Source organism: Natator depressus, chromosome 1 (genome assembly GCF_965152275.1).
Source record: "Natator depressus isolate rNatDep1 chromosome 1, rNatDep2.hap1, whole genome shotgun sequence".
Taxonomy (NCBI): Eukaryota; Metazoa; Chordata; order Testudines; family Cheloniidae; genus Natator; species Natator depressus.
The window spans coordinates 209,531,760-209,603,848 of NC_134234.1; the positions used below are offsets into that span (position 1 = coordinate 209,531,760).

The following is a 72,089-nucleotide window of genomic DNA, read 5'->3' on the forward strand; positions in this document are numbered from 1 at the left end:
CTAAACCAAATATGCTAAAAAAACAAACGCAAAAGCACCAAAAAGCTACATTACACTCTATTAAAATATATATAAAAAAGCAAAATAACTCTAAAAATAAATCAAACACCTATCAATAAAAACAAAATAGCTATAATCAAAACCAGCATAAAATAACTCCCTAAAAAACTTAATAAAAAATAAAAAATAAAAAAACTTAAAAAAGCCAACACTCATCAAACATCAATTAATTACAACATAACAATGCAAAACTCATCAATCCCAATAAAAAAATCACTATATAAACAAAATACCTTGCCATAAAACTTTGGGTTCATCCTACCAAAACTTCCCCAAAGCATCATATCACAAACAACAAAACCCAGCTCCTCCCTACCCATAATCAACTTAGCTAGCCACTAAATTAATCCAAACTCTAAACTTTAATAACTATATTATCAACTAGCAAAACAATGTATATATGTATATAGTATAATTAAATACATATGCTAATTGTTATATCTTCAATAAATGCAGCATATTGCCTTTTCCCCTAAAAAAAATCCCATGTGCTTCTTATAAGCATAACAGTGTGTTGATGCTAAAGGGAGCAGAAGTAGGGTTTGAATTACTGGCAAAAACAGATCTTCTAACACCCGTGCCCAGTGCAGTGGCCTGAGTCCCACACGAGGGGGAGTGGGAGAAGCAGGCACTTAGAAAAAGAATGCATGCAGAGTGGGATTCATAATAGGCACCTAACTCCCATGAATTCAAGTAAACACCGTCTGGCTAGCAGGGCTGGCCTTTGAGTCTTGTGAAGCCCCAGGCTATGGGGACCGGCCAAACCCACCCCGCCTAACTTGGGATAACCCAGAAATGAAAAAGGTAATATCCGCATTTATGTTAAAAGCCAAGTTTCTGGCCTGGAAAGAATGAATTTACAGATAGGGCTGGGTGCTTGTCCCTGTTGTCTCCTACACATCAAAGGGTATTCATAGTCCACCAGTGTAGGCACGCTGTGCTGCGACCAAGTCCTGCAGTTGAGACCATGTGTTCGGGGAAGGGATTTTAGGGTTTTTCCCTCTCTGTCCCCCACTCAGCCCAGCTCCTCTCCCTCTCTGTCCTCCATCCAGTCCTGCTCCTCTCCCTCTCTGTCCCCCACTCAGCCCAGCTCTTCTCCCTCTCTACCCCCCCATGCAGCCCTGCTCCTCTCCCTCTCTGTCCCCATCCAGCTCTGTTCCTCTCCCTCTCTGTCCCCCACCCAGCCCAGCTATTCTCCCTCTGTCCCCCATCCAGCTCAGCTATTCTCCCTCTCTGTGCCCCATCTAGCCCTGCTCCTCTCCTCTCTGCCCCCCATCCAGCCCTGCTCCTCTCCTCTCTGCCCCCCATCCAGCCCTGCTCCTCTCCCTCTCTGTCCCCCATCCAGTCCTGCTACACCGTCTCTTTATCTGTCATCCAACCCTGCGTTCCCCACCCCCAGGTTTGTAGGGAGGGTGTTGCCATTTCAGCCTGGCTTGGGCAACCAGTGGCAGTGGCAGCTCATTCTCCTCCTCCCACTCTCCCTTCCCCTGCACCACATCTCCCTGCCAGCTGGTGTGCTGGGTTCTCATTTCAGTGTTGCTGCCAGTGGCAGGGACCAGCCTTCTGTAACCTTCTCAATGCGCCTCTGCTCCCCACCTCCCTGTCCCAGACTAGACCATGAACAGCCTCCCCACGGACAAGGAGAGCACCCTAGCTTGAGTTGGTATGAAGCATATGGGGGAGAGGGGGAACTGCCCCCCGATCCAAATGGAGCCCCTGGAAAAATATTCCTAATTTTGTTAACCTCTTGGTAACTTCATTAAAAGAGCCCAGTATTATGACTGTTACCACTTGAAGTCAGGCATGATTGGGAAAAGCTTCCAAGGAAGAAGAGAAATAGGATCTGTTTCCATTTTCCTCAGATATTTTTGATGGGGGAAGGGAGGAAGATCCACTTTGCCGGGGGAAAGAGGAAGAGCACTATGGGTATGTCTGCACTGCAATGTAAGCCCGTGCTTCAGCCCAGGCTCAAGACCAAACCCCCGTCTGTCTACACACAAATGTTTTGAACTCAGTCTCAGACCCAGGATCCTAGGACCCCACACAGGTGGAGAGTTCAAGCCCAAGTCCAGCCAGGACCCAGAATTCAAGCCTTATCATTTTGTCGTGTGGACACACCCATGCCAGATCCACCAAAGCTGTTTCACAATCTCATGTGCCATTGTCCTTTGTCCTCTCTATCCCACGAGCTTTTCTAATAAATGTTCAAAAACAAAGATTTTTATTTTATAAAGAAATCATACTACCAGCCTGCATCACATCATATAATGTGTATTTCAAATAATAAAAATAAACACATAAGGGACAACTGTGAAGTTGTATAGAAACACTATTTATTTCTCAGTACAGACATCTACATTCACAATTCACCTCCCCCCACCCACAATTCTAGTTTCCTAAGTGGTCATCTCATTCATAAGGTACAATTCATGGGAATCAATCCTCCTCCCCCTTACCTAATATACAGGAAGCATTGCACAAGCACATTCATAAAGCTACTGTTCTCCCTCTTCCATTGGCCCATGCAAATCCATGGTATGAGAGCACAGGGCATCCCTAATTTCTGTTGCCTGGGTGCATCCATCTCCAGCTGCAGTAGCTGCACTTCCTGGCTGGGAGTACTGGCTCAGCAGGATGTGTTGGTGGGCTGCTCAAACTACCTGTGATGCACAGGAATGGACAATCAAGTTATCTCACAGTGCATTGTGACGGGATGTACACCCGGAGTGAAGCCTGGAAGCTGTTGGAACCACTGTGCCCCCAAATCATTCAGCTGGGTTGGCCTCCCACATTGCTCTGCTGGTGACCCACAGCCAGCCCCTCCAGGCCCTGTTATCACCCAACATGACAGCAGGTGGCACCACACACCCAACTGAGTCACCTGAGTGCTTTACTTAAGCCACTCATGACTAACAATGGAGGCACTAGCCAATTTCACAGCTCCCCAGCTTTGCACCCCTACTGGAGTATAAATCCAGAATTATACTGTCTTGCACTGCACAGGGATCTGTATGGTGCAAGCTCATTAATTAGTCCGCTCCCCCCCCATCAATGTGGGGAAGATATGCACAAGCCTTTGTTAACAGAACTAAGATTCCCTAACACTTCCCTCAAAAACACACTGGTTAAGATAAAACATAAAACAGGTTTATTAACTACAGAAAGATAGATTTTAAGTGATTATAAGTGATAACAAACAGATCAAAGCAAGTTACCTAGAAAATCAAACAAAATCCAATCTAAGATTTACACAAATTAGATAGGATTTGAATCAGCAGGATTACAGATTCTTGAGGCACAGGCTGCATCTGCTTTGCAGTCTGGGTTCCCTTCCCCTATTCAAAGTCCTTTTTCTTCCAGAGGTTCTTCCAGGTGTTGAGTTGTGGAGAAATGAAGACAAGTGATGATGTCACTACCCATCTTTTATAGTTTCTTCCAGATTGCTGGAAAGTCTGTATATGTGACGTGGGGGTCCACCCCCATTGGCCAAACATTCTCCATGGTCTCTGTGCTCCTTCCGAGGAGGCTTCCTTATACAGAGTTCCTGAGCTAGTGGATTCTTCCCTTGATGGGTGTTGATGACAGCAATTAACACTGTCTGGCTACTCTATTGTTGTACCTGAAAGGCTGGTTTTGGGTGTTTCCAATCACACATCACACTTTAGTAATTCACACATAGCAAGATTTCATAACTTCACATATGATGATAGAACATACAATCCACTGAGATATTAATGTTTAGCAGATCAAGACTTTTAGAATGATACCTCACCAGGCATACTTTGTACAAAATGTATCATAATTACATCACCATGGTAAATATATGGTGCTTTGGGGTGCAGAATGTCATATGCACCACACATAAAGGGCTAGAATGGCCACATTTCAGAAGGGCGCTAGGAAAGCTGGGATATTGTTAGTTTGATTCAGGACTGTGTGCTGCAATACAGATGCTGGAGCCCCAGGTTGGGCCCCAGGTTTAAATATTCTCAGCCAGAGGTCAGTAATCAATGTAGATGCTCAAGACCTGGGTTCTCATACCCGAGGTTTGCTGACTCCAATTCCGCTAACCCTGGGCTTACGTTACAGTGTACACATGTTAAGTGGCTAAGGGCCACTGGCATCCATACAGACAATGTGAAAGAAACTATGGATATTGCTAAATATAAAAAGAAGACAGTATCATCAGACTTTCTATAAAAGGCTGTGTGAGGAAGATCTTGGTCAAACTAAGGTCCTCTACTGTACTGAATAGTATTTTATAATAGGATATGTGAGATCCTAAGACCAGAAAATGGGTGAAACAGCTGGTAGTCCCCAACATTTTTGGCTGGCAGTGAAAGGTAGCTCATCAATTTCCTTTAGCAGGCCTTACAGGGAGGGACAAGATATTGGCCAAAATTCTGCAAAGATTTTTCTGGCTGAATATTTATTAAGAAGGAGCTGAATGGTGTTAATCCTGCCCAGAATGTCAGATAGTGGACCAGAAACAATAAAAAACAGACAGCTGATTTCAATTCTAATTGTAGGTACACAATTTGAAAGGATTGCAATGACTCCATTAGAACAGAGTTACCAAATGAATCAGGTTTGCTGTAGCTCTGTAACAATGAAGTGAGCTGTAGCTCACGAAAGCTTATGCTCAAATAAATTGGCTAGTCTCTAAGGTGCCACAAGTACTCCTTTTCTTTTTGCAAATGAATCAATACATTTTAATTATTTGTGACTGTATGACTCAATATCCAGAGGCAGTCCCTTTACAGTGCTACTGCCATGAGAATTGCAGAGGAAGTGATGATACTCTTTAGTAAGGTGGACATCCATAGAATGTTCCTGACGGATCAGGGAACTAATTTCCAAGCATCCCTTTTACCATCTCTTAGGCATTAAAGCCATCTGAACTAGCCCTTATCCAAATGATCCCTAATCCACTGGTGGATGGGCTAGTGGAAAGGATGAATCAATCCCTGAAATGAACATTAAAAATCTATGCACAGTCCGTACCCAGACAGTGGGACTTTATCTTTCATTTGTTTATTAAAAAGCCACACAGGCTTCAATGTAATTCTCTCCATTCGAGTTTTATGGCTGATAGCCTAGTGATCCATAGACATGATCAAAGAAAGTTTGCAGGGATGAACCACTGACTTTTCCAATATTATTGATTACATTATAAACCTGAAGGACAACTTGCAGAGGTCTCCCACATAGCTGAAGAAAATCTAGAAGAGCAGGCACAAACAAGATGATATAATAAACAAGTTCAGGAATGGCAGCTTAGGGTGGGAAGTAAAGTTCTGTTATTGTTACCCACCACTACGAAAGATAAGCTGCTAGCTAAATGGCACGGTCTGTTTGTAGTATCAAGGCAGGTAGGAGTGACATATTGTGAAATCGAATTATCTGAAGAAAAGAGAAAAAACTTTCATATAAATATACTAAGACCCTGGATTGAAAGGAAAACAAGGAATTTAGCATTGACCATGCCCCCAGAATTAGGTAATAATGTATCAGAGGAGGCATATGCCAGAAAGTCATTTTCGTTGCCCTCCACTGGAGTCTCTCCAATCTGTCCACATCCCACTACAGAAGGGATGTGGACAAATTGGAGAGAATCCAGCGGAGGGCAATGAAAATGATTAGGGAGCTTCGGCACATGACTTACTGGGAGAGGCTGAGGGCACTGCGCTTATTTAGTCTGCAGAAGAGAAGCGTGCGGGGGGGATTTGATAGCAGCCTTCAACTACCTGAAGGGGGGTTTGTAATGATGCTGGTTCTGGCGGGATAAATTGGCGGGATAAATTCAGGATAAATTGCTTAAAGCAGGGCTGTTACAGCCCAAGGCTGGGGTTTCTATGCACACCAAGGCAAACCAAACCAGCCAGACAGAGAGGACTTTGGTTTTACCCCACTGACTAACCACAAGTCACACAAGCAATTCCCTTAGACACTCCAGTTTCCCAGTATCATCACCAGTGCCACTTGTTATGGGGACAAATGGTTATGATAACCAGTACCCCAGTAAAAGAAAAAAGGTGTCTCGATCCCAAAGGACCAAGCCCCAGACCCAGGTCAATATACAAATCCGATCTTACCCACAAATCACGCTGTCGACAATCCTTTAGAATCTAAAATCTAAAGGTTTATTCATAAAAGGAAAAAGATATAGATGAGAGCTAGAATTGGTTAAATGGAATCAATTACATTCAGTAATGGCAAAGTTCTTGGTTCAGGCTTGCAGCAGTGATGGAATAAACTGCAGGTTCAAATCAAGTCTCTGGAGAACATCCACAGCTGGGATGGGTCATTCAGTCCTTTGTTCAATGCTTCAGCGTAGCAAAGTTCCTCCAGAGGTATGAAGCAGGATTGAAGACAAGATGGAGGAGCTGCAGCAGCTTTTTATATTCTCTTGCCATGTGATCTTTCTTTCTTTGTTCCAGAGACAAGCTGTCCATCACATGGCATGGAAAAACCTCAGAGTTCTCTCCATAGGCAGGTCCCTTCATACCTTGCTGAGTCGCAAGGCGTGTCTGCCTTCTCTCAGTGGGTCAATTGTATAGCTGATGGTCCTTAATGGGCCATCAAGCAGGCTAGGCAGAGCTGACACCAACTTGTCTGGGATGTCACCCAGAAGCATAGCATAAGTTTGAAATACAGACAGTATATAGCCAATACTTATATCTTTAAATACAAAAATGATACATGCAAACAGATAGCATAATCGTAACCAGCAAACCATAATCTTGTCTTAGACACCTTATTTGACCCCCTTTATACAAGATTTGGTGCCACTACAGGACCTTGGTTGCAACCATGTTCTATATGGTTCCAGTTCAAGTCAATAACGTGACAGGATTCCAAAGAGGATGGAGCTAGGTTGTTCTCAGTGGTGGCAGAACAAGAAGCACTGGTCTCAAGTTGCAGTGGGGGAGGTCTAGGTTGGATATTAGAAAACATTATTTCACTAGGAGCGTGCTGAAGCACTGGAATCGGAGGTGGTAGAATCTCCACCCTTAGAGGTTTTTAAGGTCAGACTTGACAAAGCCCTGGCTGGGATGATTTAGTTGGGGATTGGTCCTGCTTTGAGCAGGGGGTTGGACTAGATGACCTCCTGAGGTCCCTTCCAACCCTGATATTCTATGGTTCTATGAAAGAAAGGTATATGAGTGCAGAAGATTATCCAAAGGGGCAGAAGAGTAACAGCTGAACAACATGTGGATTTGAGCCATCTATCAATAAGTTCTGGCATGTAAATGCTAAAATACTATTCATTTGGATCTACCAGTACATCATTAACTAACCACCTTCCACTAACTGAGTTAAACACAATGAGGGATAAGAATGTGCATTACTAGATGGTATATAGCCCTACAATTATATCAGTTTGAGATAAAACATAAAGTCTATGGAGAGATGCAAATAGAAACAGTAATTCCCCCTAGGAAGGGAGGGGTATGTGCAAAGTGGTCTGGTGCTTTACAGGGTGTATGCATTATTAGGGGAGGTTTCATTACTCTATAAAACTCACATTGCATGTAGGATGGTTAAATTAGTGAATGTGATACAAATACAGTACGAAAGATCACGTTGTCTTTTTTTTCTTTCTTCCCTTTGCTCCACTGCAACATTTTTCTGTTCAAATTCCTTTCTCACTTTCTTTTGGAAATCAAATGAGCACTAGGGAGTGATGACATGTGGGAATCAGTTGGGTTGCCTTAACAATTGGCCAGAAAAGACAGGGGCTAATTACACTGGTTTAATCCTGAATGATTAGGTGGGGCTTGCTGAGGAAAGCAGAGTCTGAGGCCTATCAGGATAAGAGAAGGGCCAGATAAAAACAGCTCTCCTGAGTCTACATGGGGGCAATTCAAATGCTGGAAGTTGTTGGCCTCCAGAATCTGAATGCTGGATCAGTTAAGCTTCAGATTCAGGGGCTACATCTCAGAGGATGCAGGCTGAAAAATGTGGTCTTGGGAAATCTGAATTTTGACTTCGGGTTTTGTGTTTGGAATATTTTTCTGCATATTCTTTCCTAGCCCAGGGTAGGGCAAATAAGTGATAACAAATTTTCCCTCGGAGAAAGCACCTGTGACTTTTGTCGTATGAAAGCCAAACCCACCATCTGAGTTATAGAGTTTAGAACCAGAAGAAACCACCTGTTCATCTAGTCCAGGGGTTCCCAAACTTAGTTCACGGCTTGTTCCAAGTAAGCCCCTGGCGGGCCGTAAGACGCTTTGTTTACCTGAGTGTCCACAGGTACGGCTGCTCGCAGCTCCCAGTGGCCGTGGTTCACCATTCCCGGTCAATGGGAGCTGCGTGAAGCGGTGGCCCGGTTCGCGCCTTTTCCCGCAGCTCCCATTGGCCGGGAATGGTGAACCGCGGCCACTGGCAGATGCGAATGGTCGTACCTGTGGACACTCAGGTAAACAAAGGGTTTCACGGCCCACCAGGGGCTTAGCCTGAACAAGCCATGAACCAAGTTTGGGAACCCCTGATCTAGTCTGACCTCATGTATATCACAGGCTGCCAGCACCCACTCACTAAACCCAACAACCAAAATGAGACCAAAGTATTGCAGCCCAGTATAGAGGCATCCCTGTGACAAGACTAATCAAGTCACCTCTCAAACTTCTTTCTGACAAGCTAAACCAGATGGATCTCTTTAAGTGTCCCATTATAAGGCATTTTCTCCAGCCCCCAAATCATTATAGTGGCTCTTTTCTGTACCCTCTCCAGTTTTTCAACATCCTTTAAAATATGTGAACACAAGAACTGCCATATACAAAGGTAAAATCAACTCCCTACTCCTACTTACTACCCATTATTTACCACTTTGCCAATCATTGTGTCATCTCCAAATATTATCAGTAGTGACTTATATAGCTACTTCCAGATCATTGCTGATCAGCACAGTATGAGTGCAGAAGCCCACTACAAACACACCATTCAATCATGATTCCTCATTAACAGCCACTTTTGGAGATCATAATCCATGTAATGTGCTTTATTATTACAGTAACTCCTCACTTAAAGTCGTCCTGGTTAACATTGTTTCATTATTAGGTTGCTGATCTATTAGAGAACATATTCGTTTAAAGTCACACTCGTTTAAGGTTGTTTGGCTCACCCCACTCCACCCGTCTACCCAGCGCTCCTGCTAGGGAGCAGGGTCGGGGTGTGGGGGCTTGCTCCGTTCTGCCCACCTGGCATTCCAGCTGGGGAGTGGGCAAGCCCTCGACCCCACTCCCTGGCAGAAGTGTCAGACCCCACGCCAAGCCCCCGTGCCCCGACCCCACTATGCCCCGCCTCAACCAAGCTTCACAATCATCATTGGTGAGTACAATATTAAATAGTTTGTTTAAAATTATTTAAAACTTATACTGTATATGTATATAATGTCTTTTGTCTGGCAAAAAAAATTTCCCTGGACCCTAACCCACCCCCATTTACATGAATTCTTATGGGGAAATTGGATTCGCTTAACATTGTTTCGCTTAAAGTAGCATTTTTCAGGAACATAACTACAATGTTAAGCGAGGAGTTACTGTATTGTATAGTGCTTATTTTTAATCAGAATGATGTATAGTACTAAATCAAACACCTTACAAAAGTCTAAGTATCTTACATTTACAGTTACTTGTATCAACCTGTGACACTGAGTCCAAAAGCAGGCTACATAACCCAAATTCAACCTTTAGAGACGTATTAAAAAGTATGTAAATGGTAATTAGGGCCATTCCGTATTAGATAAACTTGAGCTTTGAAATGTAGACTTGTATGGATAGAGAATTAGAAAATGTTTACCAGTATCTTGTTAGAGGTTAACAATGTAACCAAATGGTTCCTGTCTGTCACTATGTTCTGTTAATTCAGAGATCAAAAGGAAATGCTAACATTTAGATGAACCGTGAATGTAACAATATCATTGTCTTTATTTCTCTTGGAAGTTTGTAGTAAGCTACTGTCAAGGTTCCTTCCCCACGCTGAACTCTAGGGTACAGATGTGGGGACCTGCATGAAAACGTCCTAAGCTTACTTTTACCAGCTTAGGTTAAAACTTCCCCAAGGTACAAACTATTTTACCCTTTGCCCTTGGACTTCCACTGCCACCACCAAACTTTAACTGGGTTCCTGAGAAAACGTAGTCTGGAAACGTCTTTCCCCCCCAAATCCTCCCAACCCTTGCACCCCACTTCCTGGGGAAGGTTTGGTAAAAATCCTCACCAATTTGCATAGGTGACCACCGACCCAAACCCTTGGATCTTAGAACAATGAAAAAACATTCAGTTTCCTTACAAGAAGACTTTTAATAGAAGTAAAAAAGAATCACCTCTGTAAAATCAGGATGGTAAATACCTTACAGGGTAATTAGATTCAAAACATAGAGAATCCCTCTAGGCAAAACCTTAAGTTACAAAAAAGACACACAGACAGGAATATTCATTCTATTCAGCACAGCTATTTTCTCAGCCATTTAAAGAAATCATAATCTAACGCATCTCTAGCTAGATTACTTACTAAGTTCTAAGACTCCATTCCTGTTCTGTCCCCGGCAAAAGCATCACACAGACGGACACAGACCCTTTGTTTTTCTCCCTCCTCCCAGCTTTTGAAAGTATCTTGTCTCCTCATTGGTCATTTTGGTCAGGTGCCAGCGAGGTTACCTTTAGCTTCTTAACCCTTTACAGGTGAGAGGATTTTTCCTCTGGCCAGGAGGGATTTTAAAGGGGTTTACCCTTCCCTTTATATTTATGACAGCTACCTGTAACTGGGGGGAGATGGGCAGTTGCCTTATTCTAATCCATGCAGCTAATTACTGGTGGTGCTTAGGAAATAGAGGTCTTCCTTCAAAGCCACGATGATTGCCTATTGTTCACCGGAGGACTGCATGCTGTTAAGAGGCTGCCAGAAAACTATAAAAAGAACTCCAGGGCCCTGATACTGTTATCTCAGATCTCCTTAAGCTTCTTCAGGGGAAGTTTGAGTCACAAGACTGAGGTCTCCAGTCTTGGATCACCCTGATATTGGACCTTGGCCTATAACATATTAAACTAATTCTGACAGGTTTCAGAGTAGCAGCCGTGTTAGTCTGTATCCTCAAAAAGAAAAGGAGTACTTGTGGCACTTGTGTTTTCCATTGCATGCATCCGATGAAGTGAGCTGTAGCTCACAAAAGCTTATGCTCAAATAAATTTGTTAGTCTCTAAGGTGCCACAAGTACTCCTTTTTTTTAAACTAATTCCGTTTCAACTAAACTAATTCCTTTCAACTCTAAAGCTCACCATCTCTACTACGAAACTGACCTAAGAACTTTATTCATATCTGTATATATAATGATCTTTTAACCAATACTCTCTCTTTTTTTAAAAATAAATTTTAGTTTAGTTAATAAGAATTGGCTGTAAGCATGTATTTGGATAAGATCTGAAATATTCATTGACCTGGAGGGTAATGTGTCTGATTCGTTGGGATTGGTACAACTTTTTATATGATAAACAAGATTTTCAGTAATCCCCTCATCATATTTGACTTGGCTGTCTGGGTGGGAGCCCAAGTCTGGGTTGCTTTAAGCGAACAGTATTTATGGTTTCTGGGTAACCAGTAGGTATTGTAGAAGCTGTTTTGTTGCTGGCTTGGTGAATCTAATTATTAGAAATAACCACCAATTTTCGGAATTGTCTGTCCCATTCTTTGCAGTTTTCCCTGATTAAGCAATCTCACTGTGGCCCCCCTGGAATCCCAGTCACGCAACCATTCTAGTAATCTCATCAGCGTTGTGGGAATTTCCCCAGTATTCCAAGATTTCTTAAAAATGAACATCAGCAGGCTAGAAATCTTCTCAGCCTGCTCTTGGGTGCAAGTTATCTGGCCCTGCTGATTTTAAAATGTTTATCCCCAGTAAATAGTATAACATCCTCTTTAGTTACTAATGGACTAGAAGGTATTTCATCATCCTCATGTGATATGACTAAAATATCTTGCTTTTTTTCAATATACAACAAAATTATTTATTGAACACTCCTGCCTTTTTTGTATCATTATGAACAATTTTACCATCTCCAATGAAATATTTTGAAACAGAGATTACAGAATATTTTAGAAAAAACATTGGGACTTGTTTGTGAAAGATTCACAAGCATAAACCACTGCTATTTGCCAAATATTATATTTGTTGAATACTATTTGACCAGCTCCATTCATAATAATGATGGGGACGTGGCTCAGTGCTCTCTCTGGTAATTCTGTCCTGATTGTGTTTGAAGGTGGAGCTGCTGATCTCAGGCTGTTCAATGGAAGCAACCCATGTGTTGGGAGAGTGGAGATTGAACGTAATGGTCAGTGGATGAAGCTGTGTTTTACTGCTTCCCATGCTGCAGAAATTTGCCAACATTTGAGATGTGGAGAGGCATTTGGTGTCCATAATGCTGCGCATTTTGGAGAAGATTCCAGACCATACTTGATGGTAGGAGATGTATGTTATCTATCAACAATCTGGGACTGCAGACTGGAAAATCTGAATACAGAGTCAACATGCTCTCATCCTTTCTATACTGGAGTGACCTGCTTTGGTAAGAAATCACCCATCCTGCTACTTGGCATTAGAGAAAAGGGATTAAATCCAGAGCTTGTTTCATTCCTGCAAACTAATGTAGAAGTGGGTAAATATGATCAAATCCTAAAAACTATGCTGGAGTAACCTGTGTAGGTAAAAAGAAAAGGAGTACTTGTGGCACCTTAGAGACTAACCAATTTATTTGAGCATAAGCTTTCGTGAGCTACAGCTCACTTCTCATGAAAGCTTATGCTCAAATAAATTGGTTAGTCTCTAAGGTGCACAAGTACTCCTTTTCTTTTTGCGAATACAGACTAACACGGCTGTTACTCTGAAACCTGTGTAGGTAAGAAACCAGACATCCTGCCACTTGTATATTTCTAGCCCACAATAATTTCTTCCTGGAAATGACAGGTTTATTTGGATTCTGGAAAAAGGTGAGCCTAGGCACACCCAAAACTAAATGTTGGACCCCTTGCTTGAGGGGAGGGACCTCAAGGCCCAAAACACAACTGAGTCTGTGGGATAACAAATGCAAAAACAAGAAGGGAGTATGGGTGCTGGAAGGTACAGGACTGACTGGAGCAGTAAGGGATTAAACTCCACCTCACCTACCTTGTATCACCTAGAAAGACATTGGAAGATTTGCTCAAATATGTGTGTTCAACTTTGAATTCATGTGTATGAACTAATATGGCCAATAGTCTCCAGACAATCTATCCTGGGCCTTAGTGACCTCGCTGTGTAGGAGTAGGAGAGGTAGTATATAGCTGCTGCAATTATACGTTCTATAGAAAAGCCTACACTAGGCTAGAATAGACAGATAGAGTTAGGTTGGGAGTCAAATTCACAAATTTACCTCAATTCTCTAATAACTAATAATTCTCTTACCTCCACAATGGATCACATACTCCACCCACCTCCCAGCCCCAGGATCCTAACATCTTTTATTGGACCAACTTCAGTTGATGGAAGATACAAGCTTTTGTGCTTCACAGAGGTCTTCACCAGGTCTGGGGAAGGTCACCAGAGTGTCTGGTTAGATTTCTGAATATTCCTGAAGGTGGCGATGCTAAGGAGATATGATTGAATCAATATGCAAATAATTCACCAACTTCATTTTTTAGTATTTGATCAGCTGTAGATAGTGCTTTGTTACTGTCCTGAAGATATTCCTCCATTATTCAGAAGGACTTAGCTTCAACAGAATGCTCATGTAGCTGGTGGAAAGCACAGACAAGACCCGTGGCCCTGTGCTAGTTTTGTCATCATCATCTCCTCTTCCTCTTTGAAAATGTATTTCTTTCTTATCGGTAATATTACCATAGTGCATAGGAGCCCCAGTCATGCACCAGGACCCTACCGTGCTTCATCTGTACCGATACAGAAAAAGAGATGGTCCCTGCCTCAAAGAGCTTACAGTCAAAGGGTGTATCTACACTACAAGCACTACATCAGCACAGCTATGATGCTGCAGGTGTGCTGTTGGAGCACCACAGTGTAGATGCTTCCTACAGTGAAGGAGGCTTTTCCATCGATTTAGTTAATCTAACTTTCATTCTTACATCAATTTAGCCACATCTACAACAGGGATTAGGTTGGCATAGCTATGGTGAACAGGGGTGTGAATTTTTCACATCCTGAGTGATGTAGCTATATTGATCTAAATTTTAAGTGTAGACCAGGCCTAAGTAATTCTATCCTAGTGAATTCTCCTCCCTTGAGGTATCTTCAGTTCCAGTAGTCATAAAACTTTTGAATCTATTCCCTTATCTACTTCCTGTAAGAAACGAAAAAGTGTGTGGAACTGGGTAGAGCCCCTTCCCCTTTCTCCCTTTCCCCCTCCTTGCTACTCTGTGCAAACTTGACTGGCTGTGTGCAGGGCGTGCCATTCTAAAAGAAGGACACAGAATTAACTATGAACCACTTGGGAGGGTTTGAGTCAATGAGGGGACAGGGAACAAGCTGTAACAATGCTGCCTCTGGCGGGACATAACTGAGAGTATCAATTCAGGACAAATTGCTTAGAGCAGGGCAAATACAGCCCAAGGCTGGGTTTCTTTTATTACTGAGGCACACCAAATCAGCCAAACAGAGAAGACTTTGGTCTAACCCCTCTGGCTGACCTTAAGTTATAGAAGCTATTCCCTCAGACACTCCAGTTTCCCAGTATCACCACCAGTGCCACTTGTTATGCGGACAAATGGTTATGAAAACCAATACCCCAGTAAAAGGAAAAAGGTTTTCTTAATCCCAAAGGACAAAGCCCCAGACCCAGGTCAATATACAAGTCAGATCTTACCCACAAATCACGCTGTTGCCAATCCTTTAGAATCTAAAATCTAAAGGTTTATTCATAAAAGAAATAAATATAAATAAGAGTTAATATAGGTTAAATAGAATCAATTACATACAGTAATGGCAAAGTTCTTGGTTCAGGCTTGTAGCAGTGATGGAATAAACTGCAGGTTCAAGTCAAGTCTCTGGAGTACATCCACAGCTCGGATGGGCAGTACAGACCGCTCCCTGATTTACGCAAGACCCGACTTACGCAAATCCGCTCTTACAGAAAAAGTTCCATAAACTAGAAATAGGAGGGGTTTTTTTTTTTGCTTAATGATCAGGTATACGTTTCCGACTTATGCAAAATTTGAGTTACATGGAACAGAACGATTGTGTAAGTCGGGGAGCGTCTGTACTTTGTTCAGAGCTTCAGTTTGTTGCAAGGTTCCTCCAGAAGTAAGAAGCAGGATTGAAGACAAAATGGAGGGATTTCCAGGGCCTTTTATATTCTTTCTCTTGTGGGCGGAAACCCCTTTTTTCTCTTGTGCAAAATCACAGCAACAACATGGAGTTTGTAGCCACATGGGCAAGTCACATGTCCATGCATGACTCAGTTCTTTTACAGGGAGATCAGCCATTGCTCACATGCTACCTTGAACATCCCAGGAAGACTTTTCATGTGGATTGGAGTCTCCTGAGGTCCATTGTCACTTAAGTGTTTTTTGATAGGGAACTTAATCTGCAAATTCCTTTCTCAAGAAACTGACCAAATGTTTCACTAATGCTACACATTGAGATACAAGTACATAGCCAATATTCATAAACTTCGACTACAAAAATGATACACACATACAGATAGCATAATCATAACCAGCAAATCATAACCTTTTCATAGACACCTCACACAACAACCTTTGTACAATATTGCTGCAAATCATAGAATCATAGAATATTAGGGTTGGAAGAGACCTCAGGAGGTCATCTAGTCCAATCCCCTGCTCAAAGCAGGACCGACACCAACTAAATCATCCCAGCCAGGGCTTTGTCAAGCTGGACCTTAAAAACCTCTGAGGATGGAGATTCCACCACCTCCCTAGGTAACCCATTCCAGTGCTTCACCACCCTCCTAGTGAAATGGGGTTTCCTAATATCCAACTTAGACCTCCCCCACTGCAACCATTGCTTCTTGTTCTGTCATCTGTCACCACTGAGAACAGCCTAGCTCCATCCTCTTTGGAATCCCCCTTCAGGTAGTTGAAGGCTGCTATCAAATCCCCTTCACTCTTCTCTTCTGCAGACAAAATAACCCCAGTTCCCTCAGCCTCTCCTCATAATTCATGTCCCCAAGCCCCCAAATCATTTTCGTTGCCCTCCGCTGCACTCATCATTTGGCTTAAAGTAGCATTTTTCAGGAACATAACTACAATGTTAAGCGAGGAGTTACAGTATTATATTCTTCAAATACTATTTGACTAGCTCCATTAGTAATAATAATGGGGATGTGGCTCAGTGTTCTCTCCAATAACTCTGTCCTGATTCTACTTGAAGGTGGAACTACTGATCTGAAGTTGGTCAACGGAAGCAACCCATGTGCTGGGAGAGCGATGATTAAGATTGGTGAACTGAGCGCCATTCTGTGTTCTACTGTCTCACCTATGAAACATGCTGCAGTAGCTTGCAAACACTTGGGATGTGGTTCTGCAGTTAGTGTCCATAGTGCTGCCCACTTTGGAGAAGATTCCACACCATACTTGGTGGTAGGAGATGTTTGTCATGGGAGTGAGTCAACAATCTGGGACTGCAGTTTTGTAACCCGGAATGTAAACTCAACATGCTCTCATCCTTTCCATGCTGGAGTGACCTGCTCAGGTAAGAAATCAGCCATCCTTCTACTTATCATGTGAGAAAAGGGATTGAATCCAGAGTTTGTTCCATTCCCACAAGCTAATGTAGAAGTGGGTAAATATGATCAAATCCTGAAATTATTACTCTCACATTATAGTGAGCAAATCCCCATGTAATTCCCAACCCAGATATCTTTAGAGTTCCCTTTATTAACCTCACTGCAGTTGTCTCAATGCCACATTTTCCATTTTCCTTTCATGGGTTTCAAATTTATTTTGTATATCCAAACTAGGGAAAGTATTGGTATTTAATAAGCTATTCTATGTACATATTTAAACTGCGCCTATCGCCATGGCATTGGAGTGCCTACCTGGAAAGCCCATAAAATCCTGTTGAATAATAATGTTTTCAAAGGAAACAGACCCATACTTTTCTCTATGCAGCCATTTGAGAGCTTAGAAAGTATCAGACAATAGGAACTTTTAGTGGCAGAGAGTAGCCAGATCCAATTACAGCATCATGCAAGGCATTTCCCACTAGAGTCTTCTCTAACCTCATGTCACGCATCTAATGGTAGATCTGTTATCTCCCACAGTGTTTATTCAACTGCATGATCACTCAGGCTTTTAGAAAATTATTCCCAACCACCAGAGTGAAATTTAGAGCCTGATTCTTCACTGTTGGGTATGTTGTGCATGAATATAAAATGCTACCAAACTGGAAATCACTCTGTCAGACTGGAGATGGACAGGAAGAGAGATACCCAGGGGTGTTTGCCCTTCACTTATATAGTTCAGTCCCCCTCATAAAATTCTGTCCAGCTGAGCAGAAGGAGACATGGAATCTAGTGAGGAAAGATGCTTCATGTTGTTTTTTTCACCTGTGTGTTCTGAGATGCAGATTTTCTTTGTCTCCTTTATTTTCTCCCCTGCTGTCTGAGGACTCTGTTTACAGAGTATATGTAAACTGAGGTAACTGCACATCCCTTTGTTTAAGACCTGCTTGACCAGTTCTGCCTAATCAGACCACAAGAATTTGAACATGTCCCTTTAACATCATACAGGGGAATTTCATAACTTCACACATAATGATGCTACACACATTTTACCCATGATATTATTGCCCAGTGAGTTATTAGTTTCCAAATGGCATATTTTATACAAAGATTATTACAGTAGTGTGCAGGGTGTGATTACAGGGGTGCATTTGGCCACAGTTTCCTTGCCCCCCAGTCCACAGTGTGTCTGCATAGTCTCATTCCTTATAGCATTCTCTGATTTATCAGTATCTATCATAAAATGGAGTGATCAGAATTCACCAAATTCCTGTTGTGGTTGTGCAAGGGCTGAGTAAAATTGCATAATTGCATCTAGTATGGGAAGGGTCTCCTGTGCACATACACCTTCCACTGGACATAGACATATTGCGTTACCTAGGGAGGTGGTGGAATCTCCTTCCTTAGAAATTTTTAAGGTCAGGCTTGACAAAGCCCTGGCTGGGATGATTTAGCTGGGGATTGGTCCTGCTTTGAGCAGGGGGTTGGACTAGATGACCTCCTGAGGTCCCTTCCAACCCTGATATTCTATGATTCTATGATATTCTTTGAGTACACAGTGTGACAGACAAAGGCATTGGCACCTGATGTTGTACTAACACAGGTGCCCTCTCTCCTTGGGTATGGCCTTTTCTCTCCCTGGCACTTACTATTGTTATGCTTATAAGAAGCACACGAGATCTTTTTCAGGGGAAAAGGCAATATGCCACATTTATTGAAGATACAACAATTAGCATATGCATTCAATCACACGCGCACACACTGTCCCGCCAGTCAATGTTATAGTTACCAGTCCAGAGTCCGGCGCAATCTAGTGGCCAGGTAGGTAGGAGCTGGGTTCTGTCAGTTGCGACACGATGCTCTGGGGAAGTCTTGGCAGGACAAATCCAAAGTTTCATGGCAAGACACCCTGTTTATATAATGATTTTTCTCATTGGGACCAATGATTTTTGAATGATTATGCTCTAATCAATTGTTGTTTGATGAGTGCTTGTTTTTTTAATTTCTTTTTTTTTAATTATTTTATTATTTTGTCTTTTTATTAAGTTTTTTAGGGAGTTATTTCATGCTGGTTTTGATTACAGCTATTTTGTTCCCGCTGATAGGTGCTTGTTTTATTTTATTTTTTTATTTGCTTGTTCACAGGAGACAATCAAGTAAATAGAACAAACCCCAGCAAAGGAAGGACACATAAAAAATAACAGCATAGCAGTGGTGGTAACTTTACTGTGAACAGGAAACTAGGCTCAAGGGAAGGAAAAGGTTAAGGTTAACTAATCTATATATAACGGTAACGTACCCATCAATGCCATGCCAAGAGACCTAGACCATTGTGATATTAGAGTTAACTCAACCATTCACCACCCCTATTCTACAGCTAATTTTCATGCAACAATTTAATTGGTTGTAATGAGTCAGTGATACAAGAGGGACAGCACAGATCATGAGGTCCTTGGCCCAAATGCCACTCTTCTTCAAAGTTTGATTTGCCACCCATACAACTCACCACAAACTCCCCAAGGCAACTGACACACCCAAACAAATCAACATAGCTTTCCCAGAACAACACAACCCACACACAAATCAACACAACCACTCACAGAACACACAATAACATCAAACACACACAGCTCCTCACCTTAGCCCACACCCCTCATTCACCACCTGCACAAATCAGTAGAAAACTCCCAGCACAACATACATACTCACCCACCCTCATTCATACTTACCATAAAACCAGTAACTTGAGTGGCAAAATTGCTGGTCATCTCTTGTAATAAGTAAGCCTATTCTCCAGAATTTAACACTCATAAATTCTTCCAAACCCCAGCTGTCTGCCTGGCACCTTACCAAGGCAGACAGTATGGCTGAGTTTGTGTATCCTGGTATAGTGTGTTCACCGCTGCAGCATTGGCCAGCTTACACAAAAGTCCCCTTAGCTTTTCTCCATCCCCGAAAGGGGCAGGATCATGTTCTGGATCCAACCAGGCTTGCTATTCCCTGGTCCGAAATCCTCCTAAGGTCTCAGTTGGCTATCGGTAGCGAGTCCCAGATAGGATCTCTCTCTCCAAATGCTGGTGCTGCCTGGTCCATGCAGCTAGAGTCTAAGAGCATGAATCTCTGAGTGGTGCTGTCTCTCTTCCAGCTTCCAAACTAAAACTCACTGTGTAAAATCAGTCTGTCTTGTCGCTGAGAGCTGTGCAGCTCTGGCTTGTCATACGTTCAGTGGACTGCTCATCTAGATCCCCCATGCAGAAGCCTCCCTGTTGGCCTTGGACAAGGTTTTTAGTTCCTTCTGTCCCCACCCCTAACTCCAAGCAGGCTGGAAATGGGGTCAGGAGGCTCTAGTAGCCATTATAGCTGTAGTCCTTTAGGATAAGGCCCTCTAGAGGCTGAATCCTGAACTCCAAGGGCTGGCAACCGTAGGTGGGGGTTACACACAAATAAAAGCCTGCAGGACTCTGTGGAACACATGAGGAAAAATAAATAAAATCTAAGGAAGGAGGAGCTGCCAGTGGTGCAGCTAGGTGAGCAGGAGGCTGGCAGCTCAGTGCTCTCCTGGCCTGGCTGGACCCTTTGTACAGCTCATGCTCTAAAGCCAGACATGGGCAAAGGATGAGCTGGTGCGGATCCCAGAAAGGGAAACAGGTGAGATGGATGGAAGAGGGGATTCAGGCTCCAGCAGCTCTGGTAGGACAGGCTCGGATTCCAAAACATGACCTCTGCGCCTGCTAGAGCTGTAGGCGAGAGGTGGGACCAAAAATATCATTTTCTCCTCACAGCTGCAGTGGTACCAACTCTGACCATTTTGTTTTGTGTCATACTTTCAAAAGGAAGTTTCTAGCCTTTGTGGGTGGGTTGAAAAGTTTGAACAAGTGACCCCTAAAGGCTCAGAAACCCGAAGGCAAAGCAGAAAACCCCCCTTGTTCTATTTCTAAAATCTCTGTGCCTTTCACTACATGTCCCTCTGCACACACTGTGGCCTCTGGGATCTCATCTACAAGGGCCCTGCCCTCTTCACATTTAGTCCCTCTTATAGCCCAGAGTTGCCCACTCTTGCAATTTTTTCACAAGTGACACAACTGTGGCTGGTCTGGGACTCAGTCCTATGATGAGGCAAGAAGCTCCATCCTGAGTTCTCTGATTGGCCGGCTGCCTTACTTGCCCGCCTCCTGGGATAAAACAACCCCAGTCATAACTGTTTCCGGCAGAGCTCTCTTCCTCCCCCTTTCCCTTCAGCAACCTGAAGCCATTTTCATTGGAGGGTGGGGGAGCAAAGAGCCATCAGCTCAGGGTGGCTCTTCACCCCCGTTTCCCCCCCTTCCTGTGAGCAACAGGCTTCGCCCCTCCCCAGTGGTGGATTAATGATTTTGCTGCCCCTAGGCCCAGAAATAATTGCCGCCCCCACCCCAGCTCGCCTCCGCTCCACCTCTGCCTCCTCCCCTGAGCGCGCTGCCAGGTCCTGCTTCTCCCCGCTCCCTGCCAGTGCTTGTGCATGAAACGGGTTCGCAAAGGAGAGGAGGCGGGGCTGGGGTGGGGATTTGGGGAAGGGGACCAATAGGGGCAGGGAGGAGTTGGGGCGGGGCCGGGGGCAGAGGGTACAAACCGGCACTGGGGGAAGCAGCCTCTGGCTGCTATTATAAAGTTACTGCCCCTGCAAATTTGCCACCCTAGGACGAGGCCTTCCCGGCCTAGGCGTTAATATGCCGCTGCCCCTCCCGCAGCACTGGCTTGGGAGGGGGCGGAGCTCCCTGGAGGGGCAGAGTTGAGGCTGGGGGGCTGAACTGAGGGCTAGCACCTGGGAGGGAACAGAACTGATGGGTGGCTGGGTAGGGACAGACCTATTTGCTGGACAGGGGACAGGCAGATGTGGGGGTGAGAGCTCCTGTAGCCGGGGCCAAAATCATCTTACCCAGTACAGTGGGAGAGTGGGCAACACTAATTATCTCACATGCCATCCTGTCTCCAGTAAATCTGTTTAATTTGTATAAAGCTTTCTTTGTATAAAACTAAACTTTCTGTACCTGTCTCTCTGTCCTTGGACCACGTACTCCCTGTAGCAGGAACCTTCTCTTCTAGAATGTCTGGAAAGCATCTAGCACACCGTACATGCTACCATAACATAATAATAATAAATAATAATAATAATTAATAATAAAAATAAGTAATAATAATAAATAAATACATTTGCACCCTCAATTCGCACTTGGGGAGAGGAGTGTTCTTCTCTGACTCCTAAAATCATGCCTATTCTTGCAATTAAAGTTTGCCTCCCCGGATGTTAGGCTCAGACCCATTCATATTGCCAAATCCTGAGGTCCTTACACATTTTTTCTTCTCAGTCTTTACTCTGGCAAAATTTCTTTTGGTTTTAATACAAATTTGCCTTTGTTTTAAGTAAGGCACTGTACAAAGGCAAAGTAAATAGTCAGTCTCTGCCTCACAGTCTGAATGGAAAAGACAGACAAAGACTAGAGGAAAAAGCGGAGGTCTAGAAAGGTGAAATGACTAGTCTGAGGTCAGACAGCAGGTTAATGGCAGAGCTAACCTGGAGCACGGGGCCACAGGACAAGTGCAACCTCCCCCAGGGAATATCTCCAATGCAGAGTGCCCTTACATCAGGGACAGAGCCCGCTGGTTATGCACTGCCACTGCCTCGGTATCAGTATTATTTAATCGCAGCAGCGGGAATAAGGCAGAACAAGTTTTTACACAACAAATATGCTTCTATCTTACCTAAAGCTTAGCATCTTCCTTAAAACTTAGGCAGGTCCAGCTGCTTAAAAGTTAAGACCCATCCTCCAGGGCTTGTCTCTGTATCAGTTTGCTCCCCTTGAGCAATAACTTGACCACTTCCTCTGCCTGCTCTTCAGGGACATTCTTTTTATCCATTTCAAAGCATTTTATTCCAGTTTCCCACCTGGATTTCCCCCGACTTCACTAGCCAAGCAGCTGATCGCAGCATGGACAGTGTTAAAACTTCAAAGATATTGTCACCTGTATTTTCTTCTGAATATCAGTGAATGAGTTATCTAAAATATTGTCTTGTTTCTTGTGGAAACAAACCATCCAGGTCTGATTTAACCCTCAGGGAATGCATAGACTGCAAAAAAGTGTATTCTTAACGTGGGTTAGCTAACCCCCATTAGTTAACTCTAATTAAAATATCAGTGAAAACATGGCAACTTCCCTTTTAACTCAGGTTAGCAGCTCAAATTCAACCTCAGGCTGCCCTGGGCTTGATTTGAACTGCTAATCTGAGGCCACGTCTACACTATGGGTATAACTACATTGCTCATAGGTGTGAAAAATCCACACCCCTGAGAGACCTAGTTATACCAACCTTAACCGTCCGTGTAGACAGTGCTATGTTGGTGGGAGAGCTTCTCCTGCTGATATAGCTACCACCTCTTGTGGAGCTGGCATAACTAAGCTGACAGGAGAGCTCTCTCCCTTCGGCTTAGAGTGTCTTCATCAAAGCACTACAGCTGCATTGGTGCAGTTGCTGATGCAGCGTTTGTAGTATAGACCTGCCCTGAGTTAAAAGCTGAACTGGTGTGTCCTCACTGCTATTTAACCCAAGTTAGCTAAACTGAATTAAGAACACACCTCTTCTTGGAGTACTTTTAGTAATCCTGTAGCAGACAACACAACAAGCGAACAAGCAAAGCTTCATAAAATAATACAGGCCTCTCTCACATCCTTCACAATTAGTTAAAAAACACTGACAGTAGTGTTCATTTCTAAATAGTGACACAAAGGTCCATATTTCAAGAACAGATATTTAATTACAGGTACTGTATTTTTTAATGTACTCATAGGTATAATTCATGATTTCTAAACATTGTTATGAAAAAGTTTGAAAAACATGTCTATTTACTGAAAGGTGTAGTGGCGAGTATGGAGTGTAAGTGTAACATTCATTGATGGATTGATTGACTCTCTAGGCTACTCACAGCCTCGGCTGGTGGGAGGAGATAATCCCTGCTCAGGACGTGTGGAAATAAGACATGGTGAAACATGGGCTACACTCTGTGATGCACACTTTGATCTCAAAGCTGCCAGTGTTATCTGTAATGAATTAGAGTGTGGAAGAGCTTTATCTACCCCGGGAGGAGCTCACTTTGGAGAAGGACAGGGGCTGATCTGGACTGAAGAGTTGCAGTGCGTGGGGAATGAGTCACACCTTGCGTACTGTCCCAGGATATCACATGTGAATCAGACATGCTCACATGCAAATGATGCCAGCGCCATATGCTCAAGTAAGAATTCAGCATGATGTCTTTAAAATCCCAGTGTTGTGTGTTCTAGATTAGGGTGCAGCAATAAAACAATCTCACTCTGTAGGGAGCTGGGATAAGAGGGTGCCATCAGCTTCCGGTAAAACCCAAACAATAAGAAAGGGATCAGTCACCCCTGACTTCCCGTACTTATCAATTTGATATAAAATTGCTCCAAGGCTCCCTCTCTAAACCCCTTCTCCCTTCTCCCCAGGGCACACAGGGTTCCAGCTGGTGAACGGCAGCACAGCATGCTCAGGGAGGGTGGAGATCCAGGTTCTTGGTGCCTGGGGAACTGTCTGTGACTCACACTGGGATCTATCAGATGCCAACGTTCTCTGTCATCAGCTCGACTGTGGGTTCGCTGTCTCAGCTCCAGGAGGAGGGTATTTTGGGAAAGGAACAGGCTTTGTCTGGAGAGACACATTTCACTGTAAAGGGACTGAATCCCATTTGGGCCATTGCCCTGTGACTGCCCTGGGGGCATCTCCATGCCCGCATGACAATGATGCCAGTGTAATTTGCTCAGGTAAGTGCAGCAGAAATGCTGGATTAATGACACCTGCCCCTCAGTGTCTGACACTGCCCTCCAGAGCACAGGGAGAGGAAGAATGATCTAGAATCAAGGATCATGCAGTAAAATAATAGTTACTACCTGGAGAAATCCCTGTATTCCACACTTCAGCAATGTTGCTTCCCAGACCATTTTATCATGGAAGATGCTAAGACTGAACAAGAAGAATAGGAGCATTTGACTCCAACAGAAAGGAGCTGCTAGGACAGAGCTAGAATTCATCAGACTGGTACCGAGAGTGCCCCTGGTGGCTGCCCCACTGTACTGGGTAAGATGATTTTGGCCCCGACTGCAGGAGCGCTCACCCCCACATCTGCCTGTCCCCTGCCCAGCAAATAGTTCTGTCCCTACCCAGGCACTCATCACTTCTGTTCCCTCTGAGTTGCCACCCCTCAGTTCAGCCCCCCAGCCTCAACTCTGCTCTTCTTCATGATGCAGAGTGAATCATCTAGTCCAACCCCCTGCTCAAAGCAGGACCAAAAGCAAGTAAATCATCCCAGCCAGGGCTTTGTCAAGCCGGGCCTTAAAAACCTCTAAGGATTGAGTTTCCACCACCTCCCTAGGTAACCAGTTCCAGTGCTTCACCACCCTCCTAGTGAAATAGTGTTTCCTAATATCCAACCTTGACCTCCCCCACTGCAACTTGAGACCATTGCTTCTTGTTCTGTCAAGAAACAAAGCAATGAAACATTAAATGATTTTTAGACTGGTGAACCCTTTTGTACTTTAAGGTGCACCCTCAACTGGTTTACTTTTTAGACAGTGAAAATGGTCCTTTACCACAGATTTCAATGGGCAACATAGAGGCCAATACTCCTTTATTAGGATAAGTTAGGAGGGTGGCCAAAATTATAAAAGAAACTCAGTCCCAACCATAAGTATGCAGTGACTGCCACCGCACCATATTTGGATCTATTAGTTAATTTCTTTGTGTTAAAATCAAGACAAACAAACAAAACAAACTATGTGGGACCACGTACTAGAGTTTCCCCATTGTAAACAGGGTCTTTCTCTCTCTCTCTCTCTTTTCTGTTCTTTCTAGAGATTTTGGCACAAAGACTCACTGGTCACTGTTCTCCAGAGCACCTTGGATTGTTTCCTTAATACCACAAGCCATTAATGTCCCTTGGCCAAACTCCCTTAGATCAGTCACAAAACCCATTTGCCTACTCAGGTGTCATTCTCTGTCTTCAAGGTATTTAACTCTCATTGAGACCATAGACCTGATTCTCAGTCACTCCATTCCTGCACTTGGGTGGCAGGGAAGGCAGCTTTAAGCCACATTTACATTCTTTATTCTGGTGCCGTGTAGGGCCTTGCCCAGACCCTGGTTTAACTAAGAGCAGATTCAGGGCTGTTCTAAGTTGTACTTTTCTCCCCATAGTCTCCAGAAGAGAATGGCTGTAGTGTTGTGCACTGTGGGAACACTCTGATTAAACTGTGATTGTTCTTGAGGGACCCAGGGCACCTAGTGGTCTCTTGCCTCTGGCAAGAGGTAGCCTTGCCCGTGGTGGGTGGGTGTTAGATCGCTAACATCATCAGCCTGTTAGTCACTCAAACACTCTCCTCTGGGCTATGTCAGCCATGTCTTTGCCTTGCAGGTTAACACGAGGTGCATCCTAGACTCCAAGTCCCTTTGAATCATTCCTCTGTGATATCCAGTCCCTGACACTGGCTACTCACAGAAGACCCAGATTCTCCAAAAGTGCAGTGTGCCCCAGTTTACTAGTTTTAATGTAAACTCCTGTATAGTACACAACACTTGTAAGCTCTTATAATAAAACAGGAGAAAATTTATTTAAGAAAGAAAGTTCACTAGAAACAAGAGAGAGTGGTGAAAACAAATGGTTACAATATAAATCAAAACCATAAAACATGACCTAAGGCTTACACTTATCAACAGTTACCTTTCCTATCTGAAAAATAGGTTTCCCGGAAAAGTTAAGTCTGTTGCAGTGCTGTCTGGCTTCACAGGAATCAGGATCCAAACTTGCACAAACACACCCCTGCTCCAAAAAATGTCTCCTCAGTGACAGGATCCAGAATGCCTCTCCTACTCTGTGTTATACTGAACCAGTCTTTTGTCTATATTCATAGGCAGGGTGATTCCCTGCTGTTTTATTGTTCCTTTTTTACCTTTTTTACCTCTGTTTTGGTTTTGATTGTTTGCAGTTGTCTCTGAGGGTTTCCATTGATAGTCTGGGAATGGAGCAATTGAGCCTCGCATTACCTCACCGGCTAACCAGGGAGGGGTGACAGCTCCTTCCTGCTTGAATGGGCCATCCCTGAGACCTGTTATCCCTGGCGACTAACTTTAAAGTCTCCATTCAATATACTTCCATGATTACTTAAATGTTACCTGCACATACATCTCATAATGGTTCTGAGTCGTGATAAGTTATGAGCTTTCTGTAGACACCTACCTGTTACCCCTTATGGATAAATTCCCTACAAGATGTGTGTTCAGTGTAGTGAGTTTGTCAGGTCTGAGGACAGAATTTCAAAGGACTGGGGAGCCTTTGCCAAGGGATCTCTGTGTCACACACACCACTGCCACACACGATCACTACCTCCTTGTGACACATGCAGATGCCTGTATCAATGCAATGACTTGAATATGGGTCATTTTATTCACTGAGCTACTATAGAGTTTGTATTGTTCCTAATGTGCACAGTCTATTTCCCATCTCTCCTGGGTCCAGGTCATTCGGAATCGCTCAGACTGTTGAATGGAGAGAGCCGGTGCGATGGGAGAGTCGAGATTTCCCTCCACGGTGTGTGGGGCAGAGTGCTGGATGATCAGTGGGACATGAACGATGCCAGCGTGGTGTGCAGGGAGCTCCAGTGCGGAGTTACTGAGAAAGCTTTTAACCCCCCTAAGTCTGGGCGAGGAACGGGCCCTGTGGGGCTGAGAAGTGTCCAGTGTGCAGGAAATGAGACTCGTCTGACTCTCTGCAACATCTCCGCATTTGAGACAGCCCAGGCAAGAATTACTGAGGATGCCGGTGTTGTTTGCTCAGGTGATTTACTGTAAACATTTTACAAACAGCCTGTCCTTGTCCAATAGGAACATGACCCACCCCAGGGCCTGCCTCCACCCACCTTGTGCTGAGATCTCAAACAGATATGGATTTGAGATTCACATTATGGACTGTCTCCAGTAAAAGTATGTGTGTTATATGCAGAAACAACAGCATAACTACATTAGCGATTAAGCGCCAGCAGCAATTCAGCAATTCCGCACAATCCAGCCTGTGCACGGAGTGGGGCCTGTGAAAAAAATAGTCTGTGATCAAATACTCCCAAGTCGGTATCATAATGCACACGCACAAAGAGCCCATGGTAAGGTTGCACTAGCAAACGTAAATCTATTTCCTAACTTTCGACAGCTTGAATCTGCAACCCAAATAAAGTTCTTTTAATGTAGTTTTATGTGAAATTTCCTATAAAAAAGAGAGAGGTAAAACCAAATTCTATCATGTGCACCCCTACCACTCACCTCCCCCTGTGACTCCTCAGTGGGGTCTGACCCCTACTTCATACCTTTGGCATGAGAGCCCAGATTGCTGCTACTATTTAACCTGCAGAACTAACAATGTCAGCTAGCAGCAGGAGAAGGCTGTTATCCAAAAAGGGAATGGGTTGCTGGGTGTGCATGATGGTTGTGGGGAAATCCAGCCTGGTCTGGCTCTCTCTCCCTCACCTTCAAAATTGGGGGAACTCCCACTCCATGTATTACCCCAGATTGTGGGATTTTCTGTTGGACCATGTGCTGTGACAGCAGGACGGCTGGGGGAAATCCACTCTGTGTCTCTTTTACTCCATGGCCAGGTTCTCGGGGTTCTAGCCCCATGTTCTGTCCCCAGAGTGTGGGGTATGGTGGTAAATGGGCCACTGAGGCCAAGTGCTGGGTTTGGGGATTTACAGAGGAGTGGGCAGGAACCCAGTCCTGCTCTCTTCCCCCTCTACAGCTGCTCTGGTAACTCCGAGCTGGTCACAGAACAGTGAATGCTCTGCTGTTGCTTTGATGATAGTGTTAGTGAAGGGTCAGTGATTTTGACGGGCTGCCAACATTTTCCTGAAGAACTCAAATGAGACAAGGGAAATGGCAATTTTGAACACTGTAGATCTTAGCCAAATCTGAATAGAGTTTCATGGGACAAAGAAAAGGCAGTGCTGTAGCCACAGGAGAATAGCCAAGACCTGTTGCAAACAATAGAGATGTGAGAGCTCAAAGAAAGATCACTAAAGCCTGGACCTACAAAGGAAGTAGGCATTGCAAAACTTATCTTTTAAGAGCTTAGAAAATCACAGGAATGACATGATCTACAACACCTGAGTTAGGCACCCTATACAATGAGTGGGAAGAGATAGGAGCCTTAGAATGGGACTCACAAAAGCCAGCTCACTAGACAGGAAGCCTTGTAAATTAGTCAATGGGAGATGCTAGTGAGAGGGGTGTGTCCTAAACTCTGCCCCTCTCACAGAGACAGGCACCTAAGTGTATGTCTACCCAGCAATTAAACACCCGCGACTGGCCCAGGTAAGGTGCTGCGAGGATACCAGAGCCTGGGCCCCAAGCCAAGCCCAAAGGTCTACACAGGAATTTTTAGCCCTGCAGCCTGAGCCCCAGGAGCCTGAGTCAGCTGACCCAGGTCAGCTGCAGCCATATCACAAGTCTTTTATTCCAGTGTGGATGTAAGTCTGAGCTGCAGGGAGGCACCAGTCTCAGAGTGTGCTCCAGGAACTGGGGGAAAAGAGGCATTTCTGTGCCTAACTCGTGTGCAGAGTCCGATCTGGTAGACATGCTCAGAGGACATCTAACTCCATGTAGAACAGCAAAAAGGCGGGGTGGGGGGGGAGGAAGGAAATAGAAAGAAGGAGTGTCACTTTTATCCCAGTGGTTAACACACTCACCTAGGATGTGGAAAGTCCCCTCTTTCCCTGATAAGGAAGAGGGATTTGAACAGAGCTCTCCTGCCTCAAGGATGAGCACTCTAGGCAATAGAATGATTCTTTCTCTGCCCAATTATATTTATTTAATTAAAGTGGAACAATGTCAATGGGAGAGAGACCCACATCAGGATGTCTCATAGCCCAGTGATGAGAGCCCTGTCCTGAGTGGTAGTAGATCCCTGGAAATAGACAACCTTAACTCTGCCCTGTAATGACACCACACAATAACTTACATTTGTGGTTAATGCAAATGGTATTTGCTCTCCCAAAGTAGATTAAACAGATTTCTAAAGACACATTAGATTATTTCATATTTTCCCCTCATGGTGTCAAGGGAGCAGGATCAGGTAGGGGTGCTCCTCAGAACTCGAGTGGGTCAGAAACCAGAATTCCCATTCCACAGGAAACTGGGAAAATTTTGATTTTTCCCTCCAAATTAAAATTAAAATTTGAAATTTCACAGAAGCAAAAATTCCAAAATTTTGTTTCAGAAAAATTGAAACAACATTTTGTTTTGACCCCATTGCCTTGACTTTTATGTTTATTATAATTGTAATATGACATAATATAACATAAAAGTAGAAATGATAAAGCAGAAATTAAACATTTCAGCATTATTGAAACAATACGTTTTGATACTTAGATCTAAAACTTTGAAAAAATCAACACAATTGTTGCAATTTTGTCAAATCATCATTTTCGGATGGAAAATGTTTCTGTCTGAAAAATTCAACTAGTTCTTCTGAGAACCATACTGGGAACCACTCTCCTCTCCCAGCTCTCCAATATGATGCCTCTATGCATCCAGCCTACAGTAGACAGCTTAGTTTCTTGTAGTTTTATCACATTGCACGAATGGGTGGCCGGTGACCCGGCCTTTGGGGGAGGCTAGCCCCCAGCCTCTCTCCTTGTGCCCAAGGCCCCGCCCCTCCCCTTGTGCCCCCCTTTCTCCCTCCCCTTGTGCCTAAGTCCTTGCCCCTACTCTTCTTCTTCCCCCCGCTCAGGAGCCCAAAGCACCCCACCGTGGCCCCCAGCCCTAGCACAAGGGGCCGGGGGGCGAGGCCCCAGCCCCAGTGCTTCAGGCAGCTGGGCCACCTCCAGCCCCTGTGCATCGGGCAGCCAGCCCCAGAGTGTCAGGCTGTGTGGCTGCAGTGCCCCCAGCCCCAGTGCGCTGGGTAGCACAGCCCCAGCACCAGCCACTCTGAATCTCTGCGGGAGGCAGGCCAGCCAGCCCCAGCCAGCCTGGGCCAGACAGTGCAGTGCACTGTGTACCACAGGAGAGGGCCTGGCCTGGGGGCGGATCGTGGGCTAGGCTGTTTGGGGAGGCACAGCTTCCCCCTGTCTTTGATACTTGTTGCCCATGATTGCAGTCTCATATCTATTCTATTTACCTTTCTTGCCACTAGGTCTCTTTAACTTTTGCTCCTTCTCAGCTGATCCCAATGATTATATGTGTTTCATATTATTTTTTACCAGACATATTCACTTCCATTTTCCTGAACTGAATCTCATTTTGATTTCCTCACCCAAGGGCCATATTGCAGGGCTGGCCAAACTTACTGGACCGCCGAGCCACATACGACGGTCTTCAGAAGTTCAAGAGCCGGAGCACACCTGCCAGGAGCCAGGGCTCGGGGCTTCAGTCCCATTCCTGCTGAAGCCCCAAACCTCGGCAGGTGCACCCCATAGGACTGAAGTCCTGAGACCCTCCTCCCTGCTGGACAGAAGCTCCTACCCCACCACCACACTGCAAGGCAGAGGTCCTGAGCTCCCCCCAGCCCCGCACCACCCCGGGTGTGGTAGGCAGAGAAGGGGGGATGGAGGGAGCTTGCGAGCCATAACTTAATGGTAAAAGAGCCACATGTGGCTTGTGAGCCACAGTTTGGCCACCCCTGCCATATAGTGTCATCAGGATGTAAGCACAATTCTCTTTTGACTTTAGTGTGGATTTATATTTAGAAGTTAATGGTATATAATGGGGCTTTATATTTTTGCTTATGATTTCACACTTTTCAGTGTTCATAGTCTCTCCCAGTTTTGTATAATCTGAGACTTTTGCTATATATAACATATTGCCATTTTATCATTATATTTTGTGTTCATCCCTGTAGCTGATCACATCCTAGCCAAAATCATATCTAAGTCAGAATGCTGAATGCTGAAAGCTTGATTTTGTGAGAAACTTTATCAAATGCTTTACTAAAATGCAGAGTTATTACATCTATTGTATTCTTATCATCCATTGATGTGATAGCTATTAAAAAGCAGTATAAGGTACTTAGCATGACCTGTTTGTAAATTTCAGCTGCTAATGGCTTATGGTTACATTGAATTCAGGATAGGAATATGAATTACAGGACAGTAGTAATCAGGATCACTTGTCTTTCTTACATAATTGTTAAAATAAATTGGTGCCATATTTGCTTTCCTCTAAGCTTCTAGTACCTCCCAATTCTTCAGCACTTACAAACATAATTATTAGTACTTAAGCAAACCTGTGAGCTAATAATTCCTTGAATGCCCTCTAAACTTATTTTCAAATACATGTTTGAAAAGATTTGAGTTTTGAAGGCACGACTGATTCTGCAAATCCACAAATTCTCAGCTAGTTCTTTCTCCTAGGTAAGTCAAGCATTCAGGATTAAGCCTTATTCCCTTATGCACTTTTAAGATCTCTTTACCATGCCTTAATCACTTTCTAACTCTGCAGACTTCTTCTCTTTATGTTTCATGTTAAAGACAGACTTTTAAAAGCATTTCAATATTTCAGCCATTGGAGCAGCATCATTGGTTTGCAAGGAAGCTGTCCAGTTATCATTATATTACATATTACCCACTGGGATTCATCCTTGTAGGGAGCAGGCGGATCCGGCTGGTGAATGGGCCAGGTCGCTGTGCTGGGAGAGTGGAGATTTATTACAATGGTACTTGGGGAACAGTCTGTGATGATTCCTGGGACCTACCAGACTCCAATGTTGTTTGCAAACAACTGGGATGTGGACGCGCCATCAATGCAACTGTCTTTGCTCATTATGGGGAAGGATCCGGGCAGATCTGGCTGGATGATGTGAACTGCTCTGGGAACGAATCTGATCTCTGGGAGTGTCCTTCCCGGGGCTGGGGCCAGCACAACTGCAGACACAAAGAGGATGCAGGAGTTCTCTGCTCAGGTCTGTTCTGTGAATGATCTCGTGAGTTTGGTTACTAGGGAATTTAATGAAGTATATGAGTGTTTGGGGAGAGAGATGAGGATAACAGAAAGTTTATCTCCCTTTCAATTTCTCTGTCTGTCTTTCTTCCTGACCTATCCACCTGCAATGGTCACCATTAAAAAGTCTACATTGACAACAGTTAATATCAAGGGGTACTGGAAATATTGTATTATTACCTTAGCTTTAGAACATGTATTAAATTCTGAATCTTGGATACCATTGTGTGTAACTATTGGTGAATGGTGTCTTTTAAATAACAATTCCATTGTTAATATGTCTGTCACTGGTCTCCAGAAAAGTCTCTCTGACTTGAGAAATGAATCTTGCTTCTGTAGAAGAATGTGCAGGTTTGTTAGCGATCTTAGGGATTCAGCCTTCAAACCACAGTGTTTCAGAATCAGAAAATGTCACAGCCAACTTCTGCATTTCCTTCTAGGGCTCATGGATCTGAGACTGGTGAGTGGCAGTGCCTGTGCTGGGCGGCTGGAAGTTTTCTACAATGGGACATGGGGCAGTGTTTGCAACAGTCCTATGGATGCAGTCACCAGGGCACTTATATGCAAACACTTGGACTGTGGAGACAAAGGGACACTTTTGAAGGAATTTACACATGGAAGCGGCTCTGGCCCCACCTGGGTGGATGGCATTCGGTGCAATAAGCAGCACAGCTCCCTGTGGCAATGCCCGTCAGACCCATGGAATCAGCAGTCATGTAGTACCAGAGGACAAGAAACCCACATCTTTTGTGCAGGTAAATAGTAAACTATTTATACTATATAAACACTCAAACCACAAGTCTAACTCACTGACAGGTTTTGATATAATTATGGTATTTTATATTTTCACTATATTTTATGAAATTCATAGTTATATTCTTTTAACATACTCAGCAATGGCACAAACTTATTTTCAGTTTCTGAGGTTATAGAGATAGGAATGTAGTCTGTTAATAACAAACATGGAAATCAATTATTAAAAAATACACATTATACAGCATGATCAGTTATGACCTAATCCAACACCCAGTGAAGTAATCAAATCATAGATTTTAAGGTCTGAAGAGCCTGTTAAAATAATCTAATATGGCAGGCCATAGAATATTAACCAGTAATTCCTGCATAGCCCAGTGGTTCCCAAACGTTAACAGCCCGCGAATCCCTTTCACTAAATTGTGAAATCTCGTGAACCCCCTCCTAAAAATGAATATTTCTAGGGATTTAAGTTGAAATTTCCTCCGCACTCTGCACTGCGTGGGGCTCCTGCTGCTGCACCCCATTGACCGCCCCAGTCAACTGAGCTCCACTGAGCTCGAGCTGCAGGTCCCGCTGACCGCCGGGTCTCGGGCTGCCAGCCCCAACTGCCCGGCCCCACTCTCCCTGGGGCTCCGGCTGCCAGCCCCGCTCAGAGCACTGGGGTTCAGGGGGCTGGCTCCCCTGCTGATGGGGGCAGGGCTCAGACTGCGAGCCCCAACTGCCTGGCCCCACTCTCCCTGGGGCTCCGGCTGTCCCACCTGCTGCCTCCAATGCCCAGGGTCCTCTGACCGCCGTTAGTGAAATTTTTCTGGCAAAGCCCCTGTAATGTTCTGCAAACCCCCAGGGGTTCACGAACCCCAGTTTGGGAACCACTGATCTAGCCTATACATTCTGGTTTAGCTACAGCATGCCTTTTAGAAAAACCTCCCATCTTGAATTAAATACTTCAAGTAATGGAGAAGCCACCATAGCCCTTGGTAAAATGTTTCAGTGGTTAATTACGGTGACTGTTAAATAAACTGTTCTTTATTGCCAGTCTGAATTTATTTAGCTTCACCTTGCAGCCACTGGATCGTGTTAGGCTTTTGTGTACTAGATTAAAAAGCTTTCTGCTCTCAGAAATCTTCTCCTTATGTAGGTACATAAACACTATTAACAAATAAAGCCCTTCACTGCCATTGTTAGTAAGCAGTGTTTCATACTCCACTTCAGAGCTGCAAAAACTGGGATCAGAATCCTGCTGTCTACTATGGCAAACTCAAGTGTCAGCCAAACAAGAACACTGCTTTCCAGAATGCATTATTATCCCCATTTTATAGATAGAGAACAGATATAAAAACTGTCTCAAGGAGTCTGTAGTATAACCAGGAACTGGCTGCGAACCACTTGTGTTCTACGCCAATGCCTTAACCTCAAGACCACCTTTTTTACCTGTTGATTTCCATGGGTATTGGATCAGTCCCATAGTGAGACCCAGTAAGAGTTATCCACTAAATACTCCTGGGGAAATTCTGCACCACTGCGCAATGCAGAATTTGGCAGAAATTAATGTTATGTGTACAGAATTGCCTTTCCCCCCACAGAAATGGGCTGCAGTGCTGCTGGCCACCACTAGGGGCCGCTGGACGCAGCAGAGCCCAGCTCGCACATAGAAGACACTGCTGGGAGGAGGGGGACGAAGCTAGAGAGTTCCCAACAGCTGCAGTTCCCAGCACACCCTGAGGGAAGGAGACGGTGGCATGCAGGAAACTCCACACAAGCTGGGGACCCAGCATGAGACTGTTTCTTCCTCTTGATCCCTGGGCTCTGAGGGGTAGGGGGCAGGTGTCTGGGCGGGGGGGGCATGACTGAGCTCTGGGGGGGAGGGAGCAGGTTTCTTGGCAAAGGGGGGGCGCCGCGGCTGGGCTCCGGGGGTGGGAAGGTGCGGGAATCTGGGCCAGGGGGCCCAGGGCTCTGGGCTCTGGGTGGGAAGGGGTTCGGGTGTATTGGCTGGGGGAGGGCTGCTGCTGGCCACGGTATGGGAAGGGTTGTGGGTCTCTGGCCTCCCAGCTGATCTCTGAGGGAGGCGAGGGGGCAGAGAAACAGGAACTGGGTTGTCATAGGGGTTTCTCTAACTCTCTACTCCTGGGGAATTTTTGTCTGTGTCTGTATTGTTACAGACATACTTGCTGACTGGTATTTTGAAATAAATTACCAAAATAATTGAAACTGGCATGATTATATAGTGTTATTTTGACAAATAAAATTTGCAGAATTTTAAAATATTGTGCACAGAATTTTTAACATTTTGGTGCAGAATTCCCCCAGGAGTAGACTAAAGAACATCAATAGTGTGCCTTTATGGTTAAAAATCTTCCTGGGAATAAAAATCTGAGGTCTGGGCTGTGAAGTCCATTGATAGATCCGTGTCTGAAGCATTATTTATATTACTGTAACACCTAAAGTCCCCAAGGCCTCAATGCACCAGGCACTGTAAAAACACTGACTGAGAGAGGCACAGCCATATGGAGTTTACATCCGAGACAGACAAGGCAGGTGGGAGGAGATGCAGAGGGACATGGAGATGAATTAACTTGGCCAAGATCACACAACCGATTGAAGGCAGAGACAAAGATAAAACACAGGTCTTTTAAGTCCTAGTCTAGTGCCATAACCAGTGTCAATATACGGCCTCTCAGTGTGGGAAGGTACAGATCTGCAACTCCTACATAGCTCATTCTCAGTATTAATATTCCTCTTCTATTGGTTCCTGCAGTGATGAAGGTGCGTTTCAGTTCATGTGTCTGTTTACATTCCAGTCACTGTGCAGGGGATTCAGGGATGTTGTCTGAGTGGGGAGATGGAGTAGATTCCAGCCTGGTCTACACTAGAAAATTAAGTCAACCCTGCTAATTTGCGCCGGGGGAAATCCACACCCCTGAGCGATGTCATTAAGCCAACCTAAATGCCATGTAAACAGCACTAGGTCAGGGATGCGTATTACCTACACTGAGAACCCTCCCTCCGGCATAGGTCGTGTCTACTCTGAAGTGGTGCAGCTGTGCCATTGTAGCATTTCAAGTGTAGACAAACCCTTAGATATACTGTCCTGCCAGTTACATAAAGACACGTGCATGCCAGCTGGGAACTGATCAAAGATTTCAAAATCCAGAGACACACTAGAAGAGCTAATTACCCAAATTACCAGATTTTAGCTTTTGGCCAGTTTATAAAGTGCTGGTATTGGGGTTTGAAATACCAATAAACCCTACTGTATCCTGCAGCACACATGCTGCCCAGTCCAGTCACCTCAGTGTTTTATCTCCATAGGTGGGAAAGGGAAACCATCTCAGAATCCATTTGCTGAATGCCTGAACTCTACGGACTGCACAGGTATCTCTGCCTCTCTGTGTCTCCTCCTCAGTCCCTAAGGACATTCCCAACTGTCCCAGTAACATGTGAGGTTTCTGTATTTCCAGACCGGGAGAAGTTACGTATCGTGGGAGGAGAGGACAGATGCTCGGGGAGAGTGGAGGTTTGGTACCGTGGCTCCTGGGGAACAGTCTGTGATGACTCCTGGGACATGGCGGATGCTAACGTTGTGTGTAAACAACTGGGCTGTGGATCTGCTGTATCTGCCCTGGGCGAGGCTGCATTCGGTGAGGGGACTGGTCCCATCTGGGTGGAGACGTTGAACTGCAGAGGGACAGAGTCATCTCTCTGGGACTGTCCTAGCAAGCCCTGGGGTGAGAGTAACTGTGGTCATAAGGAAGATGCTGCAGTGAATTGCTCAGGTGAGTGACAGGAGATGTTTCTGCTTTATTATATAATTTTTAAGGGGGAGCAGGTGTCACAGCAGCTGGGTCCCCATTCCTGCTCACAGACCAGGCCTCCTTTTTCCTTAAAAGACAGGATGTGTTGGGACTTTTTTTTATTCTAAAGTGCTAGGGCATCAGACCACGTTGCTTCCTTTATCCAGCACAGGCTAAGCTGCTAAGCCTGTGCTGCTCTGAGGAATATATCATGGGTGAAATGTAGGTGATGTGCAGAGCACATGGGGACTCAGAGGAACAATCACGTAACAGCATGAAATCACCCCCTCACTCCACACTCCAACTCTCCTTCCTTTTCCCCTTGCAGGCGTGACAGAGACAACAGCTTCACCGGCTACAACAGGTAACACATTCTCTTCCCAGCAAGGGTTAAATTTACCTACTGCCAGGCTCACAGGGGAATGAGCTGGAACCTCCAGCCTGAGAAAATGAGCTTCTTTACACAGAGTGTGAAATCTAAGGGTGAATGACACCTGGGTGGGAGCTGCAGGCTGTGCTAAGCAGGACAATTCCTGTCTATTGGTTCTAGCCCTCAGGGCAGGGCCCATGATTTAAACAGCAGCCTGTGAGCTGCCCCCATGGGGTACAGACTGGGTCCCAGGCCATTACCCTGCTTCCTAGGTGGTTCAATAAGACACTGGTGAGCTCCTCTGGGCCCCCCTGACTCTCACAAAATAATCTCTCCCTGTTGTATGTTCATTTTCACCCAGCTCCCCCACGCCATCCTCTGACCGACAGTGGGAGAGTCACGGTGCCTGTTGTCGTCTGCATTATCCTGGGGGTCCTTCTCTGCCTGCTGCTAATCATTCTGGGTGCGCAGGTGCAAAGGGCCAGGGCACAGCACAGAGGTGGGTCCTGATTAGTGTCACTGTCTGAAATGTCTCTGCAATAGCTGGGGGAGCTGCAGGTGTGGAGAGGGGCATTGGCAGAACTGTGAGGGGACCTCAGGTCTATGCTAAGTCCTGTCTTATTTAATATTGTCATTGATGATCTGGCTGTAGAAATGACCAGGAGAGCAATAACACTTTCAGATGACACTAAGCTGGGGGCATTTGATAGCAGTGGCGACAAGAAATAATAAATAGGGGATTAGAAAGACTGTAAATATTGGCAAAAAATAGAGATCACATTTGGGAAAGTACAAGAAAGTGCATGTGAGGGAGGACACTGAACAGAGAGACTCAGTAGGAGGGAGGGTTTGAGGAAGAAGAAATGCTGAAAAAGAGCTTGGGTGATAATGGCCAAAAAATCAAAGACAATTCCAATATTTGGCACTTTTCATTTTTTAAAAAGTGCAAAAACATTCGCTAGTTAATGCCCACACAGTCCCTAGGCAGCATGTGTAGAAGTACTAAGTATATATATGTAAGTGCTATTTTGCTCATAGCTGTAAACATCAGTTTGGGAGAGAAATTATTTCAGGTGATACCAGGGAGAATAACAAAGATTAATGAGATTAATGTACAATGGGAAAATTTTAGGCTAAATATGAGGAGAGACTTGTGACAGTGAACTAGCCCGTGGGAACCATCTTCAAAGGATCGTTGTGGAAAGGGACATGGTCTCCATCGCCTTTCAAATGTAGACTGGACAGAGCATTAGGAATGTGCTGTAGGGATCAGTCCTGGACTGGCCCCAGGGCACAGGACTGGATGATCTAATAGGGTTTCCTATCTATAGTTTCTATGACCCTATGCAAACACTGTCCTTTTTTTTCAGGTGCCACAAGACCCTCAGATCCCGTGTATGAGGAGATTGATTATAACCTGATGGGAGAGAAGCAGATATTGGGTCACTCAGGTGTGTGTCTCATTCCTACTGAACTTTCCATCTTGAGACCATGACCCACAGCTAGATATCCTCAGCCACCAGCTCTGTGAACCCTGGACTGCTGTGGGCGTTGGGCCTGTGAAGAGACCAGTTATTGAACTCATGTAGGTGCAGTGACAGATTAGCCACTGGGCCAACGGGGCCTGTGCCCAGGGTCCCCGGACAATTGCGGGGCCCTGGAAAAATCAGTGCTGCCACACCACGACCTGCTTTGCCTGCCTCTCCTGCCGGGGAATGGGATCAGGTGCAGAGTTTGCCTCACTCCATATGCCTGCATGGCACTCCTGCCAGGGAGAGGGGGAAGCCCCCACAACCTGACCCCGCTTCTCAGCAGGAGCGCCAGGGGCAGAGGCAGGGGACTACTGATAGAAAGGGTGGGGAGGGGCTCCCACTTGCTCTGGCCTAGGGCCCCACAAAACAGTAATCTGCATCTGGTTAGGTGAGCCTCCTCCCCAGGAGACTCTGCTAGACCCCATTCTCAGGGCAGCCAGTCCCATCTGCCCATCCCGTAGCCTTGGAGTGTAACTAATTGTGGGTCAGGAAAGTGACTGTCTCTGGGGCCAGGCTACAGCATCATTTGAAAACTGCTGGAGCAAGGTGGGGGTGTCAACAAGGTGGGGGTGTCAGGGTCCCCCCTCTCCACTCTGAACTCTGGGGTAAAGATGTGGAGACCTGCAAGAAAGACCCCCTAAGATTATATTCTACCATCTTAGGTTAAAACTTCTCCAAGGCACAAATTTCTTTCCTTGTCCTTAGACGGTATATTACTGCCACCACCAAGTAATTTACACAAAAATTCAGGGAAGGGTCACTTGGAATCCCTATCCCCTCGCCATATATCCCCCAATCCCCTTCACTCCCTTTCCTGGGGAGGCTTGAGACTAAAATACCAACCAGTTGCCTTAGCAAAGTGAGCTCAACCAGACCCTTTGTCTTTAGGACCCTGAAATCAATCAGGTTCTTAAAAGAAGAACTTTTATTATAAAGAAAAAAGTAAAAGAATCACACCTGCAAAATCAGGATGGAAGGTAGCTTTATAGGGTAATAAAAAGATTGAAAACACAGAGGATTCCCTTCTGGGGTCATCTTCACAGTTACAAAAACAGGAATGAAACTACCTCTGTAGCATAGGGAAATTCACAAGCCAAAACAAGAAATAACCTAACGCATTTCCTTGTACTACTTACAGTTTCTGTGGTTTTAGATGGATTATTCCAGGTATATGTTTCAGAAGATATTGTACCTGCTTGGCTTCTCCCTCCATCCGGAGAGGGAACAACATACAGAACAACAAACAAATCCTTCCCCCCTAGATTTGACAGGTTTCAGAGTAGCAGCCGTGTTAGTCTGTATCCTCAAAAAGAAAAGGAGTACTTGTGGCACCTTAGAAACTAACAAATTTATTTGAGCATAAGCTTTCATGAGCTACAGCTCACTTCATCGGATTTGAAAGTATCTTCTTTTCTTATTGGTCCTTCTGGTCAGGTGCCAGCTAGGTTATTTGAACTGCTTAACCCTTTACAGGTAAGGCAATCCAGTACAGCTGCCAAGGAGAGATTTTATGCTACTTCATAATAAAGATTGCTACCCTTCCCCCTATATTCAGGACAGGGAGGGGCAGTATTTTTCTTTAAGAAGTGGTGTTACCTGTACAATTTATGACTTCGCCCCTACCCTCCCTCGTGGGTACTCAGGGCATAATATAGGGCTCCCCCCATCCTCATGGGTACTCAGGGCATAAGGGACCCAACTTTATCCTTTCGTGGGCTCAAGACTCTACCCCTCCGTTGGCTCAGGGCTAACATCCATTCCGGATGGATTCAGGACACAGTAAATATCCTTAAACATGTACAAGTATTTATTAACAATTAGCAACAAATCAACAAAATACACACACCAAGCATCTTATGCTCACCACTCCCAATAAAACAGACGGACGTCTCCTGATGGCCAGTCAGGGTCGTGTTGTTTGTGCTCTGGCTTCTGCACAGTCTTGTCCTGCAGGGTTAAAAAGTCCTAGCAGCTTTGGTCTTGAGCTGTATCCTAGAGTTAAGTTCCAACAAGCTTGTCTTTTGACCCTCATTATGTAATTAAAATAAGGATTTCTCTTATCTATACCTTAACCAATTATTTTACTTAAAACATAGCTATGTAAAACCACTAACCAATCATTTGCACTATATGGGGATTCACACAAGCGAGCATGTGCACTATTTCATGAAATAACAAAACTAGCTTTGGTCGTTGTGTCAGTTTCTTTACTGAAAGCTGAAAGTAGTGTCTGCTGACTGTTTAGGTGTATTTTTAATGTGGCTAGCTTGTTTTTCTTTAATTCTGATTCAGAAAGGTATTTAGATGAAAATTTATTGTGATTCGTTTCATAATGACTTTTCAAGTTGCTTGCTTCGTAATGAGCGAGCATGCATTGCGGATAAGGCCCAGGGGTTTGCCACCTTTAATAGTGAATCAAAATCTTCCTCCCAATCTGACTTAAAACTTTGGTTTTCTTCTTCATACTTGTGTTTCTTACAGTCTGAAGATGTCATTGTTATCCACGAAATTAACATAGGGTTAAAACTTAAATCTAAAACTATTCAAATGTGACATATGAACAGTAAACACAGCCTGTATTCTGCAGAATGCAGGGAGATCACAAACACCCGAGGTCAACGCAGCACAACTTTTGAATACAGAATGATGCAATTTCAGGACATAATGCACATATGAGTGAGAGCTGCTCTTTCTATGAATCTCACTCTACACTATCGGGTTCACTCAGTAGGAGAGAAAACCAATTTTGAAATTCTTTCACTGATTTGTATAGCTTTTTTAAAAAATTGGTGTTAATATTAATTTTAACCACAACTTGTGTTAGACCGTAGTTTCTTCACGGGTTGCACTTCAACTGTAGAAGAGCCTTGGTTTGGGTATGCCTGGAATATACAGATGCTGTAAATCCTGCTCTAGGACCCGAGTGCATCAGCCAGCGGTCAGTTTAGCTGCTCTCACTTTGATAACATCTCATTTGTTGTCTTTCCAGTCTCCTATGCAGAGGATTCAGTGACGAAGCTGCAGTATTACACCGGGGACAGTAAGGGGGAAAACGATTCTGGATCAGAACAAGGTAATGGGGTAAGGTGGCATACAAAGACAAAGACTCAAATCTGGGTGGAGAATTTAATTTCCACAGCATTTTCTGTAAAGGCTGTCATTTCCCCTCACTCGATTTCATGGCCCAGCACTGATTGTATCTCTTCTGATGGGATCAGATTTAACCAGACTTTCAAAGATTTCTGATGAACCCTGTGATGGAAATATGTGATCAAATCCTGGCTCTTCCTGTGTGCAGTTCATGGTACCCTCCCCCACAGGAGGAGCTGCAAGGAATGGGGCCCAGGAATATTTGCTTGCAATGGAAGAATCTGAATTTCACATCTGGCTCCGAGCATTAAACAAAACCCTAATCTGTGCCCATGGTCTTACCCACCTGCTTCCATGGCATGAACACAAGCCCGAATCACAATCTAGCCCATATAATCTTAGAGATTTTACACCATGTTCATATAGTCCAGCTGGATTCACAAAGGTCAGTTCTGGTGCAGCAGCTACTGTCTTCCAGTCAGTGTGTCCAGTGTTAGCTTAGCACCAACACAGATCCAGATCCCATGGAAGGGCTTGACAACATTGCTATTGGATTCAGTGGGGATGGGCCCCAAATTATTTATGAGAAAGTAAAGGTTGCTGTGACACTGCACCCCATATTCTTCATAGTGATATTATAATATGATTATGGCATAATTATGAAACATTTTGTACAAGACAGGTCATGTAAGGTGTCATTGGAAAAGTTATGATTTGCTGAATATGATTATCCTATTTGTATGCATGTATCATTTTTGTATCTGAAGTTATAAATATTGACTATGGATCTGTATTGGGCTTACTCTGGAACACACCTACAGCCAGCCTTTCAGGTACTACAATGAAGAAGGCAGACAGTGCCAATGGCTCATCAACAAAGACAATGGGCTGTGGAATAGCTTAAACTTCCTGAGAACGCTCCAGACAGCCTGTAAGTAATGGCTGCTATGACTCAGCAAGGTATGCAAGGGCATGTGACCAAGCCACATGACTCTGGACTCCATTTTGCGGTGTCTGTATTTTTCCATAAACTGGCCTGGGAACCAAGATTAAAACATATGCCTCCTGCCGTATGCTAAATCTATATAAGGCAAGAAGTGACATCATCCGTGGTTCTTCACTCCCGACACAAGAAGACTCCTAAAGGAACAAAAGACTGAACTGGGGGAAGTGCTGAACCCAGGCTAAAGGGATTTCTAGCCTGTGTATGAAAACCTTGGGATTCCTAGCTGTAAAACAAGTGCAGCTTTTACCTTGAGAATCTGCAAGCCTGCTTGTATCATCAGTCAGGATGAGAAATTAAGTCAAATCCTATCCTTCTAGTATGCATTTTTGTTTATTTGCTACGTAATTTGATTTGATCTGTTTGTTATCATGTATAATCACTTAAAATCTATCTTTTGTAGTTAGTAAACTTGTTTTTTCTTTATCTAAATGAGTGAGTTGGAATGAAATGCTTGGAAATCTAAGCTCAAGGAGCAAAGGCTGTTGCATTTCCTGTGCACATTGGGGGGAGGCAAACTGGATAATAAATTCATACTGGCCGGGGTTTTGACCAGGGCAGGATGGTACAGCTCTGGGGTCCTGGACTGGGAAGCTGGCAGTTGTTTTGGCTGTAGCCTCTCTATTGTTGGTTCATACAGTGGCTGGTCAGAGAGCCTGCATGTAACTGCAGCTGGGTGTGAATGCTGGTGGAAGTGTAGGTCTGGGAGTGGGTCTGCAGCTTGTCACAGCAACACAGTGTGAGAGGGACCCCAGGCAGGTGAGTCAGAGGGCTCAGTGGTACCCCAGTTCCAGGTGGCACCCCAGTGGGAACCTGTCACAGTGACACCACTCCTAGTTTGCAGAATGTCCATGACTTTCCCTTTTCTCCTTGATCACCCTGTGACTTCTCCTACAAACACCATAATAAACAGCCTGGACTCCAATGCAACAGGCACTTAATGGGGAACTAGAAACCTGCTCAGGAACTGGGTGTGTTCAGAGGGAGCTGAGTGTTGTGTTTGCTTTTCCAGAGGGCGGTTCCCCTGGGGGGTCTCAGTTGCATTACGATAACGTGGAGGAGCCTGCATTGAATGATGACCCCCAGACTCCAGAAGACCAAGGTGAGGAGTGAATCTGCCTTCTGGGAGCAGCAGCATCCCAGGAAAAAGCTAATAATATTGTCTTTGTAGAGACAAAAATTGTGCTTTATGGGTTTGCTCTTGTAAGGTGCTGAGCATCTTCAGTCCCGCTGCGATCAGTGGGAGCTCAGAGTGCTCAGCACTTCACAGGATCAAGCCTTCTGCAAGCAGCTGTTTGACAAACTCTTCTCCCATAAAGTATGGCTGTGTGCAATGGTTTAGTCCAGAGATGCACTGAGAGGACCAAGAAGTAGCAAAGCATGTGGTGCCGCAGGTCAGAATAGAGGCACATTAGCCAACCAGTGTGACTCTAGAAGAAGGTTGTTCTCCCCCTGCCCACACTGCCCGATTCCAGTCACTGATCCCTGGCCCTCACTTTCACGTGCACTAACATTATTCACAATATTAGGGGACAATCTCTCTGGGCACAGCCCTCTGATGTGCGGTAACGGTCCCTCTCCACCATTCCTGCCTTTGCTGAGTCCACTGATCTAGATGTGAGTTTCACATGCACTGTGATAGGTGAAGGGATGTACAGATTTCACACACAGACCCATATCTTGTCCTGAACTGGTGGCACAGCTTCCAGAGGCTGCAGATCGAGGGTGGTTTATGGGCCAGACCAGTTCAGGGAAATGGAACAAAACAAGATTTTAATCATAATTGAAAATTTAGGAAGTGGGTGATAAACAGATCAAATTAAAGTGTCATTTATCTGTTGCTAATTACTAATTGATATATAATTAGTATAACAACAAATTACAGTGCAGAAATCTTCCTCTGACATAGACCCTTCCTCTGACATACCCCCACCCACCTCTTTCCAGATCTCCCACATCCCCACCTGGGTTTCTGCTTTAGGTTCCATCCAGCAATTTACAGACACATCAAGTCCTTAAAATGTGTCAGATAAATGTGACCTGTATAAAATTCCTCTGACACTGAGGTTGCCGGGGGAGAAGGGTACTTATGATCTCTTATCTCTGTGGGAGTGTCAGTATCTCGGGGCTCTTCCTACCTCGTGTATAATTTATTTCTCTATTCAGTGGAAGGTCTCTTCTCATTATCATTAATTCTCTGTTTCAGAGGGCCCTGCCTTGCCTGGAGATGTCCCAGGGGATAGTTATGATGATGTCAGAGAAGTTTCTGACCCTGAAGATGATCCTGGTTCAGGGCAGTGTGCCCCAGAAGTTACTTGGGCCCCTGGAGAGAGTGACAGGAACAGGGATTCACAGAGAGGTGAGTGGGGGAAAAGCCCTGTTGCAATTCTTGCAGTTTGATTGCTAGTCTCATTATGGCTTGGTCTACACTACAGAGTTACGTCAATGTAAGGCAGCTTACATCAACCTAATTATGACACTACACACTACAGCCTTGCTCCTGCTGATGTAAGTGCTCTACTACACCAACATAATAACTCCACCTCCATGAGAGGCATGGGGCTTATGTAAGTGCAGTTAGGGTGATGCAATGTCTGTGTAGACACTGCCTTACTTACATCAGCTGATGGCTGTCATTCCTGTCAATTTCATGGCTCCATGCTAGACAAAATTGACAAAAAAGCTGGGTTGGGAGCTCCCTGCTCCCAGCCAGGCTACACTTGCCCTGTTCCCTACTCCGAGCTGGGTGGTGCCTGACAAGCTCCCCCGCTCCCTTCTCCCAGCTGGGCTGCTGCCTGGGCTCGCAGGAGCCACCTGGACAACAGGCACAGAGCTCCCCGCCAGGAGCCCAGGGGGCCAGCCACACTCCTGGAAGCAGGGAGTGGGGATCTGGCTCCCAGCAGAGGGAAGCCAAGAGATATGGGGCAACCAGGATCCTCGCGGGGAGCTGCACGGCTCTCAGCCCCCCACACTGCCCATCTTAAGTTAGTGGAAGAGCTCCTGGTGAGGACCCACACGATGGGCAGAAGGAGGACAGCGTGTACATAAACCATCACAGTAATTACTGCGGTGGCGTAAGTGACCTAAGATAGGCCAGCTTAAATTTCTAGCGTAGACTTGCCCGATATTTGGTAAAAGATGCAGCTCCTAGACTTAGATGGTTACATGATAATCTCAGCTTTCAGTTTAAAAAAGGAAGTTTTCTAGCCCTCATGGTTGCAGAAAGAAGCCTCAAATTGTTAGGGGGCTTATTCCTTTACCCACTTCCTTCCCTGGTCCTTCTCGCATGAACAGAGAGCAACAATACCTGAAGTCCAAAGGTGCAAACAATTCGATGTTTATTGGGGTGAACTTCCAGCAAGCATGATTCCAGTTTCCTTCCTTAGTGTCCTCCTTCCCAGCTCTGACACCACAGAGCCTTACACCTGTGTCCTTGTTCCCATTCCTGCCCTTAGCCAAACATGATTCCAATTTCCTTACCCCCATTCCCTGTTCCCATCTCCCCCTTTAGCAAAACATGATTCCAATTTCCTTACCCACATTCCCTGTTCCCAATTTCCGCACACCCACCCACTCACTTCCTGATTGACTGCAGGCTATATAGTAAAACTTGAGTTCTGCTTAGCTATACCTTAACCAATCATTTTCCTGAAATTTAACTACCCAATCCTAACATATTGTAACATGATTATGTAACCAATTATATCCCACCACCTTAATTAGTTTACACCCAGCAAAATTAATTATACAGCAGACAGGAACAATCATAGAACCAGACAGAGATTATACAGACAAACAATAGCAAAGTGGGAACTATAATGACAAGACAATACAGAAGTGAGGATTTCACATCCCAGCTATTGATAAGTGAGTTCTTGCCAGACAGGATGCTATCAAACTAAGTTTCCTTTTACATTTTCTAGGCACTTCCCTTTCTCTGGAGGTGACAGGCACTATCAGGACAGGATTGTATTCCTAACAGCCCCATAGCACCTTATTTCAATGTGACTAGTTTGGGATGTGAGGATGTGACCGTTGGCTTCCTAACTTATGGCTGCCTCTGCTGCTTAGCCAAAGGCCTTAGCCTAAGCACAGGGCCTCAGACTGTCACAGTAAGAGAAGGACCTTACACCGGCAGACAGTGATTTTGATTCTTTCTTTTATACCTCTAGAACTAGCCAAGTGATAAGAATACACCTAAATTCTTAAAGTACAGGCCTTTGCAGACAGGCCTGAATATCTATATCCTAACACAAATCGTGAACCAAGTTTAACCTAAAGGCTTAGGAACCAGAAGACAAACAGAAACCAAAAGGAAACCAAAATGTTTTTTTATTCTCAAGATTTTTAAGCCAATCTCATGATATGTGAGGTCTTATTCCTGATTTCCAAACACTTGGAGATGGCAGTGCTGGAAATGTCCATGTTTCCCCGTGACCCACAGGAACAATGTCCAGGTGGGAATGTGGGTTATGCAGCAAGGAAGTGACGCTGGCCAAAACGATGGCTGTGAGGAGTCTTCTCTCCTTGTCTCTGTGTGTGGACACATTTGAGATAAAAATTGTATAACCTGGGACAGCCTCTACTGACCACTAGAGGTCACTGTCACTTCACTAAAATACAACTATTGTTAAACTAATCTTCTCAGCTGTATCCGACCCTGACTTCTGCTAAACACTTTTAAATGGACTGAAATACATGATGATTCCTAGATATGGCCCTAATCCTGCAAACACTGGAGCCCACTTGTCACTCTCATCACATGAATATTCTCACTGACTCAAGGGTGGCACCAGCCTCTTCCTGGTGGGGGGATTGAGGTGGGCCAGACAGAAAACGCTGCATGCGGGGGGTGGGGGTGGGGGGTCTGTGCCCAGGCACTGGCTGATTGCAGCCGTTAAAAGCTGTCCAGGCAGGGAGACCTGGCTCCGGGCTAACAGAGCCCGTGGGGGGCGGGGCCCAGGAGCCTGGGCCAGAGCAGGTCAGTCTAGGCCACTATGGGGAGCTCCGGACTGTCCACCTGCCCTGGATGGCTCATCTTGGCAGGCAGGGACATGGGCTGGGGGCTGCTGTTGGGCACCCCGGCAGCCCACCTGGGCTTACTTCTCTGCTGCTGGAGCTGGGCACCCAGCCAGAAGCTGCCACTCTCTCCATTCTGCCTTCAGAGCTAGTTGACTGGAGAGTGGCAGCTGCTACTGGGTGGCTATGGGGATGCTAAGACAAATTTTGGGGTGGATATAGCCCCCGCAAGCCCCACCCTAGTGCCAACTTCAGTGGGACTGTCCAGATCAGCAAAGTTACATGAGTCTATTTGCAGGATCAGGACGTGAGTGTCTTTTCTCCAAACAAGGTGGCAGTGCCCTGGATGGTAACGGGAAGAGCAGGGTCCTGCAATGGGATTAGTTAGTGGCCTGGCTTCAGGTTTGAAACCATGCTCTTCAATATGCAAATGGCCCCATTAGCATTGTACCAGAGCACCTCACAGTCTGAGGCTGGGGGCTGAGCTTCCACTTTGTACCTCAGAGGAAAGTGTGTTGGGATGAAATGTGCATTTCGTTGTACTTGATGGGAATAACATGTAAACATGTATTGTGTGGGCAGGATGAACTCTATGACATCCTCCCCTTTTGTGTTACTTGCCCTTGCATGTCCCCTGGGGTAGGGACCCTGCCCTGCTCCTGCCCCCCAGGTCTCACCTGGCACATGTCCCCTTAGGGACTATGCCAGCCATCAGGAGTTAGAGCAGTCCCTACTGAAGCATCAGGAAGGTGTCACCAAGTCACTGACGTCCCCACACTTCTGCACCTGGCAGATCTCAGCATGGAGAGAATCTACTCCCAGATGTTTTCTTTGTGGAACACAATGACATAATGAATTAAACTTGTCAGGATCCCAATCAGAGGAACAGAGGGGATAATTCACAGCCCATACTATAGGTGTGAGTGCACATGGGTGTAGAATAGATATATTGGCTGTAATGTGCATCCTTTGATATTTTCAGATTGGAATCTGCACTCCCTAAGAAATGAAGGGGCCTCAGGGACTGAGAGAGATGGCCCATTCCCACCTCCTGGAGACCCGGGTTATGATGACGTTGAAGCTGTCGTCCCTAAGACATCAATATAAGAATGATTGAGTTCCAATCAAATATCCTGTGAGGATGTAAATGCTGTATGATTAGACTCTTTCTCTTCTAAATGCTAACTGGGCATGGGGACATCAGAGATAGTCCCTGCCATGGATCTAGTTTAGTCACCTTTTATATTGGGGTTTTATGTAGTTGCAAGAAATATAAGTGTGACTGAGTCGGGGTCTGTGATTTTTCCCTGTAATTTCTCATTGATCAGATTGCCTGGATCTTGTCCTGCCTTTTTATTCCTAATATTTCTTCATTGTGAATTTCTGCTTTTTCATATTGAATCCTTTTAAAAAGTTGATTCCAGGAATGATGCTTCTCTCCCAAGGTGCACAAGGGATCATAAGGGAGTGAGATGGAGTCTGAACCATCAAAAAATGATAATTGCAAAATGTCACCTCTCGGTATTGCAGGTTGTTCAATAGGGTGCTGGATGGAGAATGAACGTTCCGTCAGTTGTGTGGTAATGGTTAAAACCCCAGAAACAGAATAATCCTAACTCCAGAGATGGCCCTAACCTCCATCCAAACTCCAGACTTTCCTTTAAAATCCAGGAGGATAAATGGACATTATTTATAGGAACCTTAATGCACATACACAATTAGATAGCAGTTAAAAAGATACCCCCTTCCCATCCTCTTCTCTTCTCCTCTATACAAATTCATATACCATGCCCATTACTCTAGCATTGGAGAATCTTTCAGTGGTGCATTAAGCGTAAGGTCCTTCATCTTTGGTTTATACTGATTTTTAATGAACATTTGCTGAGTTTTACAAAAATCATTATTCCGTTTTTATCAGTTTTTACCCAACTTTTAGATGTGCTGGAACTCCATCTCGCTGCTCCAGGAGAAATGGCAGCTTGGTAACCTGGGTGACCCAGGTTACCAAGCCACCATCTCTCCTTCCAGAGTGGGAAGCCAGGTCAAAAGCACTGGAACAACTTGAGTGTTGTGTATGTACTGGTGTCAATCCCACATCCACCACATACATATTACCAGCTGTACAGATAGTGCAGATAGTCATCAGCAGTCAAAGCAAAATAAAGGTAGTGAACTACTTTTTATGATAAAATGGGTTAAAAACAAAAAACTGTAACTGTTTACATTTCAGAACATATGGGGTTCAGGGGGGCTTGAAAGTTTAAAAAACAAATGCACAAAAAAATCTTAGGAGAAGAGAGTCATATTTCCCTGATATTTCCCCAGCAAACTGCCAAGTTAATTTTTTGTACTGATTTTCCACCATTTTTTAATTTTTGAAATAAACACTGAGGCATTCCCTGGAAATTTCAAACAAAATAAAAATCTAAAAAGAAGGCCCTTAATTAAGTGACATTATTGTCTTTCATCATGTGTGTTCATTCTGCCTCCCTCCTGTGACCCAGGGAGCCAATCGGCAGAGGGCACACCATACCAGAACTCTCATCGGGCCTGACACTCTCATTGCTCCAATTCACTCATAATCTGTATCTAAAAGGTGTTGTGTAAGATGTTCTATGCAAACTGCTAACATGCTGCTCATTAATATAATGGCATGATGTATGTACGGGTGTAAAGAAATAAAGATGTGTGCTGGAAATATATTTCTAAAATGTATTTGGCAGACTGTGCCTAAGCGCTGCCTTTCTCAAAGAAAGGAATGTGTTTTTGCAGCTTGACTGAGTCTCCAGTGTAAATTAAGCAAGGTGTGACCTAAGACAATGAAAAGGACATTTATAAGCAAGGTAAACAAAGCCATCATGGGGGGAATTGACCAATTAACCATCTTGATGCGGGATGGAGGCTACACTCCCAGAAAGCCTCCCTACCTCTTGAAACAGGGTCAGTGGACTTTGAGAAGATATAAACAGAGGCAAAAAGTTGTTTTGTCATCCATCCCAGACAACAGGTCACAGCACCTTCAAGCCTATGACAATTGAGTCCTGTGGTGTGGGGGACCAGGGATGCTGATGATTCGATGTGAGTTAGGAAACTGATCAGGCAACGATTGTAACTTGCTAGAATTAAATGTCACTTGAAAGTATGTTTTGTTAGTTTTATTTGTAAACTTTCCTATCTGTTACTTGTAATCACTCCAGCCTATGCCCTCATTAATAAACATTTTTTTTGTTTGATTACAGTAACATCTCAGAGTTGTGCATTAAGCTGAAGCGTGGGTTTTCAGCCAAACTATCGGGCTGCTGTGTGTACTCTGTCTCTTTGGAGGCAGGGAATGCAATAACTTATGTGAGGATACAGGGAGAGGGACTGGGCACTGCAGGGGAGACGATTTTCAGGAGTCTGTGGACTGAAAGGGTGAGGTTGGTGCCACCCTTCAAGGAGTAAACAGGGTGGTGGAAGCCAGGGTGCGATCAGGCTGCTCATGTCAGGGCCCTGAGCCAAAGCTGCACAGGACAGAGACACCCAGGGTTACAGGACAGGCGGTGACGCAACCCCTTACTGGTCTGGGTGAAACCCCAAAATGTCAGAAAAGGGCCTTAGTTAAGTGACATTATTTTCTGTCATCATGAGTGGTTCATTCTCCCTCCTCCCCTAAGAGAAAAAGCACACACAGATTTTTATGGAGGGTTACAGGCAGTTATTGGTGGTTTTGTTTTATGATGTGCTACAAGCTTCTGTTAGTGAAGGCAGATTGAAGTAGCCCCCTGGCAAGTGGAACAGAAAGAGGTTCAGGTGATTTTTGTAGATCCTGTGGGAGTTTGTTCTAAAGTCTTTGATCAGCCCGCCGATGCACCCCACCTCCAAAAACTGTCTGTTGCACATGTGAGCTTTCCCCTGGCCTGAGACAGCTCCATTGTGCCTGAGGGACAAAGATGATGAATGCAGTCATGGAATATGAGGGAATCCCTGAGGTGTCCCAGGCCCAAATCATTAAAGCCCAGATTTTCAGATGTATTTAGGCTCCTAACTTTCATTGATTTCAATGGGGCCTAAATACGTCTGAAGCTCTTGGTTAAATATATGAACTGAGACCTTGAATTAGAGATGATATTATATGGGAATATCTAAGAGAAGGTTAAAATGCCTCTGTATGTGTGATATGGTTGTGTTGCATGTGTAACAGCCTTGGGGTTTAGAGAGCGTGGTCCCTTTAAAACCGTGTGTGTGGCCCTTTTAAAACCAGGGTGGGTGTGTCCGTAGCTCCAGACAAGAGGGCTACAGTGAGCAGGCCATCACATAGTGAAGCAGCCGAAACCTGCCTGCTGCCTGGGAGGGACAGAGTGACTGACTGGGGAAACCCCAGAACAGGAGCCAGGAGAAGCATCCTGCCAGGGAGCAATCACCTGAAAAGGACAAACCGGAGCTGGACCCACTATCACTGTTGCCCAGAGCGATACGGGGGGCTGTGAGTACTGAGGCTTGTGACCTTGCATTGGGAATAAGGAGAGAGGCTGTATTTAGCTAAGTGGAGAAGTTATCGCTCTGTGTGGCTTTGCAGAGAGCGGCAGAAGGGGGCACCAGAGGGCTTTATTGGGGAAAGTTCACTGGCACCAAAGATGACCAGGAGCACCCAAGACTCACTGCCAAACTGGAACTCTGTCCAGTACTCCTGAACTTTGAGTGTAGATGCAGTGCTAGGTGTCTGTCCTGTCATGTTGTGGTACCGCTGGGCCTGTGGGGCCTTGCGTTGGATGTAGGGTGACCAGGTGTCCAGTTTTCGACCAGAACACTCGGTCAAAAAGGGACCCTGGTAGCTCTGGTCAGCACCACCAACCGGGCAGTTAAAAGTCTGGTCGCTGGTGCTGCAGAGCTAAGGCAGGCTAGTCTCTACCTATCCTGGCTCTGCGCTGTACCTCAGAAGCGGCCATCAGCAGGTTTGGCTCCTAGGTGGGGGGCCACGGGGCTCTGAGCGCTGCTCCTGCCCCGAGCACCAGCTCTGCACTCCAATTGGCCGGGAACCGCGGCCAATGGTAGCTACGGGTGGGGGTGGTACCTGTGGGAGACAGCAGCACGCAGAGCCACCTGCGTGCCTCCACCTAGGTGCCAGACCTGCTGGCCACTTCCAGCCCGGGTGCAGCACGGTGCCAGGACAGGCAGGCAACCTGCCTTAGCCCCCCCGCTGCACCACTGACCGTGAGCCACCGGAGGTAAGCCCATGGCCCAACCCCCTTCCCCAACCCCCTGCCCCAGCCCTGAGCTCCCCCAAACCTGGAGCCCCCTCCTGCATCCCAAACCTGTCATCAACTGCCACACCCAAGAGCCTGCACCCCCAGCTGGAGCCCTCACCCCCTTCCCCAGCCCAGAGCCCCCTCCCACACCCTGAACCCCTCTGCCCCACCCCCCATCCTGGAGCCTCCTCCTGAACCCCAAACCCCTCATTTCTGGCCCCACCCCTGAGCCCATATCTCCAGTTAGAGCCCTCACCCCCTCCCACACCCCAACCCCCTGCCTCAGCCCAGTGAAAGTGAGTGAGGGTGATGGAGGGTGAACCACCAAAGGAGGGGGAATGCAGTGAGTGGAGGGCAGGGCCTCGGCGAAGGGGCGTGGCAGGGGCGTGTCCTCGAGGAAGGGCCAGGGCTAGGGTGTTCGGTTTTGTACAATTAGAAAGTTGGCAACCCTAGTTGCATGTAACCCTGTCTTACTACTCCCCCTATCTTCTCCACTGTTGTTTTTCTCCATTCATCCCTCTGTGAATAAATATTTCCCTTTCCTATATTCACTGTATTATTCCAGTGTGTCTGTGTGTTCACTCCAGGGGGTGTGGAACAGATGCCCCTGGGATGGAAGGCAATTTCCCTGCTGTGTTCCTGCACATGCTTTTTCTTGGCCAGAGCTGCCTGCACAGCGAACTCCATCTTGGCCATCAGGGTGCTAAAGTTACATGTGTGTGTGTGATGGTGTGTATGTGTTGTGCGTGTGTGTGTCTGCCAGTGGGTGTGTGGGTGCTAGATGAGTGTTGGGTGGGGGTGTTTGATGAAGTGTGTGATGGTGGTGTAGTGTATGTTGTCTATGTGTTGTGTGTGGCTTGGGTGATGTGTGAGGGGGTGTGAATTGAGTGTGATATGTGTGGAGGATGTTGAGCACATGCTGGTTTTGTGTGTGATAGGGTGGGGCATTGGTGGAATGTGTATATGTTGGGTGTTGTCGTGGGAGTGTGTGTGTGGGGATATTGTGTGGTGTTATAATACAATATATAAGTTGAAATAATACATTTAAGTAATTTCCTGTCCAAAAATTTGCCGAAATTGATACTTCCTGTGAAATAGACACACACATACACACACACAGCCTAAGATATTCGGACAATTGTCCTAGTGTCACTAATGAAAGTGAAAACAAGCAGCAGAACTTCTGAGGAGATTAACATAGCCCTCCTGAGCTTTTCAAAAATATGGTCATGTCCATTCTGAGTGTAACAGAAAGAGGCTGTACTGGAAGCAGAAACATACTGAGACAAATAAGCATCCTGGCTGAGTTTTACAATATCTGTCAACTGAATGGTCTGTCTCTCTAGGTACTCTTATGGTCCCCCTCATTGTAGTATCTGAGCATCATTCATCAATTTATCCTCACATCATCTCTGTGAGTCAGGTGTCGTTATCCCTGGTGCACGGGGAGAGCTAAGGCTCAGAACGGTTAGTACCTTAGCCATATAACTAGAAGCACATTCCCACAGGGACATCTGGGGCACTGGCACAGAACCTGCTGGGAGTGGGGAGGGCAGAAAGAGAAAACATGACTGAGGTTTTTTTGTGGACAAACTCCTCCTAATCTCTTCATAGGTTGACAGAGCCAGGGGCTGGGATGAGCAGTGGTTGTACAATCCCATGGTTCCCCTACAGAACAGTGAGGACACCAAGAACTAATTGATACAACACATTCATTGCACCCACACTGGCCTTTGGTCTGCAGAAGCCCAGCACAGGTGACGGGGGCCTCCATCTTGCCTAGGATGTAACTAGCATTCATCACACACCTTACTGTACCGCCCCACTGAGGCCCACATCATTGCTGAGGCATTTCAAAAAGGCAGCTATGGGGGTCATGTGCTGCAGGAGAATGGCTGACATGACTCTTACGGACCAGCTTTTACTTTGATCCTGTAGTATCACAAAAAATCCAGCCGGTCCTTCTGCATATACCCTGGAACAGCTCACTTGCTATGGTGTATTACTTGCATTTAGCACAGTGTTACCCAGGGCTTTTAGAACCCCAAACAGTGCTAACTTAACTGTTTTATTTTAGGCGGTGCTAGGAATAAATTAATGGGAACACAGCAATTGCTGTTTGATAAATGACTGATATAAGCAAGCATGCTTTTTTTAAAAACTATTAGATTTAAGCACACAGACATAAGCAATAGGTTTACGATATTTTAGATATAGTTACAGTTTGAGATGTTTTTGAGTAATTATTAGCTGGACTTTTAGGGGCTTTTTTCAGCTGATAGGGAGTTTAGAAAACTTTTTCTTTTTTTAGAAAAGTGGTTTGGGACTGCTTTGAGGTTTTTACTGAATTTTTATAAGGCTAGTTTTAATAAAACATATAACCTATAGTGATTTCAAGTGGGTCAGAATAATAACCTTTACTGGGTTACCAGTTCCTTTAATTTCAATAAACTACTTAGTATTTCTAGCCATAACAATAATATGTCAGGGGCACCTAAAACTAAGTTCGCTATTCACTCATTCTCTTTTTATAACTTTTTGTTCAATTTTTTCATTCTGATTAACGAACTGCAAATATGCAGCTATCTTACCTTGTCTCACAAAGGCCTAAGGTTATTCCAAGCTATGTGATGTTTGGTTTTCAGGTATCAGTGGCTGAACACACAAAATGGCTGACTGCAGTACTGTCAAGTTCTGGGGAGCTCTAGCCTGTAACTTCCATGTCACACCAATGCCTTTCATGCAATGGAGGGGACACTGTGTTCACTGCTGATTGAAACTATTAATGCCTTCCAATGGAAGAGCAAAAAACCATCCTGTTTCAAAAGAGCCATTGGTAGGGCCATACTCAAGAACCCATGTCTTCAGTCTGTCATACTTGCAAACTCTGGCCCTGCTTTTACTTTCCATGTTCTAGGAAACTTCACTGAAAAGGTTGTGGGGAAGAATTTGGGGAGATCTCTGAGGTCTCCTGAGGTTGTCTCAGTGAAGTTAAATACTGTGCATAGCATGGAAACTGCTCTGATTTCATTTCCTGATATTCTCCTAGCTGTGCTGAATCTCTGAGATTTGCCATCAGCCTTTGAGACCCTTGATGCTAAGGTTTTGTGGCCCTGCTTCCATGATGGGGTGGAGGGAACTTCCTTGAATGGCTTCATTCTTTCCTTCCAGAGGGATCCCAGAGAGTTATGGTAGGTAGGGTGAGGGGAATTTTTTTAATGTTTGCAATTTCATTGACATTTTCTGGCAAAAATTTGAATGTAAACAAAAGAAAAAGGGCTTTTTTCATAAGAAACGCTTCCCTCCCAGGTTTTCTCCCAGCTCTGGTATTGGCTAACTGCTCATCTTCCCTGCAAGAACTCTTGTGTGCCCTTCTGCAAGGCTCTGTTGTGTAACTTCCTCTGTCCAGAGTCTATGTTAGGCTGGTGTGGGAGAGAGTCAGAACATAAGAATGGCCCTACTGGGTCAGACCAAAGGTCCATCTAGTCCAGTATCCTGTCTTCCGACAGTGGCCAGTGCCAGGTGCCCCAGAGGGAATGAACAGAACAGGTAATCATCAAGTGATCCATCCCTTGTTGCTCATTCCCAGCTTCTGGCAAACAGCGGCTAGGGGCACCATTCCTGCCCATCCTGGCTAATAGCCATTTATGGACCTATCCTCCATGAATTTATCTAGTTCTTTTTTATATCCTGTTATGGTCTTGGCCTTCACAACATCCTCTGGCAAGGAGTCCCACAGGTTGACTGTGCATTGTGTGAAGAAATACTTCCTTTTATTTGTTTTAAACCTGCTGCCTATTAATTTCATTTGGTGACCCCTCATCCTTGTGTTATGAGAAGTAGTAAACAACATTTCCTTATTTACTTTCTCTACACCAGTCATGATTTTATAGACCTCAATCATATCTCTCCTTAGTCGTCTCTTTTCCAAGCTGAAAAGTCATAGTCTTATTAATCTCTCCTCATACGGAAGCCATTCCATACCCCTAATAATTTTTGTTGCCCTTTTCTGAACCTTTTCCAATTCCAATATATCTTTTTTGAGATGGGGCGACCACATCTGCATACCGTATTCAAGATGTGGGCGTACTATGGATTTATATAGAGGCAACATGATATTTTCTGTCCTATTATCTATCCCTTTCTTAATTATTCCCAGAATTCCATTGGCTTTTTTGAGTGCCGCTGCACATTGAGTGGATGTTTCCAGACAACTATCCTCAATGGCTCAAAAATCTTACTTGAGTGGTAACACCTAATTTAGACCCCATCATTTGATATGTATAATTGGGATTATGCTTTCCAATGTGCATTTCCAATGTGCATTACTTTGCATTTATCAACATTAAATTTTTGTTGTCCAGTCACCCAGTTTTGAGAGATCCTTTTGTAGCTCTTCACAGTCTGCCTGGGTCTTAACTATCTTTAGTAATTTTGTATCATCTGCAAATTTTGCCACCTCACTGTTTACCCCTTTTTCCAGATCATTTATGAATTGGACTGGTCCCAGAACAGAACAGACCCTGGGGGACACGACTATTTACCTCTCTCCATTCTGAAAACTGACCATTTATACCTACCCTTTGTTTCCTATCTTTTAACCAGTTAACAATCCATGACAGCACCTTCCCTCTTATCCCATGGCAGCTTACTTTGCGTAAGAGCCTTTGGTGACGGACCTTGTCAAAAGCTTTCTGAAAATCTAAGTACACTACATCCACTGAATCCCCTCAAAGAATTCTAGTAGATTGGTGAGGCATGATTTCCCTTTACTAAAATCATGTTGACTCTTCCTCAACAAATTATGTTCATCTATATATCTGACAATATTGTTCTTTATTATAGTTTCAACCAGTTTGCCCGGTACTGAAGTCAGGCTTACAGGTCTGTAATTTCTGGGATCACCTCTGGAGCCCTTTTTAAAAATTGGCTTCACATTAGCTATCCTCCAGTCATCTGGTACAGAAACTGATTTAAATGATAGGTTACAGACTACAGTTAGCAGTTCTGCAATTTCACATTTGAGTTCCTTCAGAACTCTTGGGTGAATACCATCTGGTCCTGGTGATTTATTGCTGTTTAACTTATGAATTTGTTCCCAAACCTCTTCTAATGATAAATCAATCTGGGACACTTCCTCAGATCTGTCACCTAAAAAGAATGGCTCAGGTTTGGGAATCTCTCTCACATCCTCAGCCATGAAGATCGATGCAAAGAATTCGTTTAGTGTTTCCGCAATGGCCTTATCGTCCTTGAGTGTTCCTTTAGCACCTCAATCATCCAGTGGCCCCACTGGATGTTTAGCAGGCTTCCTGCTTCTGATGTACTTAAAAAAAAATTGCTATTACTTTTTGAGTTTTTGGCTAACTGTTCTTCAAATTCTTTTTTGGCCTTCTTAATTGTATTTTTACACTTCATTTGCCAGTGTTTATGCGCCTTTCTAATTTCCTCACTAGGATTTAACTTCCACTTTTTAAAGGATGCCTTTTTGCCTCTCACTGCTTCTTTTACTTTGTTGTTTAGTCACGGTGCTTCTTTTTTGGTTCCCTTACTATGTTTTTTAATTTGGGCTATACATTTAAGTTGAGCCTCTATTATGGTGTCTTTAAAAAATTTCCATGCAGCTTGCAGAGATTTCACTTTTGGCGCTGTGCCTTTTAATTTCTGTTTAACTAACCTCCTCATTTTTCTGTAGTTCCCCTTTCTGAAATTAAATGCTACAGTGTTGGGCCGCTGTGGTGTTTTTCCTGCCACAGGGATATTAAATTTAATTCTATTATGGCCACTATTACAAAGCGGTCCAGCTATATTCGACTCTTGGACCAGATCCTGTGCTCCACTTAGGACTAGATCAAGAATTGCCTCTCCTCTGGTGGGTTCCAGGACCAGCTGCTCCAAGAAGCAGTCATTTAAGGTGTCAAGAAACTTCATCTCTGCATCCCATCCTGAGGTGACATGTACCCAGTCAATATGGGATAATTGAAATCCCACATTATTATTATTGAGTTTTTTATTTTAATAGCCTCTCTAATCTCCCTGAGCATTTCACAGTAACTATCACCATCCTGGTCAGGTGGTTGGTAATATATCCTTACCACTATATTCTTATTATTAGAGCATGGGATTTCTATCCATAGAGATTCTATGGTACAGTTTGATTCATTTATGATTGTTACTTCATCTGATTCTATGCTTTCTTTCACCTATAATGCCACTCCCCCACCAGCACGACCTGTTCTGTCCTTCCGATATATTTTGTACCCTGGTATTACTGTATCCCATTGATTATCCTCATTCCACCAAGTTTCTGTGATGCCTATTATATCAATATCCTCATTTAATATGAGGGACTCTAGTTCACCCATTTTATTATTTAGACTTCTAGCATTGGTATATAAGCACTTTAAAAACTTATCTCCTTTTAGCTGTCTGCCATTACATGATGTGATTGAATGGGACTCTTTTTTAGTTGATTGTTTCTGCTCAGACCCTGCCTGTATTTTATCATTTTCCATCCTCTCATCCTCACTTGGACATAGAGAGTCTCTATTAATAGATCCTCCCCAAGGGATGGTCAAACCATGTGCTCCTCCGTACCTGTCGACTTTCCCCCAGCCCTTAATTTAAAAACTTCTTTATGACCTTTTTAATGTTAAGTGCCAACAATCTGGTTCCATTTTGGTTTAGGTGGAGCCCATCCTTCCTGTATAGGCTCCTCCTTTCCCAAAAGTTTCCCTAGTTCCTAATGAATCTAAACCCCTCCTCCCTGCACCATCATCTCACCCATGCATTGAGAGTCTGCAGTTCTGCCTGTCTAACTGGCCCTGTGTGTGGAACTGGGAGCATCTCAGAGAATGCTACCATGGAGGTCCTGGACTTCAATCTCTTACATAGCAGCCTAAATTTGGCCTCCAGGACCTCTCTCCTATCCTTCCCTATGTCATTGGTACGACATGTACCATGACCGCCGACTCCTCCCCAGCACTACACATAAGTCTATCTAGATTTCTCGAGAGATCCGCAACCTTTGTACCATAGATTCATAGATACTAAGGTCAGAAGGGACCATTATGATCATCTAGTCTGACCTCCTGCACAATGCAGGCCACAGAATCTCACCCACCCACTCCTGCAATAAACCTCACCTATGTCTGAGCTATTGAAGTTCTCAAATCGTGGTTTAAAGACTTCAAGGAGCAGAGAATCCTCCAGCAAGTGACCTGTGCCCCATGCTACAGAGGAAGGCAAAAAACCTCCAGGGCCTCTTCCAATCTGCCCTGGAGGAAAATTCCTTCCCGACCCCAAATATGGCGATCAGCTAAACCCTGAGCATATGGGCAAGATTCACCAGGCAGACAAGTCACCATGCAGTTCTCCTGGTCATTGCAAACTCAACTGTGATGGTGCACCCCCTAAGGTGTTATGGAAATATGCTTATGAATGTATATTTGACATAACTGGAATATGTTTTATGCTACATATGCCATATAACATATCTCTGTAAAGGTTATGATCTACTGAATCTATTCATGCTATTTGTATGCATGTATCATTTTTGTACTTGAAATATTGACTGTTGGCTGTGTACTTGCTTGACTTTTAAGTAGCCTTAGTAAAGCATTTGGTCAGCTTCTTGAGAAAGGAATGTGCAAATTAAGTGCCCAATCAAGAAACAATTAATGAACAATGGATCTTGGAAAGCTCCAATCCACATAAGAAGTCTTCCTGGAGACATTCAAGATAGCATGTGGGCAATGGCTGCTGCCTGTAAAAATTGAGTCATGCTTGGACATGTGACTGGCCCATATGACTCCAAAACTCCATCATGGAGCTGGACTTTGCATAGGAGAGAGGAGGGGGTCTCCACCCACAAGAGAAAGTCTATTTAAGCCCGTGGGAGACCCCTCCATTGTGTCTTCAGCTGGCTCAAGAGATAGCCTCTCCACCCCCAAGGTTACCTGAGAGAAACTGGAGCAAAGGACAGTAACTACAGGGGGTGTGAGTGATTGCTGGACTAGGAGACTAGTCTGTAAAAGGAAGCTTACTGGAACACCTCTGAAGGTGCGGTTTTATCTGTATTCAGTTTTCTTACTCTGTTAGGCATAGGCTTGCATGTTTTATTTTATTTTGCTTGGCAATTCACTTTGTTCTGTCTGTTACTACTTATAACCACTTAAATTCTACTTTCTGTATTTAATAAAATCACTTTTTACTTATTAATTAACCTATAGTATGTATTAATACCTGGGGGCAGGGCGCTGTGCATATCTCTCTATCACTGTTATAGAGGGTGAACAATTTATGAGTTTACCCTGTATAAGCTTTATACAGAGTAAAACAGATTTATTTGGAGTTTGGACCCCATTGGGAGTTCAGCATCTGAGTGCTAAAGACAGGAACACTTCTTAAGCTGCTTTCAATTAAGCCTACAGCTGTTAGGGGACATGGTTCAGATCTGGGTCTGAATTTGCAGCAGGCTAGTGGGTCTGGCTCAAACCAGGCAGGGCACTGAAGTCCCAAGCTGCCATGGCAGGAAAGCAGGGGCAGAAGTAGTCTTGGCACATCAGTTGACAGCCCCAAGGGGGTTTCTGTGATCCAACCCATCACACCAGCTATCTATGTTTCTAATGATCGAATCATCCATCACTAATACCTGTCTCTTTCTAATAGCTGGAGTTCCCTCCCCCGGAGAGGTATCCTCAGTGCAAGAGGATACCACAACATCATCTGGAAGGAGGGTCCCAACTATGAGATTGTTTCCCTCTGCTCAAGTTAGATGCTCTCCTTCCCTGTGACTTTCATCCTCCTCAGCAGCACAGAGGCTGTCAGACTGGGGGTGGGACAGTTCTACTGTGTCCCGGAAAGTCTCATCGAGGTACCTCTCTGTCTCCCTCAGCTCCTCCAGTTCCGCCACTCTGGTCTCTAAAGCCCATACATGGTCTCTGAGGGCCAGGAACTCCTTGCACTGAATGCACACATATACCACCTGCTCATAGGGTAGATACATGCTGCATTGGGTACCATAAACTGAGTAGCCCCCACTCTGTTGCTGGACTTCTGCCTGCATTCTCTTGAGATGCAAGAGATATTTTGGGCAGTGGCACTATCAGGATGTGTCTTTTCCATCTCACATGAATGGTGCAGTCACCCTGCTCTAGCCGTTGGGTGGCCATAGTGAGAACAAGCTGGCTGAAGATACTGGTAGATGAGGGAAGTATTTGAAGGAAGGGGGTGGTGCTGTTATCTCCCTTATTGAAGGAGTTCTCCCCAATCTGCCAGTGAGGTTTGCAACATGTGTGACTACTACATCCCAGTGATGTGGGGTGTACCCCACACTGGTAATGAAAGAACTAACTGAAGCCAGAGAGAAATTAGTGCCTGATTGCACCTGTGGGGTCGGTGAGGCCCAATTAAGGATGAGTCCCAGCTGGGGAGGAGCTGGGTGGTTAATATAAAGAAAGGGCTTCAGGGCTGTAGGAAAGCAGGAAGCATGGCAGACCAGACCAGACGAGACCAGACGAGACCATGGGATCCTCTTCTGAGAAAGGAACCCTGGTAAAAGGCCAGGAGAGACATTGGGAGCCCACAAGGAAGGCACCCTGGGAGGCATTGTTGCTATAGAGATGGAAAGAAGACTGCTGCAGAGTCCAGACAGGGCCCCTGTCACAGAAGCTGTAGAAAAGGTCTGAGAGACAGGCCAAGGTCAGAAGCAGTCCAGGGAGGCAGCAAGGAGTCTGAGGAAACAGACCTCCGCTGTTTGCTACAGAGTCCCTTGACTGGAACCAAGAGTAGAGGAAGGGTCAGGGATCCCTAGTGGCCACCAAGGAAGGTGCCATGAAACCCCTAATACAAGGGGTAATTACTAGTGAAAGCCTGGAGACAAGGGGTGTAAGGAACACTGGGTCCAGAGTCAGGGGCCGAAGACCTGGCATGAAATCAATGGACCATTTTTGTGGGACTCGCTGCTACCCCGGAAGGGGTGGGACTGAACATGACTTGGTCAGAGTCATGAGAAAAAGCAGACCATGAGCCAGGAGAAGGGGAAGCCAGAGAAGAAGAGCCTGCTACCCCATGCTCAGCCATGAGGGGGCACACCAGCCAGTGAGACACTCTTCTATAGTCCCCAAGTCTACTCCTAAATCCCCAGGTAGCATCTGTGACAAGAAGTGCCTTTATCCATTTGAGTTTAGCTACATCACGGAATGATTAGTCTGTGAAGTGGACTCAGCACAGTTCTCCATGGCTCTGTAATCTTCTCACTGCATTACCTTCTTGTGCTGTGCATGGGCACACTGCAGAACCACGTTTATTTTCTCTCTCACTAGAGCTGTAGGTCATGGGACCATAGCACACCAGTTCTCTGATGTCTGAATTGGCTTCTCATTCATTCCATGGTGCAATTCAAGGTGTTGCTCTATAATCCCCCCTGCAGTTTGGACCCACCGCTCTCCCTTCATGACATCTGAGATCCTTCCACTCACTTTTCCTGGATTTGGATGTCTGGGGGCAGGGTGCGCCCAGGGAACAGACCAAGGATCCGGTGCTCATTCCTCACATTGGTGGGATTAAATCCTGATTTGCTGACCCACAGGACAGAATTAGGCCCCCTGTTTACTCACCCGTTTACCTGAGATGCTGCTAGTGGTGCCTGTGAAGGTCTGTCTGCTGCGACAAGAGTCTCAGTGCATTATTATTTGTTAATAAACAATTTCTATTTTCCTAATTCCTGTGTGTGCCCCCAAGACCAGGCAACTGGTGCATTTTATAAACCTTAAACAAAGTAAATAAATGCAAAGTTAGTCCCTGCCTCTGGCAATCAGTGGGGACATTTGTGCAGTGACCTTGATTTATGCACAGATGGGAAGCTATGAAACAATGCAGGTGGAATCAAACACGCAGATCCAGAGATAATGCTTGAGGCATTTAAAAATATAGTCCCAGGTATACCCCCTCAGGTTGTGATCTGGAGATTAAGCCCCTGAACAAGTATACTGCCCCAAGTACTCCCTGCCATTAATTTGGAGAGCCTTAACATGCTCCATATCTGGTTCTGCAGAGGCTAACCTCACAGAACCAATATGATAGGTTTCAATTGCTTGGGGGGTTTCTTTGTTGAGGACAGCAGAACTAACATGAGCTATTGGTTACCTGCTTCCTCCTAGCACAGGGCATTTATTCCTCAGGTGATCAGTGGAATTACACTGATAGCACCTTTTGGGCTGTTCTGCTTTTACAGGAGATTTGGGATGAGGGTTAGAGGAATGTTTTTTGTGTAAGAGGATATTTAGGCTCCCAACCCCCTTCTCCCTTCCCAGGGGCAAAATGGGATCCTCCCTTCCCACCAGTTTTAAACCCCTCTTCCGTGGCCTGCCCTCAATAGATGCTAGAGTCTGTTTGAAGGCATCAGATAATAGAGCCATCTCATCCACAGACTTTATATCTGTGTCCCATAGACACTGCTTTACATCAGCCTTACATATGATCTAGAAATGCTCTTGAGCAACAAGATCAAGCATTGCTTCAAAACTTGCCACCTCTTTACCCTTCACCCATTTTCCCAACAAATCTTTCATCTTTCAAGCGCTGTAGTGTCTGCTCCATTTATCCTCACTGTCCTGGTGTAATTATGCAGGGCTAATGCGACCCCTGCAAGGTGGATAAGGGAGCATGGGAACTCCCAGTCCCCCAAGTTACATTGGATAGGCTCCTCGGTGCTGGGACACTGTGCTGCTATGTGTCCCCAGTCCCCACATGCATAACATCTATAATTGCTTTTAATCACTCCCCTATCCCGGGGGTTAGGGGGTTTAGTTCCGGGGTTTCCCCCACTCAGGCCAATCCCTTCCTTCTGGGGTCCCCGCTGGTTTTCAGCCCCCACCCCCTTTTTCCACCTAGGACTCCCTGGTGGTTTGGCTGCCCAACCTTCTAGGGTTGGGGTCAGGTGCTTGCTTCGAAAGGGGCCTTGCTTGGGTAGTCAGGTCATTTCCCTGGCTGTCATCCGTCTTTCTACCAGCGTGATCATCTCGTCGTACGTGGATGGATCGTTCTGGCCTACCCATTTGCGGAGATCTGGCTGCAGTCCCCGCATGTAATGGTCTATGACCAGGGTCTCCAAAATGTCCTCCGGCCTGCACACCTCGGGCTGTAACCACTTCCACATGAGGTGTATGAGGTCGAATAGCTGGGACCTCGGGGGCTTGTTCTCCTGGTATTTCCACTCATGGAACCTCTGGGCCCTTACCGCTACCGTTACCCCAATCGTGCTAGGATCTCTGCCTTCAGACGGGTATAGTCAGTGGCGTCTGTGGCAGGCAAGTCAAAGTAGGCCTTCTGGGCCTCTCCACACAAGAAAGTGGCGAGAATGCTGGCCCACTGCTCCTGGGGCCATGCCTCACGCTGAGCAGTCCTTTCGAATGAGAAGAGATATGCCTCTACGTCATCTCCTGACCTCATCTTTGGCAGACAACCAGTGGCCCTAAGGGTTCACGTCCCGTCGGACCCCCAGGCCTGGGTGATGAGGATCTTCATCTGGTCCACCACCTCTCTCAAGAGGGCATGATCTTGGGTTGCCTGGCTCATCAATAATTTATTGGTTTCCTCCTGTAGACAAGAAAAGAGAGCAGGGCCGTGAAGGCCTTAGGAACCCGGATCCTGACCCAGGGCCAGAAGACCTCCCTAGTAGGCAGATGGACGTGAGCAGCCAACAGAGAAACTTCCACCACAGAAGGTGAGCCAGAGGCTGCCCCCAGCCATGATGGCGGCGAGCTGTTGGAAGACGCAGAAGCCGGCCCCTGGGAGCTTGGGCAGGTTAGTCCTGGGAGAGAGACTTTTGGGCGGGACCAGGTGGAGGACCCCAGATATGATAACGCCAGGAAAGAGGTGGCCGAGATCGATGGGATACCGGTGGATGGGAAGGTCCAGGGTCCCGGACCTTACTTTATAGTGAAGAAAGATCTCCTGTACCACGTGGTACAAATGCAGGAGCAAGAGATACAACAACTTCTGGTGCCACGAAAACATCAAAAAGCCATATTGAGTCTCGCCCACAGTCACCTGTTTGGAGGACACCTAGGGATAGAGAAAACCCAGGCACGGATCCTGCAGAGGTTCTTCTGGCCAGGAGTACATGAAGATGTCCGGCGTGTCATTGTCCGGAGTGTCAGTTACATAACCCTCACCGACACTTGCGGGCTCCTTTGATACCTCTTCCAATAATAGAGGTTCCTTTCGAACGGATAGCCATGGATCTGGTACGGCCCCTAGAGAAGACAGCTCGGGGCCACCAACATGTGCTTGTTGTACTGGACTATGCAACCCGGTACCCGGAAACTGTTCCCCTCTGCAACACAGCTTCCAAGACAATAGCTAAGGAACTAGTACAGATCTTTGCCCGGGTTGGGCTACCCAAGGAGATATTGACTGATCAAGGGACACCTTTCGTGTCCAAGTTGATGAAAGATCTCTGTTCATTGCTCCATGTACAAGCCCTACGGACCTCTGTATACCACCCGCAGACATATGGCCTTGTGGAAAGGTTCAATAGGACCCTCAAGGCCATGATCAGGAAAGTGGTGAGCCGGGATGGGAAAGATTGGGATACCCTATTGCCTTACCTCATGTTCGCCATCCGGGAGGTTCCACAAGCCTCCACGGGTTTCTCTCCATTCGAACTACTATATGGGCGCCACCCTCGGGGCATATTGGATATAGCCAGAGAAGCCTGGGAAGAGGAGCCAAATCCCGGAAGGAACATAGTTGAGCATGTACTGCAGATGAGAGATCAGATAGCCCGAGTTATGCCGATTGTACGGGAACACTTGGAGAGAGCACAGGAGACCCAACAAACCCATTATAACCACCAAGCGAAGCTTTGACGGTTCCAACCAGGGGATCGGGTGATGGTACTGGTACCCACAGCAGAAAGTAAACTGTTGGCCCAGTGGCAGGGATCCTACAAAGTAATCAAAGCCGTGGGAGAGGTGAACTATAAGGTGCAGCAGCCATGCCGCTGGAAATCGGAGCAAATTTACTACATCAATCTTCTAAAACCTTGGCACGATCGAGAGGCATGCTTAGTCATGCAGGAGACCCTTCCCCAGGAGTATAACTTACACGAGCAAGTGAGGCTATCATCTGACTTGACGCCGATCCAAAAGATCAAGGCAGCCGACATGGAAAAAGCTAATGTGCTCAATGCTTTTTTTGCCTCTGTCTTCACTAATAAGGACAGCTCCCAGGCTGCTGCGCTGGGCATCGCAACATGGGGAGTAGATGGCCAGCCCTGTGTGGAGAAAGAGGTGGTTAGGGACTATTTAGAAAAGCTGGACGTGCACAAGTCCATGGGGCCGGACGAGTTGCATCCGAGAGTGCTAAAGGAATTGGCGGATGTGATTGCAGAGCCATTGGCCATTATCTTTGAAAACTCGTGGCGAATGGGGGAAGTCCCAGATGACTGGAAAAAGACTAATGTAGTGCCAATCTTTAAAAAAGGGAAGAAGGAGGATCCTGGGAACTACAGGCCAGTCAGCCTCACCTCAGTCCCCGGAAAAATCATGGAGCAGGTCCTCAAGGAATCAATCCTGAAGCACTTACACGAGAGGAAAGTGATCAGGAACAGTCAGCATGGATTCACCAAGGGAAGGTCATGCCTGACTAATCTAATCGCCTTCTATGATGAGATTACTGATTCTGTGGATGAAGGGAAAGCAGTGGATGTATTGTTTCTTGACTTTAGCAAAGCTTTTGACACGGTCTCCCACAGTATTCTTGTCAGCAAGGTAAAGAAGTATGGGCTGGATGAATGGACTATAAGGTGGGTAGAAAGTTGGCTAGATTGTCGGGCTCAACGGGTAGTGATCAATGGCTCCATGTCTAGTTGGCAGCCGGTGTCAAGTGGAGTGCCCCAGGGGTCGGTCCTGGGGCCGGTTTTGTTCAATATCTTCATAAATGATCTGGTGGATTGCACTCTCAGCAAATTTGCGGATGATACTAAACTGGGAGGAGTGGTGGATACGTTGGAGGGCAGAGATAGGATACAGAGGGACCTAGACAAATTGGAGGATTGGGCCAAAAGAAACCTGATGAGGTTCAATAAGGATAAGTGCAGGGTCCTGCACTTAGGACGGAAGAACCCAATGCACAGCTACAGACTAGGGACCAAATGGCTAGGCAGCAGTTCTGCGGAAAAGGACCTAGGGGTTACAGTGGACGAGAAGCTGGATATGAGTCAGCAGTGTGCCCTTGTTGCCAAGAAGGCCAATGGCATTTTGGGATGTATAAGTAGGGGCATAGCGAGCAGATCGAGGGACGTGATCGTTCCCCTCTATTCGACATTGGTGAGGCCTCATCTGGAGTACTGTGTCCAGTTTTGGGCCCCGCGCTACAAGAAGGATGTGGATAAATTGGAGAGAGTCCAGCGAAGGGCAACAAAAATGATTAGGGGTCTGGAACACATGACTTATGAGGAGAGGCTGAGGGAACTGGGATTGTTTAGTCTGCAGAAGAGAAGAATGAGGGGGGATTTGATAGCTGCTTTCAACTACCTGAGAGGTGGTTCCAAAGAGGATGGTTCTAGACTATTCTCAGTGGCAGAAAATGACAGGACAAGGAGTAATGGTCTCAAGTTGCAGTGGGGGAGGTTTAGGTTGGATATTAGGAAAAACTTTTTCACTAGGAGGGTGGTGAAACACTGGAATGCATTACCTAGGGAGGTGGTGGAATCTCCTTCCTTAGAAGTTTTTAAGGTCAGGCTTGACAAAGCCCTGGCTGGGATGATTTAATTGGGGATTGGTCCTGCTTTGAGCAGGGGGTTGGACTATATGACCTCCTGAGGTCCCTTCCAACCCTGATATTGTATGATTCTATGATTAATCTCAACCGAGATGTGTTCTCTACAAAACCAGGGCGGATGACTGAGACCTATCACCATATCCGCACGATCCCCAGAGCCAAGGTAACATTGAGACCCTACTGAATCCCAGCAGCCAAAAGAGAAGAAATCAAGGCCGAAGTAAAGAAAATGTTAGAATTAGGGGTTATTGAAGAATCTTACACTCAGTGGTCCAATCCAATTGTTCTAGTGCCTAAACCTGACGGTACCATGAGATTCTGTAATGACTTTCGCCGACTGAATGAAATATCCCAGTTTGATGCATACCCCATACCACGCATCGATGAACTGGTTGACCGACTGGGTAGTGCCCGACTCTTGACTACACTGGATCTGACAAAAGGGTACTGGCAGATTCCTCTGACCAAAGAAGCTAAAGAAAAGACAGCATTCTCCACCCCAGATGGGCTATTCCAGTACACCGTCCTCCCTTTTGGGCTTCATGGGGCCCCATCCACATTCCAGTGCCTCATGGATAAGCTGCTGCGCCCCCATACTAGTTATGCAGCTGCATACCTAGATGATGTCATCATCCATACGCCAGACTGGGGAACCCACCTGGAGAAAGTTGAGGCAGTACTGCCCACCTTAAGGTGGGCTGGCCTCACTGCTAATCCCGCTAAATGCACCATAGGGCTAGCAGAGGCTAGGTACCTGGGATATATTGTGGGAAAGGGCATAGTGAAGCCCCAAATGAATAAGCTAGAGGCAATTCAAAACTGGCCCCGGCCAACCTGAAAGAAGCAGGTCCGTGAGTTCCTAGGTGTGGTAGGCTACTACCGACGTTTTATTCCCCACTTCGCCACTAAGGCAAGTCCCCTAACGGACCTGGTTAAGGCCCAAGGTCCAGACATGGTAAAGTGGACCGACGCAGCAGAGGGGGCATTTACAGACCTTCGGATGGCCCTCTGTAATGACCCCGTACTCATAGCCCCGGACTTTAACAGGGAATTTATTTTACAAACAGATGCTTCCGAGGTGGGGTTGGGGACAGTTCTGTCGCAAATGGTGGGAGAAGAGGCACACCTGATCCTCTACCTAAGCAGGAAGCTTCTCCCAAGAGAACAGAAATACGCAGTAGTCGAGAGAGAATGCCTTGCTGTCAAATGGGCTATGGAGATACTGCGTTATCACCTGTTAGGCCGGCAATTTACTCTTGTGACGGACCATGCACCCCTCCAGTGGATGCAGCGGAGTAACGAAAAGAATGCAAGGGTCACCAGGTGGTTCTTATCCCTCCAACCATTCCAGTTCCGCATACGGCACAGGGCTGGATGCCACCATGGCAACGCTGATGGTCTGTCACGAGCATAGTGCCTGGCGTCCCAAGTTGCCCAACTCTATGGTGTTGAGCGGGGAGCAGGGTGGGGAATATATGATGGGGCAAGGCCAGATGGCTATAGAAAAGTAGTGGGAGATAGATATATTAGCTCCAGGCTAAACAAATCCCTGGTACCAGGATAAGTGAAATGGCAGCTGCTCCAGGTCAATTAAGACACCTGGGGCCAATTAAGAACTTTTCAGAAGGCAGGGAGAATGCTAGGTTGATTGGGACACCTGAAGCCAATCAGGGGCTGGCTGAAACTAGTTAAAAGCCTCCCAGTTAGTCAGGTGGGTGTGGATGTCAGGAGCTGTGGGAGGAAGTTGCGCTGTTGGAGAGGCTGAGTAGTACACACCATATCAGGCACAAGGAAGGAGGCCCTGGGGTAAGGGTGAAGTGGAGCTTGAGGAAGTGAGGGCAGCTGTGGGGGAAGTAGCCCAGGGAATTGTACATGTCATGTTTCTAAAAGGTCAGCTACCATAGCTGATACTATCAGGGTCCCTGGGCTTGAGCCCGGAGTAGAGGGTGGGCCCGGGCTCCCCCCCCTTTGCCCCCTGATTAATCACTGAGACTGGGAGACAACAGAGACTGTGGATAGGAAGGATAACTTCTCCTCACCTCCCTCACTGGTTTATGATGAAAATGGCTCAGTAGACTGTGACCCTTGTCTCTAGAGAGAGAAGGGTTACGTGGAGGGTCACAGTGAGCCTCTGAGGCTAGCGAAATCCGCCAGGAAACGTGGGACCCACGGAGACAACGACAGAGCTTTGTCACACAGTGCATGGGATTCTTCCATCCTAAGTGCAGGACTCTGCACCTGTCCTTGTTGAACTTCATCAGATTTATTTTGGCCCAATCCTCTAATTTGTCTAAATCCCTCTGTATCATATCCTTACCCTCGAGTGTATCTACCACTCCTCCCAGTTTAGTGTCACCTGCAAACTTGCTGAGAGTGCAATTCATGCCGTCCTCCAGATCATTAATGAAGATATTGAACAAAATCGGCCCCAGGACCAACCCTTGGGGCTCTCCGCTTGATATCGGCTGCCAACTAGACATAGAGCCATTGATCGCTACCCGTTGAGCCTCACAATCTAGCCAGCTTTCTATCCACCTTATAGTCCATTCATCCAGTCCATACTTCTTTAACTTGTTGGCAAGAATACTGTGGGACAGTATCAAAAGCTTTGCTAAAGTTAAGGAATAACACATCCACTGCTTTCCCCTCATCCACAGAGCCAATTATCTCGTCATAGAAGGCAATTAGATTAGTCAG

General features: G+C 45.5%; 1 protein-coding gene across 1 annotated transcript; it reads left to right on the plus strand.

Moving 5' to 3' along the window:
- The first annotated feature begins 16,500 nt into the window (after nt 1-16,500).
- On the plus strand, nt 16,501-49,482 carry LOC141984748 (scavenger receptor cysteine-rich type 1 protein M130-like). Its single transcript, XM_074948132.1, has 15 exons — nt 16,501-16,765; nt 23,744-24,058; nt 24,291-24,605; nt 27,353-27,670; nt 32,648-32,776; nt 33,255-33,569; nt 36,880-36,942; nt 37,029-37,343; nt 37,690-37,725; nt 38,093-38,230; nt 39,102-39,182; nt 42,253-42,336; nt 44,369-44,458; nt 45,563-45,715; nt 49,358-49,482. The coding sequence occupies exons 1-15, from the start codon at nt 16,501-16,503 to the stop codon at nt 49,480-49,482; spliced, it is 2,742 nt and encodes a 913-aa protein (XP_074804233.1).
- Nucleotides 49,483-72,089: the final 22,607 nt, after the last annotated feature.

Coding starts and splice junctions, on each gene's coding strand:
- LOC141984748 (XM_074948132.1), top strand. CDS start 16,501: ATGATTAAGATTGGTGAACTGAGCGCCATTCTGTGTTCTACTGTCTCA. Junction 27,671..32,647: donor TGCCGGTGTTGTTTGCTCAG/GTGATTTACTGT, acceptor ATTATGGGGAAG/GATCCGGGCAGATCTGGCTG. Junction 42,337..44,368: donor CGATTCTGGATCAGAACAAG/GTAATGGGGTAA, acceptor TTGCTTTTCCAG/AGGGCGGTTCCCCTGGGGGG.